General features: G+C 37.2%; 5 protein-coding genes across 5 annotated transcripts; 2 read left to right on the forward strand and 3 right to left on the reverse strand.

Annotated features, from left to right (window-relative positions):
• Window positions 1-9,099: 9,099 nt before the first annotated feature.
• LOC143546500 (somatic embryogenesis receptor kinase 1) lies at window positions 9,100-14,872 on the forward strand. The gene is made up of 11 exons (XM_077038160.1): window positions 9,100-9,390; window positions 9,559-9,691; window positions 9,783-9,854; window positions 9,944-10,087; window positions 10,226-10,297; window positions 10,611-10,682; window positions 10,786-10,898; window positions 11,424-11,555; window positions 12,332-12,673; window positions 13,466-13,860; window positions 14,368-14,872. Exons 1-11 carry the CDS (start codon window positions 9,306-9,308, stop codon window positions 14,680-14,682), a joined length of 1,875 nt encoding a protein of 624 aa, XP_076894275.1. The 5' UTR covers window positions 9,100-9,305; the 3' UTR covers window positions 14,683-14,872.
• Window positions 14,873-18,817: 3,945 nt separating this feature from the next.
• On the forward strand, window positions 18,818-20,482 carry LOC143546489 (uncharacterized). The gene is made up of 8 exons (XM_077038152.1): window positions 18,818-18,940; window positions 19,046-19,126; window positions 19,236-19,324; window positions 19,431-19,505; window positions 19,644-19,705; window positions 19,822-19,872; window positions 20,020-20,130; window positions 20,379-20,482. The coding sequence occupies exons 1-8, from the start codon at window positions 18,818-18,820 to the stop codon at window positions 20,480-20,482; spliced, it is 696 nt and encodes a 231-aa protein (XP_076894267.1).
• A 4,425-nt stretch (window positions 20,483-24,907) lies between these two features.
• On the reverse strand, window positions 24,908-26,992 carry LOC143546501 (large ribosomal subunit protein uL3z-like). The gene is made up of 5 exons (XM_077038161.1): window positions 26,889-26,992; window positions 26,263-26,373; window positions 25,870-26,174; window positions 25,360-25,769; window positions 24,908-25,286 (listed from the first exon to the last, which is right to left on the reverse strand). The coding sequence occupies exons 1-5, from the start codon at window positions 26,971-26,973 to the stop codon at window positions 25,028-25,030; spliced, it is 1,170 nt and encodes a 389-aa protein (XP_076894276.1). The 5' UTR covers window positions 26,974-26,992; the 3' UTR covers window positions 24,908-25,027.
• Window positions 26,993-28,671: 1,679 nt separating this feature from the next.
• On the reverse strand, window positions 28,672-30,046 carry LOC143546494 (uncharacterized). The gene is made up of 3 exons (XM_077038154.1): window positions 29,857-30,046; window positions 29,566-29,748; window positions 28,672-29,234 (listed from the first exon to the last, which is right to left on the reverse strand). The coding sequence occupies exons 1-3, from the start codon at window positions 30,044-30,046 to the stop codon at window positions 28,672-28,674; spliced, it is 936 nt and encodes a 311-aa protein (XP_076894269.1).
• A 22,760-nt stretch (window positions 30,047-52,806) lies between these two features.
• Window positions 52,807-60,196, reverse strand: LOC143546502 (cellulose synthase A catalytic subunit 2 [UDP-forming]-like). Its single transcript, XM_077038162.1, has 14 exons — window positions 59,995-60,196; window positions 59,459-59,654; window positions 59,156-59,373; window positions 58,497-58,605; window positions 58,218-58,401; window positions 57,371-57,637; window positions 56,428-56,773; window positions 56,107-56,244; window positions 55,896-56,021; window positions 55,488-55,700; window positions 55,124-55,403; window positions 54,830-55,026; window positions 53,955-54,305; window positions 52,807-53,642 (listed from the first exon to the last, which is right to left on the reverse strand). Exons 1-14 carry the CDS (start codon window positions 60,073-60,075, stop codon window positions 53,061-53,063), a joined length of 3,288 nt encoding a protein of 1,095 aa, XP_076894277.1. The 5' UTR covers window positions 60,076-60,196; the 3' UTR covers window positions 52,807-53,060.
• Window positions 60,197-72,089: the final 11,893 nt, after the last annotated feature.

Raw genomic sequence — 72,089 nt, forward strand, 5'->3', positions numbered from 1 at the left:
TTCCAAGGAGGTGTGGCCGGCTGCAATAGTATTCCTGTTCTACCAACAGTGGCCTACGCACGTGCCCTGCTGGTAGTTGGTGGGTAGGCAGCGGCTGATAGTGACCAGGCCTGCTGTGTACTATTCCTTTTCCACCAACTGCCGGCTATGCACGTGGTATGGCAGTAGTTGGTGAGTAGGCAGCGGCTAATAGTGACATACAGTACAGGAGCATGCTGCTCGCCATACTGTTGTCAATAAGCTGTCGTATCTTTAGTCAGATCTTTTGCCCATACCTCGTCAGGTACAGTACAGAAGATCTTCCTGTATCGTACGGACTGGCTTATTTGGGCGGGAGTATTCCCCCTCCCGCCCTTGTGCGGGATTGTTCCCGGCTTTGCTCATTCCTTCAGGTGACACTGAGTGATTGAGAGCTAAGTGCCTTGTGCGTGTAGCCTTGCTGCGCGGGTGGCCTTCCCTGATGGCTTGTATCCGCAGCTGCGGGAACAGGCAGAGTCCTTCACCATTGAGAGGCATTTCCTGCGGGAACAGCTTGCGTACTGCGCGTAAGGACGTCACGTCTCTGAGCATGGTTGGTCCTGCTGATCCAGTTGGTTTCTGCGCAGACGTCCCTCTTCAAGGTGAGTCTTGCGGGTCCAACTGGGCTCTGCTGGGACCTACCTCTTCACAGCCTCATTTTAAATAAACTTGATAATGTCAACACTCAAATTTGCCATTTCATCCACTACTTTTGGCAATGTTCGATCACGCACCCGACCAGTTTGTTATAAATGACAATTAAAAGCAAAGTGTTATCTATAAAATCGACATCTTACGTAATTTCTTATACAATTGATATTATGATATAGGATAAAAATATGCAAAAAAAAAAGTATTTTATATAAAATGGCAATACATTGTATATATAAACTCATAGTGCTATCAAGTATTAACCAACTATTAAAACAAAGTGTTATCTATAAAATCGACATCTTACGTAATTTCTTATACAATTGATATTAGGACATAGGTTAAAAATATGCAAAAAAAAAAAAAATAAGGTATTTTATATAAAATTGCAATACATTGTATATATAAGCTCATAGTGCTATCAAGTATTAACCAACTATTAAAACACTAAAAAAAACATTTATTAAAACTATTTATCATAATTTGCTTTTATAAATTTAGCAATATTTGATCTAGGAACCCGGCAAACGATGACGTGTTAAAAGAAGGAATAAAAGGTTATTCCTTTTCTGTATATCGTGGACTACAATACCAAAAAAAGAAAGGAATAGAAAGGTAACCGAAAGTTTTTGTTTTTTTGAACGGTCAACAAAACTTTATTATAAGACCACCGTCTAGCAAGAAGCTAGCAACATGGAAAACAATCAAACAAAACAACATAAAAAACAATTACACTACAAAATTAGAAGAACACCAACTCTCCCACCATAAGTCCGTATTCTTTGACATATTCTTCACCCATAAAAAGCTCAATGCTTTTATTTCACTTTTGATATTATTTATATCGGAATCTTTACCATCAACACCAAAGAATTTCTCACATTCCAAAGACACCAAATTGCAGTAAGGCAGTAAGGCACACCACATGAAACGCCTTAGCCTTACGAGTAGGAAGGCGAGAGAACTTATACACTTCCAACAAGTAACCGAAAGATTTAATTGTGTTAGTGTCATGAATTAAAGCTATATATATTAAAACTATAAAACGTCTCACGCAAAAAGAAAATACTAAAACGATGAAGGTTGATAATAAAACAAAGTTAACATATCATTAATAGCGTATTACTAATTTTACTACAACATAGTTATTGTTATCCGTTAAGACTTCGTCACTTGTCTCCACCACAATACATAAGAAAAAAAGTCTTCGACCATCGGTTATTTAGCGCATAATTTGGTCGTCAAACCAACATCAAACCCGTCTTAAAAACCTACCACCACCATCAATGATGGTGATGCGTATGCTATGGTGAGAGGTGTTGTTGGGAGGTATTCGTCAATTAATTATGTGGCATGACGGTGATTGTGGTTAGAGGTATTGTAGTCGATATGGTTGTAGGCTCGTAGTGAATGATGATGATGGTATGATGATTAATATAAAAAAAAGAAGAAAGAAAATCACGCATGAGCCTCTGATTGGATGCTGCAAATAAAACAAAACAAAATCAAATAAACATAAACGGTTACTTGAAAGATGGTAATGCTTTTATTATTATTGAACTAGTATTAACATCCTCGCGTTATGGCGGGTGTAAAACAGTGTATTTATATATCCACTCAACTCGAAAGCATGAAAGTTACCACCTTCGGTCACCTTCCCCTCACCAGCGCAAGTAACTTTCATTAACCATTAGAAAACCGAATAAAAATTAGACGTAAAAAATGTTGAAGCACAAACGCTCGTTGCGTCGTGCTAACACCCAAAAATTAGACTAACGCGTAATATATAGAAAAAATAACCAAGTCAACTTAACATCTACGCGTTGTGACGGGACTGTTAAACGGGAAACATGGACATAAAACCGATGAACCCCACACACACACGTAGCAGCGTGTTAACTCGTTAAATTTAAACCGAAATGTTAAACAAAAAGATAGTAAAAGATGAAAAGTATATGAGACCAAAGTTGAAAGTGAAAAATGTTGGGGGTTAAAACTAAAAAATATTTTGTGACATATTTGTAAACTATGAAAAGCGTTTGTGTCAAAAGTATAAAACAAAAAAAAAAGAAAAAAGAAAATTAGATAAAATAAAGTATAAACTTAGAAGCTCAATGTGTACACACATTTAATGCCAACTCCTCCCAAATTTGTAATTATATAAATATGAAAGCTGTTACGAGACAAAATCAAATAAATGCAATGCTCAATATAAACTGTATGCAGACACAATATGTTTTATATGGACATGCATATAAGCAATTAAGCATATGTCACTTTCATTTAAACAATGCATACAACCTATGATGGAACTCTTGATCCTATGCTTGTGAGCTTGTCTCAACTCTCATGTATCTTGTTTTTTCTATATTGTTATTGTTTCTTTAAAATATTTTCTAAAACATTATTATTATTATTATTATTATTGAAAATTTGAAATGTGTTTGTCATATCCCAAAGGGTAACACTTGTCATATCCTATTACTCAAATTCGAATCTCTCTTATAATGACATTGTCCATAGTTTGAAACACACACATGAGCTGAGATTCGAATTTAAGACTGAAAAAACCAATGAAAAACCTCCTAATCATCCCGGAGAAAACAATTGAAAAACCTGCTTATCACTCAACCAAAATGGTGATTGCTCTAAACATTAAATATTATATTAAATTCTCATTTTGTGTGTAGTCCATTGAAAAATTCAAAAAATAATATGTTCAAACTAATATACTTCGTAAATTAAATATGTATAATTCTATTTACCTTCAATATAAATTTAAAATGTATAATTTACATAAAACATGTCTCGTATGTATTAATTGTTATTATTAAGAAATAAGTTTGTCAATACTATATAAATTTTAGTCGTATTAGCTTCAAAACATTCCCCTTACAAGCTATTATTATTATTATTATTATTATTATCCTTGAGAGAATGATGGGGTAATACATGATAGGACATCTCCAAAAAGGCATAAGTTATTCTCACATCATATAAGTTATTTGGACACCATATGTGTAATATCTGTACTTTTCATTTCGTTGTATTACTAATTTAATCTCTTGTAATTGTCAAATCTTTTATTTCGAATCCTTGCAATCTTAATTTCGCGACTAATGGAATTATATTTTGAATCAAACATTGCTTGTTAATACATGATTCACGTTTAGTCAATTAAATGCATACTATCATTCAAAACTATAAAGAAATGAGAATTATGTTTAATCTATCACATTAAAATACTCGATTTTTAACGCATTCAAGCCGATCAAATAGTGCACGGAACTGAGCTAAGGCGCGGTGGGAATCATAAACAAAAGTTTGAGAACGTAACCCTCGACATGCATCAAAATTCAAGGTTTAAACCCAAATCTCGACACCATGAATGTTGAATTACTCTTTTGCATATCATAGTACTCTGGAAATAGTGAACGTGCGAAAACCGTGTGCGAAACGGAGTTATAACGAAGCGGGAATCGCGAAAACAAGTTTGATGTTTATTGTTGATTTTTCAATACGAAAATTGTTGTTGCTTTGGCTCCAAACCGGATTCCACCTCCTTTCCTCCTCTTATTACCTTTTTAATACCTCCTACACTCCCCAAAATCCAACCTCATTCCTTTTATATCCATTACCCTTCTATTTAACTTATTATATCTTCCCCATAACTCCATTTCACTTCTCAAATCATCAAACTTCACCATCAAATTCTCCAATATTCAACCTTCATCTTCTTGGTAAGAACTCATGTTCTAAACCAAAACTCTTGAAGTTTCATCTTATTTCTTAAAAATCACCTTGTTAATCCTCTAGGATCTTACCCCAAGTTTCACAAATGTGAACTTTAGTGGAAGAATCCATATAGAGATTTCAAGGTGTGATTTTAGCAAAACTCATTTGTGTTCTTAATTTTCTTTCAAACCATCTTGTGTTTTGGTAACAATAGACTAAGCTATTAACTATATTCATGTTATTTAGCTTAAGTTATCAAAATGTTCAAAAGTTATAAATGTTTTTCAACCTTATATTTTGTTTATCAAAGAATTCCATCTTGGTCGTGAGTGAAAGATTATATGGTGAAGTTGCGAATAATAGTTTTACAACCATAAACCCACCAAGCCTTACACAAGAAAATGGATTAATATAGTTTCTAAAATCTTCCATTAATAAATTCTAAAAATACTTAACTCTTGTCATGACCCTCCAAATCATATTTTGGTTTGTAGAAGTGGTATTCCATGACAATACTTGATAAACTAACATAGCTTGCGGCTAATACCCAAACTCTCTTGATTCTAACATAACTAACAAAGTTTGTGATTTATATCCAAACTCTCTTGATTCTATATAACTAACAAATTTGTGGTTTATACCCAAACTCTCTTGATTCTTAATGTCATGACCCTCCAAGTTATCTTTTGTTGAGTTATTGAAGTAGTAAACATATGACAAATTCTTGACTAAATTATTATGACTCATGTTTATATAAATAAATATACATATAAAAATATACATATTTTACCATTTGTGCTTACACACTTCCGTTTACCTTTTAGGGTGACGTCGGTGTTCAAACTTCCAAGACTTCAATCCTTCCTTTTGTAACTTAAATCGCCAAACTGTGAGTTATACTCGATCCCTTTTAAACTTTTCACACGTTTGGGATGTAACATTGTTATTAAAAAATCACATAAACTCAAACACACTATATTTCCACTCAAGCAAACTCAACCCTAATAAATGCTAAATCTATATGTTTGTTTATTCAATCTACATGCTAGAATAAGTTGACATGCTACTTTCATTAACTTCGCAAGCCTCCCTTGACATGTATAACATTATAGGATTCGCACACCACCTTTTTGTTTGAGGTCATTGTCAAGTATTCTATTACGACCTTGTTATGTTGATAATAAGGCTATGCTAGTGCTTAATCTATGGTTTGAAATGTAGGCATGCATGCTAGTATGAATTCTAAAACTAAACATAATTTAGTCATGTGGATTTGAGATTCATTCTATATTATGCTACGTAAATTCAAACTTGTATGCCCACTAACATTTTTGTGTTTACGGATATTTTTACAATGTTGCAGGAAATGCTTGAAGAATTGTTGCAAAAAAAACTATTTAGGGTGGATTTAGATACACGCAAAATTCTAAAATCAAGACTATGCTCTATTATTTTGTTGTTATATGTTTCATTATGGACATGTTGTATTTTTATTAATAATGTAAAACAATATTATTTAATCTATTGAAATCTAGTTATGTCAATGAATTTCTTTGGAATCAATCTATCACATTGCAACCCGATGTTTCTGTCATCGGTTGGGGTGTGACAATATGTTTCTATACGGCTCGTATAGGGGCTATACGTGTAACACTACGTCCCTAACCCTCTTAATTTAATCTTAAAAATACTAAGAATTATGGGGACTAAAATGCAAATTCTGAAAATCTGTTCTTATCGCGATACGCGATGGGGTAACAATCAACCCATCGCGTAGCGCGATGAGCTTGGTGAGTCACCGGACACGTGTTGAAACCGCATCGACACGTGGCACAATATGACAGGCCACGTGTCATCACCGCATAAGGCGGTGTAAAATGGCGGCGTCGCGATACGCGACGGGCCACAAGGGACCTATCGCGTATCGCGATAGGGTCCAAAAACGCCTATAAAAGGGGGGTGACGGGTATTGAGCTCTCCTCATCCCATTTCACCTCCACTTTCACATAGTTAACATCAAAAGGCGTGCCCCGTTACTGTAGCGAGCCGACGTGCTATTTTCTCGTAATACGTGCAAGAAACGAAGTTGGAATTAAGCTAGCAATCACATAAGCGAGTAGATCAAGTCCTGCCTTATTGTGTTATCAATCTAAGCATCCGAATTAAGGTAGGAGTTATGTTTAAGTTATTTGAATTATAGCTTAGACTATCAATCGAGGCTATGGCCTTTAACCTTGATCGTATTTTACAAACATTCATTCACAATCATGTTTTCATAAACGTTACTTCATGATGAAGTAATGTTAAACGAAAGATATATTTTGACGGGCATGTAGTAACTGGAAGGGGGATATCATTAGTAGTAAGTTCTTGCCTAAATAAAAGTAATTCGTATAAATCCCAATCAACCGAGGGACCCGTTTACTTACCTGGAGAAACTTACCAACGTGATAGAACCTATTAGGCCAAAGCATGCTATATCAAACGTCACATAAAACTAAGTGTTTTCATTCACAATCAAAGATAAACGATTTCAAGGTTAAGCTTACAATCATAGCTTAACATCATTCAAAACATTCATACGAACCTATTTATGTATAGGTTAATATCATTCACAGTCAATCAATCAATCAGTCAAGGTTTACAACACCGACGGTACAGGTGAATACGTTCAAACCTTTTTGATCAGTCAAAATATATTTATACTCAATGAGACAAACGGGTGTTTGTCTTAACGAGTCAATCAATGTCTACATGAGATCGAGTAATCTCTAAAACTTTATAATACAAGATAGAAAATAAAGTCAACTCATACCGAATACACATGTGTTTGGATCCAAATATAACCGTTCAGCCTAATCATTCTAAGACTATGTGGTCGCGGGCTAATGGTCATAACTAGTCTCCCGGAAAGGGCTACGTGGCTCGGGAACAATTGTGTGTGTAGGGCAGTGGTACATAGACCAGAAGTAGAAATGCTTCTGCTGAGCTTGTAGAGAAAACTATATTTGTATTATATTGTCATTCAAATGTTTTATTGAGTCATACGTGTTCACCAGCATATAGCTGACGTATTTTTTTTCCAACCCATTGCAGGTAATTAAGCATAAGTAGCATTAACAAGGATTGGAGTCTTAATCAAGATAGAAGCGCGTACAAGATGGCTCCGTTTTTGATATAAAATCCTTGTAATATGAAAACATATCTTTTGTAAACCAATACTCGGGTATTTAATTCCCGAGTAAATTTTCAATGTAAATTAATATTATATTCAACCTAAAGTCTTCCGCTAAAATTAACCCATAAACTCTGATATATTTACAAAACAGGTACCAACTCGTGGTCACACGCCTAGGCCCTAAGTCGGGGTGTGACAATACGAGCCGTATATGTGCAAAGTTTTGTCCTTCTGTGTTGGAGAGTGTCAGGTGTTTGAAGCCCATATGACTCGTATAGGGGCTATACGACCCGTATAGACTGGAAAAGTTGACATCCGTACATTAGTTAGTCATGTGAGGGCTATACGACTCGTATAACCCATATACGAATCATATAGAGTTGTTAACACGCCTAGGGGGGTGGTGTTTGAATATAACGACCCTAAAAAAACTGAACGAAATAAACCAAATCGAATAAATCGAAAAACAAATCGATGAACATCTTATACATGTTAGATAAATCATAAATATACAAAGTTATGATTTTATCATATCTAGTTTTTTTTTACTCCACGTGTTGTCACAAAAAAATGTGTCTCACGTAAGCAAAAATAAATCTCGTCGCTACACGACTAGTTGATAAGGCAGATAAAGTTTATTAAATTTATGGAAAACATTGGAAATTACGTTAAAGTGCAGGGATATTATTGAAACATTTCTTATCTCGTGGAAAAACAACCCTCAGAACAGCTCATTCTGAGATTGAACACAAGTCTCACCATTTGCATACTAACAGACTTTCCACCACTCCAAATTCTCTTGTTGGATTTACAACCTGTTCTCACCCCATATACACATTTAACAAATGTTTTACAGAACAAAACAAAACAAAACAAAACAAAACAAAACAAAAAAGTAAGTCAGTAAAAGCCACATGACATCCGCTTATTGGACAACCACTCTCCTCTAAAACTCACGTTCGACCCTCCATACGCCAATCAAAAGCATTCATTATTCATCAAAGTTTTACAGTTATATACTGTATATATAATTCTAAAATATCCATGTACAAATACATTTATTGATGATGTAATCCAATTTTACAATAAACCAACCATCTTTTTACCAATAATTAGTTCCAACTCTTAACAACATACAAACTTAATAAACAAATTTTCAAATAAATTATTAGATTTTTTGTGATTTTGTGATTAATAGAACATGCGAATAAATAATAAAGACAATCAATGATTTATTTAAATTTCTTTAAAAAACGGCGTAATTAACTACATTAATATATATATATATATATACACGTGTACTAAGGGGGCGCTTGGATACCCTTTCATCCGGGCAGTTTGGTCAGGGTCATCCGGGCAGTTAGCTATCAAAAGCCACTGCCACGCTCCAAAAGTTGCTTCTATTCTTCCCAACACACTTCTCAGTAGAGAGAGAATTATTATTATTATTATTATTATTATTATTATTATTATTATTACTTCTAACCCCAAACAAACAAACAATCAATCAGATGATGAAAAGTTATTAATTACCAAACCAACCAACCAACACCTGTTCGTCTTATCACATTCATTCTGATCCTATCGGTGCTTTTGCAGCTCGCATTGGTGGAGATTTGAAGTAATTAGGGTTTCTAGGGTTTTGCGGTAATGTTGTGTTGTTTGGATCTGATAGGTGATAGTTGAATAATATGTGCAAATCAATCGGTTCAAACTGAATGTGATGGCCAGAGATTATTCGGTTTTGTTTATCGTGTTTTCGCTCGTTGTTCTTCATCCGGTGAAGCCGATTTATGCCAATTTGGAAGGTGAATTTTGTAAACTAGTGATTTTACTGTTTTAATTTTGGGGTAATTAATTAGGTTGCTAGATTTGGTATTATAATAAATAGGTTTGGTGATTTTGTATTTTTGTTACAAAACTGTGATTATGATTGTGACAAGTGTTTTTAATTTTAACAACTTTATTATTTACAGGTGATGCTTTGCATAGTTTAAGGACTAATTTATATGATCCAAACAGTGTGCTTCAAAGTTGGGATCCTACACTTGTGAACCCTTGCACTTGGTTTCATGTCACCTGCAACAATGATAATAGTGTTATACGCGTGTAAGTTTTGCTAATTAAACGATACGTTTTGATTAAGGGTAAGAAGGTTATAAATTTATGTAACTTTTCTTTTCTGCTACATATGTTTCAGTGATTTGGGAAATGCAGCTCTTTCGGGTATATTGGTTCCGCAGATTGGTCTGTTGAAGAATTTGCAGTACTTGTAAGTTGTATTTATCAATGGATTATCAAGATATATGTTAGGTTAGGTTTGGAATTGTTTTATTATCTGATTTTGATGTGATTTTTCAGGGAATTGTACAGCAATAACATAAGTGGCCCGATCCCTAATGATATTGGAAATTTGACAAATTTAGTGAGCTTAGATCTTTACCTCAACAGTTTTTCTGGGCCCATTCCGGTCACGTTAGGGAGGCTATCGAAGTTGAGATTTTTGTATGTTCGCTTACTTATACTCTGAATTATTGTCGGTGATTGCTGTAAATAGTTTTATTGTTGTCGTTTATGATATTAAAACTATATACGTGTTAAAAAGGAAGCGTTGTATGAATTACTTGGTTTTTATGTTTGTAGGCGGCTTAACAATAATAGCTTGACCGGTCCAATCCCTATGCAGTTGACAAACATCTCATCATTACAAGTGCTGTGAGTGTTTTTTTCTCCCGTCTCTCATTTAAGTATTTTCTTAATGGCATTTATTTTTTCAAGGAAAAAAGATTAGTATGTTTTAATGCATTAAACACCCCTTTTGCTAAATTTCGACTCATTTTGTTTGATTTTTTTATCGTTATTATATTTTATTTATTTATTTTTTTTTTTGGGGGGGGGGTATTTTCAGCTTTTGATACTTAAGAGTTAAAAAAATAGGCTGAATTAATCCAATTATAAGTAAGTAGGCTTAAATTGCCATCTGTGTTCATTGTTTAACTGTATAACATTATAATAATTTGCTATACAGTGATCTATCAAACAACCAACTGTCAGGACCAGTTCCAGATAATGGCTCCTTCTCACTATTTACACCCATCAGGTTTTGCTAATAAAATATGAATTCAGTTTGTTCTTGTGATTTAGGGTTTTAAGAATACATCAGTTCATTCGATCATCCAATTTTGTTATTTATTTTTCTACAGTTTTGCTAACAACCTGGATCTATGTGGCCCGGTGACCGGCCGCCCGTGTCCCGGATCTCCTCCATTCTCCCCACCTCCGCCATTTGTACCGCCACCCCCAATATCTGTACCAGGTGATTACCTCAGTATTGCCTGACAATTTGTTTAAGGAGGTGTTTGGATATGCCTTTTGAAAGTTATTTATTTGATAAGTTTTCAAATATCCTGCTTTTGATTATGAATTATGATGATTTAATTATTTTGAGATCAAGCGGTAGAGAACAGTTACCTATACACCCTTATATTATCAATAAAAAATGATTATTTTTTCAACATTAAGCAGCAAAAGAAGTAAGGAACATCTGTACATCATTTCCTATACTGGATTTTTTTTATTGTTGATTATAGTATTTGATTATTCACTACATAATCAGTAATAAAAAGGCACATCTCAGCACCTATCTATATACCCTCATATTATTCATAGAAAGCATAATACTCTTATATTATTCCTAAAAAGTGATTATTACAACTTTAAGCAGCAAAAGAACATCGATACATTATTTTCTGTTTTTCATAAATCTTATTTAGATTATATATTACTTAATTAGTAATAAAAAGCACATCTAAACACTCTTTAAAATGTTTGATTTTTTCAGGTGGAAACAGTATGACTGGAGCCATAGCCGGAGGGGTGGCTGCCGGAGCTGCTCTACTGTTTGCTGCCCCTGCCATCGCGTTTGCGTGGTGGCGGCGTAGGAAACCACAAGAATTTTTCTTTGATGTACCTGGTTAGTGTTCTGGCTCACAAATCATACTGATTGGTTAACGGGGGCAAAAACTGGGTCCAAATTGATGGTTATTTTAAAGACCGGGTTGACATGCAATGATGCAGACACCTTTTCGTCCAGTATAGTTTTTTAAAAACATTACCAACTTATTTTTTATCCCTGAAACAATATTTTTAATCTGAATCTTTTAATAAAGCTATTAGGTGGATGCATTAAAAGAGACTTAGTCACTTTCAACTTGTTTGACTAGCTAAGTTTATACCCAATTGATCTATAACGGGTGGCAGTTCGTGGGTTCATATAATCCAACCCAAACATGACCTGATTTAACATTGTAACCCATGTAACCTGAATATGTGTAACCCAAACATGACCTGTGCAGCCCGATTATCTAAATGGGTCAACCATGTTGGGGGGGGGGTGTGTGTAACTGGGTAATATTGACGGTCAACTCGTTTAAACCCAACTTTCTGTTATTTTGTACTTCTACAGAATCTTAATTTTTTTTAATCTTTAAAACCATCTAACCCAACCTGAACATGTTTGAATTATAAAAATCGGATAGATGTGTCCACCTGTCTAGGACTCGAATCTGTTGGGTTCATGTTGTATTTAAAATTATCAATAGATTTGTTAATAGTTTATCCAAATTGACTCATTTATAACTTATAAGTAAACACATCAAAACCGCCACATCAGATATAATCAAAATGAAGCAAGTTATGTATGGTTTGCATACTGATTTTAAGTTTTAACGTTTAAACACACGTATGCAGCTGAAGAAGATCCTGAAGTTCATTTAGGGCAGCTTAAAAGGTTTTCTTTACGGGAATTACAAGTTGCAACAGATAGTTTTAGCAACAAAAACATATTGGGTAGAGGTGGATTTGGGAAAGTATACAAGGGGCGTTTGGCGGATGGATCACTTGTTGCAGTGAAAAGATTGAAAGAAGAACGAACGCCAGGTGGCGAGCTCCAGTTTCAAACAGAAGTTGAGATGATTAGTATGGCGGTGCACCGTAACTTACTTCGGTTACGAGGATTTTGTATGACACCAACTGAACGGTTGCTTGTTTATCCATACATGGCTAATGGCAGTGTAGCTTCATGTTTGAGAGGTATTATTGATTTGAATGAACACGAACGTGTAACGAAGCAAACGATCGAAATCGAAACGAACATGGTTTTTATGTTCATCTTTGTTTGTTAAGAAAATGAGCGTTTTGTGTTCGTTTTTCATTATATAAGCGAACGCAAACGATAACTGAACATAGATGAACATAATTGAGCAACACCAATTAAAAGTACGTGAACATCAATATGGCCTAACAAGTTATTAAAACTAGACTAAATCGTAATGGATGATATTTTAAATTCATAAAACTAGATTAAGTTGTAATGGGTTTAGAAAGTTTTAATGAATATGTAAACAGACAAAGTTAAACAACTGTAAACAAACGAACATTAACAGACATGATTTAACGAGACACGTGTTCATGTTCGTTTGTTTAACTAACTAAACAAAAAGTTTTGTAAATGAACTTCCCTCCAAGCGGCAACTGAACGCTGGGTTCGTAAGCCTACATGCCACGTTATTTTACTTTTTTTTCCTTATAGAAATGATAATCGGTGAACTTTCAAGTTATTTTAACATGAAAATTTGTCATTAATAAACAACTTTTTGTACATTTATAAAAACGAAGGTGTTGCAATTTGCAAGGGATTTAGGAAGTTATACACACACACATATACATATACATATATTTATGGATATTCCTTTCATTAGAACATAAGCAAAACCTACAAACTTATGAAATGTTGCTTTTAGTATATAGTAGATGCATCTTAACTATATTTTCTTTTTCTACTAAAAATATTAATTATTTTTGACATATTATTTATGTTTGCAGAACGTCCGCCAAATGAGCCGCCTTTAGACTGGCCAACTCGAAAGCGAATCGCGTTAGGATCGGCCCGTGGGCTTTCGTATTTGCATGATCATTGTGATCCGAAAATCATTCATCGTGATGTTAAAGCTGCTAATATATTATTGGATGAAGAATTTGAGGCAGTTGTTGGTGATTTTGGGTTGGCTAAATTAATGGATTATAAAGATACACATGTCACGACCGCTGTACGAGGTACAATTGGCCATATTGCTCCTGAGTATCTTTCAACTGGAAAATCATCTGAAAAAACAGATGTTTTTGGGTATGGAATTATGTTGTTGGAATTAATTACGGGTCAACGGGCTTTTGACCTTGCTCGACTTGCTAATGATGATGATGTCATGCTACTTGATTGGGTAAGCATTTTAACTCTTGCATAAGTTAGGTTTTTAAGAACATGATTTATGATGTTGTATGCATTAAAATACGATTTGGATGACTTCTAACTTTCTGATTTGCGGGTTGACCCGTTTAACACTTTTGTTTGCTTGTTTAAAATGTGTTTTAAGTAATAACTTTAACTATTTGAGCATTTTTATGCCAAAGTTAAAAAAGTTTTAAAGTTAAATTGGCACAGTTTAAACATAGTTGCTTCAGAAAAACCTAACTAATATAATAAAGAACTTTAAAGTATTAATATGCAAAAAATAATAATAAAAAAAATTAAATAGTTTTTTTCAAGTTTAACAGTCTGCGTGCATGTCAACTTGCGAGTGCACGCGTCATGTTTGGGTCCGACTCTCCAACCCACAAACACAACACGTTTAACATTCATTGTTCAACTTTTTTTGGACTTCACTTGGTTCATTGACTGTTATAATAACTTGTATATATGTATCTATATATGTATTTGTGTTTTATAGGTTAAAGGGCTTCTAAAAGAACGAAAACTAGAAATGCTTGTGGATCCGGATCTAGAGACCAATTACATCGATTCAGAAGTCGAGCAGTTGATTCAGGTGGCATTACTGTGCACACAAGGCTCGCCAATGGACCGGCCCAAAATGTCTGACGTGGTCCGAATGCTGGAAGGTGACGGGTTAGCTGAACGATGGGATGAGTGGCAGAAAGTTGAAGTTAACCGCCAAGAAATGGATCTAGCGCCACATCCTAATTCTGACTGGATTCTTGATTCTACAGAGAATTTGCATGCTGTTGAGTTATCGGGCCCCAGGTAACTTGAAATGGTGGAAATGGGTTGATGGTTTAGTGCTTTGGGAATTTGTTTTGTTATGATTTAAGTAAATTAACTAGTTTTATGGTGGTTGAGTTTGTTCATATTTGAGTTTGGTATTTTATAAGTTATGGTAATGTTTATGAAGAATTATAAGATGGATATAATTTTGTCGATATGATGCAACAAGGGCTTATGATGGTTGAGTTATTGTTTCTAGAAAAAAACGTAGAAATCGAGTTTTCATTCGACTTAGAAAAACTGGTTTTTAATACTTTACACTTGCTTTTCACTTGACTTTGCCGAGAAAGAATGTATTTATTCCCATTTTACTCATAACATTCAATGAAATCAAGTGTAAATGTGTTAGGAATACGTGAGTGATATAGTTTTTGGCAACAGATGTGAAAGTTAAGTGTGCAATTCCTTATGCTGTAAGTATGAATTATTATTCGTCAGTGAGGAATAGTTTGGATTATTAACATCTAATTTAATACCAATATTTGAAACAGCTTTAACCACTAAATGTCTAATCATATGTTCATAATCAAATTTAAGAAAAAGGTATTTAAAATCTGAAATTACCTCAATTATTAATTACATAATCAAGTTTAAATGTTAAACAATATTCTTTCTAAAACGTAAAAAAAAAACAAACATTCAACTAAGAATATTTAAAATCAATCTTAAATTACAAAATTATCTTGATTCGACGTGTAACGATTCAAAGCTTTTGATCCATACTAACGAAGTGGTTAATTTATGATGTGACAAACGTTCACAACTTTATTGTTTTAATACAAATACATAAGCTTAAAGCATTGATCATAACTAGTAAAAAACTCGTCACATTGTGTCAGCGCATGTACGCAATTTGGTCGGTATTGTTTGAGCTTGTTACGCCAACAACGCTAAATTCAAAAGGTAAATTAGTAAACATCCATAATAGTAAGGAAAATTCGTTTTTATTGGTCTCAACTATTGCCTTTTGGTCATTGCCGGTCCCAACTAACGAATTGGTTACTGATGGTCCCAACTTTTAATGTATTTGTTTCTAACGGTCCGCGGCTAACAGAATCCTAACGCCGTTAGTTTCAGGTCGCCAGAAAAACGTTTTTGGCCGGGATGTCAATTTTTTTTGCCGGAAAACTCCACCTGAACGCCGCCACCACCACCAATTGACTCACCGCCAACCAACCACCATCAACTGATTCCGACGATAATTCTAGGGTTCCGGCGACCTAAAAAATTGGGGCTTTTACTAGAATAAAGTTTCTAAAGGTACGATACAATATTACCATGATGTTTGAGACAAAATTGTTGAGTTTTCAGGAAAAAAAAGTGTGTTTTCCGGCCAAAAATGTTTTTCCGGTGACCTGAAACTAACGACGTTAGACAACTGTTAGTCGCAGACCGTTAGGAACAAATACGCTAAAAGTTGGGATCATCAGCAGCCAATTCGTTAGTTGAGACCGACAATGACCAAAACACGATAGTTGGGACCATAAAAACCAATTTTCCTAATAGTAATGACGTTTATGTAACTTATGGTGCGAAAAAAGAACATACGCAAAATGATGTTTATTTAATCGAGAAATTTGGCGGTACTGATTTGGTTAATTAAGAGCATTTTCAACCTATCCCTCATCCTCATCTTTATAATTACACTAAAAAACACTATATTTCTCTCTCGTTTTCAATTAAATAATATTTTTTATACGTTTATCATTATAGTTTTTCTTCTCCTCTACTCATAACCAATTCAACAAATATTAAAAAATAAATAAGAACAAACTTTGTTTTCCCATATTTGCGAAAAATAACTATCTTTTCTCTCTACACCTTATAATTTACACTCACAATCACTCTAAACTCACTCACTCTATAATTTGCAAATCTCTTCCCATAAATTTGAAGGATAGAATGAGAATGCTCTAACTAAATCTAACATAACAAAAAAAACATAAGAAAAAAAAATGGAGAGATGGAAGGTGCTTCTGACACCTGCCAATGCCATACATGTCTTTTAATTCTATGTACATTCTATTACACAATGTTTTCATTATATTAGACCACCTGTTGTTGTCCGCTAGTGGAGCCATGAAGGGATGGCGCTAGCCACATCGGCCGTGCACACCATAATAAGTGCCCGCAAGCGCAGCTGTGAGCGACTGGCCATGAGCTAGATCGTGTTGGCTAAAGAGAACCGTTGAGTTGGGATTTTTTTTTGGGGTGGGGGGTAATGACTGTTGGAACTTGGAACATTAAAAAAAGATCAACTTTCTATATTAACCAATTAACCATACATACTTTCACAAACCAGAAAAAACTTAAATTATAAATAAAAAATGCAATGAAACTCCTTTTCTTCGTCTGATTCTTCGGATGAAGACGACCTTATTTTTGAAGCCGGGAGAATAACTGTTAGCCTGTTGGTTGAACAGTTTCAAAGGCTACAAAGACTAACAAGACAATCACCTCTTCTTCGTGATCGAGTGGGCGCTAATGAAACTTTGGTACAACACTATTTTATTCACGATCCCGTTTATGACGAATATCATTTTAGGCGTCGGTTTCGAATGAGTAGACAACTATTCATGCGTTTATCAAATGATTTGTCGGATCGGTATCTTTTTTTCCAACAAAGACTAGATGCGAGAGGTAGACCACGTTTCACGACGGTGCTAAAATGTAGAACTGCTATTCGTCAATTAGCGTATGGAATTTCGTCAGACGCAATAGATGAATACCTAAAAATGCCTGAAAAAGTTGAGCGAGACTCACTTCATTGTTTCAGTTAAGGTGTACATATATGTTTCATTTAGTTATATAATTATATTGTTGGAGGGTTTAATTGATAATGTTTATACATAAGGATCATATCGATTTACTCAGAGAGATATTTGCACAAACCAACTTCGTATGATATCCAACGCATATACGAAATGCACGGTGAAAAACATGGTTTCCCCGGAATGCTCGATGGGATATGTGTCCTACGGCCTGGCAATGTCAGTTCCACCGGGGTGATCACCCTGGCTCAGTATTATACTTGAGGCGGTGGCCTCCCAAGATTTTTGATTCTGGCATGCGTTTTTCGGTGTTGCCCGGTCAAAAAACAACATAAATGTTATCGAACGATCACTAATATTCGATGACATTATTGACGGGGTGAGCCAGCTCAATCGGTTTGTGCGAATGGGGTATAATTCTAGCATGGCTACTACTTGGTTGATGGCATTTACAACGAATGGCCGACGCTTGTTGAAGCTTATGCATCTCTGGTTAAAGACAAACAGAAGTACTTTACGAAGAAGCAAGAATCGGCACGAAAAGATATTGAAGGGCGTTTGGAGTTCTAGAGAAAAAAAATCACTCAATTTCGAGGCCACTACGGATTTAATTAAGGGAGAAAATAATGGATGTCGTCTATACTTGTTTAATTCTTCATAACATGGTTTTTGAGGGCCAATGTATGACTATTAGTCAAAACTACCAAGGTGACATCCCACGACCCGAATCGACAATCACTGATCTCCGTCAAATATATCAAGAACCTTGAGGTCCACGGAAACCTTCGTCATGAGTTGGTCGGGCATTTGTGAGTTATAGACGTCCCAATGATCTTGTACTAGACTAGTATTATTTGTTACTTTTAATCTTTTTTATTTTAATGTAATATTAGTTATTTTCCAAATTTAGAAGAAAAAATTAAATAAATATATAAGTCAGAAAATTCGCTGAAGTCACCGTTCGTCTAAACCACAACTGGCTCAAACGGCTTCAGCAGGGTTCATCCAGTCAACACTGCATCATACAATATTATTAGATGAATCCACAGGCCGGCGTGACGGCTTCAATAACAGCACACAGTCTTACCAACACTACCTAGAAACTGTGTGTCAATTGTTTTACTCAAATTAGTTGGGTATTAAACGTAACATTTTTTTTTCAAAAGAAAAAAATAAAGATAATAATTGAAAGATTGAAAATAATAAATATAATAATAAGATGAGATAAAAATGGCGGTCTTAATGGATCATTACAGAGGTGCAGAGGTGATTTGTTGAAGCACTAGTTATGTGGTGGTGGATGCATGTATAATGAATAATGAATAATGAATGATCAGATCGGATCATATGGAGCGGTACCAGAGGGTTGAGAAGCCGCGGACTGAGGCTCCTGTCGACGAGAAGGAGATACGTGTAACCACTCAAGGGAGAATGCACAACTACATTACTTATGCCATCACTCTTTTCCAGGTCCTTTCTTCATTATCTTTTTTTTTTTATATATAATGTGACATGCTCCATGCGTTTAAGGTGGTCTGCAAAAGTTATACATCGAAAGTTGGACTTTTCTTATAGGAGAAAGGATCGGATGAGATTTCTCTCAAGGCAATGGGCAGAGCTATCAACAAAACCGTTATGATCGCAGAACTCATCAAGGTTTACATACACATTCGTATATATCAACACTAGTGAAACATATATATGGTGTTGTAGTGCTTAACGAATCATGATTATTGTTTTTGTTCTAATTAACATGTGGTACCAGAGATGGGTTGCTGGTCTCCATCAAATTACATCTATCGGTTCTATCGATATAACAGATATGTGGGAACCGTTAGAAGAAGGCCTCCTCCCGTAAGTACAAAAAATAATAATAACAAATCCGCATGATGTGAATCTTCATAATCTATATAACATTTTAACGCCAAGAAAATAACTTGTATTTTCTTTTTTAATGTAGTCTTGAAACGACCCGTCATGTGTCAGTGATTACAATTACATTGTCACAGAAGGAGCTTGATTCATCGTCTGTCGGGTAATCAATCGTGTGGAACCAGTAACCACCCCAAAATTTTCATTTTTGAAGAAGTTACAAGCTGAAGTAACAAATTTGTAGCTTTATACTCATTGGTTGGCTATTAATATTTTTTTTGTTATTTTTACTAAAATGCAGGTATCAACCGCCTATTCCAGCTGATCTGGTGAAGCCATTAGTTGAATATGAATATGAAGGAGGTAAGAATTTTATAGACTGTAACTTTTTCAATTTGGTGCAGTCAATTATATACTAGGAAATTCATAATGTATTTTTTTATTTAATTTATATATATATTTTTTGTGGTTGGCATAAGATGATTCGCCTAACATGCGAGGAAGAGGCCGTGGAAGGGGTAGAGGTCGAGGTAAATTAATCGTCTGTTTTGCCTTAAAAAATAGTGTGACTTGCCATGTATCCAAAAACTAATTTGTTTATGGGTTAAAAGAAGTATCATGTGTGTGTGTGTGATGAGTAATTAAAGCTAAGTTGTATTGTTACCTATTTTTTCTAGGAAATTATTATAATGGAGATATTGAATACAACAGAGATGGTGGTTGGGAAGGTGGGAGAGGGAGAAGTCGTGGTGGTTATGGCGTATTCAACGGCTATAATGACTATGGAGGTAAACTCTGTGCTAAACAACGTTTTATTGGTTTCACTCGTTAGGCTTGTTTAGCTTTGCTTGTTGGCTCGCTTAAATTAGAGCCCAAATTTAAAAGTTCTATAAATTATAAGCCAAAATGATAACACAAGTTTTAGTATATATAAGTTATAAATATTATGCATTATGTGAATGTTAAAATATTCTTATGTATCTTTATATATACACACATCAATATGTATAAATACAAAATTATTTATATTGTCCAGGGCGTGGGCGTGGTGGTTGGAGTGGAAGAGGTAGTGGCCGAGGGCGTGGTGGTGGCGGCCGAGGGTTGAGGTCTGATGTGCAGCCAGTCCAAGTGTTTGCTTAAGTCCTGCATATGAGTTATGTCTTTTGGGTCAGATGTGTTGGATGCCTATTTGGTAGTTTTTAGAGGGAATAGCATTTGCTTATAGTAACTCTGAAGGTGTATACCATTTTTTATAGAAATAATAGCAGTACATTCTTTCGTTTTTGGTTCTGTTTGAATGGCTTGATTTTTTTGGGAAAAGGGGGTGGGGGGTATATTGGTACAAGTAGACTATGCATGATGTACAACTAATCTAGTTTATGTACGGACCGGCTAAATAGCTCACTCAACTCATAATGCAAGCTTATAGAACATTGTTCCAAGAGAGGCAAGAATTATGGAGCTCATGACATAAAAAGCCGAACACCAACGATTTGGAGACAATAACCTGTTTTTCATTTCATCCCTTATACTTCTTTTATTCGCCCGTTAAGGTTAAGCCCATTTGTCTCCACGAAATGGAAACTTAACCCTCCGTTTTAAGAGTTCTAGCATGTCACCTAAGGGTGTTAATCACGTCTGGTTAATGAGTTTCAAGTTCATACACTTGTTCACTTCATGTTGTTTCTTGCCTTGTTTGACCCACTTAAAAGTCTGTGTTTCCGGTCTACCAATTTTATGTTTATTTATTTATGAATAAAAATATCTAGTGACTTAGTAACAACTTAAACAATTGTTTTTGTTTCTTTATCTCCTCTTTCCAGTTAACAAATTATTAGCACAATACTAGAAGAAACAAACAGCAAGATGAAGAATGGTTAATTAAAACTGATAAAATGAAAATGTTAAAAACGAAGAGTAGTTGATAAGGTAAATTTAACATTTAGAAGTCAATAATTATAGGACAAGTAAAACATCACTACAAATATTAACTTTTTGAAAACCCCTTAAATGAGTTTTAAGGATTTATGATGTGTTCATGTTGACCCGTTTTTTGGGTTGACAAGTTTATTAGAATGGTCGTGTCATTCAACCCAAAACTTGTTTTCTTGCCGTGTCAGAAATTCCAGCTCCTACAGAACACTTTTATAACACTTGCATCCACTATGTAGTGTTTACTTGCATATTGAAATTTTTTTAACATTGTTATTTGTTCTTAATTCTTTTCAAAACACCGACTGACTACAAGAACTGTAAATTGATTATTTTGATGCATTGTTAAATCATAGATAGGTTAAAAGAAGAAACAAATAACTACATTAGACATAGGACTTTTTATTACTTTGCTAACATCTAAACTTGTACACTATTTTTTCAAGTTCAATTTTTTTGCCACTTTCATTCAAAGAACTAGTTGTCTATGGCACACTGGTTTTCATTTCTTACCATTTGACTCTTTTATCATTTTAAGATTAAAATAGTGTTTGGTATGAAGAAATAAAAGATGGAATGGAATAGATCATTTCAAGAGAATGAAATTAAGCATGTTTGGTTGTCATGAAGTAATGAAATTGATCATTCCTAAGGAATGAAATTCTTTCCTTTTTTAAGCATTTTAATCTTTGATGAAATGTGTTTTTTTTTCATTCCTTCAAGGAATGAAAAAGTCAACAATTATTATTATTATTATCATTGTATTTTTAATATTATTAATTTGTATAATACAATTACATTTTATATTATCAACATTATTATTATTATTATTGATTTAAATTTGGTGAATTAAAAACATTTCATAACGTGCATACGTGATTCACGTTTCTACGATTATTTTTATTTGGTTTGGTAATATATCACGATGCATAGGTCCAAAAACTAGTTATTATTAATATTTGTATTATTATTTATTATTATTAACATTAATAAAGTGATGAATCATTTCATTATATGGAAACCAAACAAGTCAATGGAATGGTATTGATCCATTTTATTCCATTGTCCATTCCATTCCTCCACTAATTCCATTACTTCATACCAAACAAACACTAAGTCCATATGAAAAATCTAAACCAATGAATGAATATGACAATTCTCACCAAACCACATAAATGAAACTTGGACATTGTGTTTACTTTTAAAACAAAAATCCTACCATAAAGATCAGCATTGCAAAACACATGACATCATAACATTGGTCTAAAAAAGATACTGAAATTAGACGTGCACAAAAAAACCGGTTCCGGAACCTAACTGGTGGAACCGAACCGGAACCGGTTCCAGTTCCTACCCGGTTGGCCCAAAACCCGGTTTGGGTAATTTTGTACCCGAAAATCGTACCCGGTTCTCATATTTGTATGTCCCCATCGGTTCCAACCCGGTTCCTAATTGTAATCGGTTCGGTTCCTACCCGAAAAAACCGGTTCCGGCGGGTTTTTTTTGAAAAGTCAAACACAGATCAAACTAGCCGTTGGAACCGGTTCCAATGGTAATATAGCCGGTGGAACCGGTTTTTGAGACACAAAATAGCCGTTGTAACCGGTTCCAACGGTAATAGTGCCGTTGGAACCGGTTTTTGAGACAAATAATAGCCGTTGGAACCGGTTCCAACAGTAATATAGCCGTTGGAACCGGTTCTTGTAGCCCAAAAACTATATATAAGTTGTTTTCCATTACTTGTTTCACCACCAAACTCAAAAACAAACTAAAATACTACTCCTTTAGCAAACCCGTTCCGTTACCCGACCATCCAACTAAATATTATTATGACACCCATCAAAAAAACTAACAAGAAGGCTAAGAAGAGTGTTTTTGTTGCCCCCGTTCCTGCTACGGAGGACCCAAGGGTTGTTACGGTAGTCAACCATAACCGCAACGAAGACATATGAAAGCATTGGGATTTGATTGTGGATGACGAAGGTTATCAAAAGGCTCGTTGAAAACTATGTGGTTCACTATTAAAGCACGATTCCAACTCTACTTTGAGAAAGCACATCGAGAAGCCATATTGCAAGGCGTTGAAAGGGATTGGCGTGACCGATCAAATTGACTTGGGTAAAGATGGTACACTATTTCGTTACAACACGACTCAAGTTCAAGATAGAATGGCAAAGTTCGTTATTCAACGAGGTTTGCCGTTTAACCACTTTGATGACCCGGATTTGACGTCGTTGATTCGAGAAACTCTACAACCGCGATACACACATGTAAGTCGTACTACCTTAAGACGTCATTGTATCAGGTTGTGGGAGTGTGCTAAAAAAGAGTTAATCGAGTCTTTTCATTCTTTAGAAGCCATGGTTAGTTTAACTACCGATGTTTGGTCGGCACCACACGGGTTGCCCGAATCATACATATGTGTCACCGCTCATTGGGTTGATCCGGTGACATGGCAATTGATGAAACGCACCATCGCTTTTGAAAACTTCCCGTTCCCACATACCGCCGAAAAATTGTTTGAATTACTTGATGAAGTTATAACGACTTACAACTTGAGAAATAAAATATTTTCGATTTCGTTTGACAACGCTTCAAACAATACTAAGGCGGCTGAAAAATTTATCATTAAATATTCACCACCTTGTTTCGGGGATTTTTTTCATGTTCGATGTGTTGCACATATCATTAAGCTGTAATTTGTGTTTTTTATTTGTTTTAGTAAAATTATTTGTAACTTGTTCAACTAATATTTAGTTTTGATTTGTTTAATTATAATTACTTTTGTTACTCATGATTAATTTTTTGTTACTTTTTTAATAACGACGAACATTTTATTTATTTAAACAATAACTATTACAAACATTATTAAAACATAAACGATAAAACATAACTAAAACTTAAAAAACAAAGTCCGTCGTTTTAATTCGAGAATACTTATTTTTGGGTTGTAGAGCCGGACGATTCTCCCACTTCCGCTTTTTTAGCATCCAAACTTCTTTTTTCTCGACAATACTTATTCATATGTTTTCGTAATGTCGAGTTGGACCCTGCTTTAAGAAACTTCGAGCAATATTTGCAACGTGCCATCTCATGTGAGTCGGTCATTAGACACAAATCATAATGAACCCAAACATCGAGGCATCTTGTTGTTTCGATCACCAAACAACGTCGTCATTAGTTGCCATTTGTTGTCGGTTTAAGCTTAATTGTGTTTTGGAGTGTGTTTTATAGTTTTGGAAGTGGTTTAACAAGTACACACTCATACATTGATATTTATAGAATGAAAATTAGCTAAATATAGTAATAAAACCGGTTCCAACGGTCAAAAACGGCTATATAGCCGTTGGAACCGGTTTCTAACGGCTATAATGTTTGAATTTCAAAAAAAACCGGTGGAACCGGTTTTTACGTAATAACCGGTCCCGGTTCCAACCCTACCCGGTTCCTAAAAGTTTGCATTTCTGGGCATAGGTTCGGTTCGGGAACCGAACCGGTTCCTGACTGGAACCGGTGTCATTTTCTACCCGGTGTAAAAAAAACCGGTTCCGAACCGGTTCGGGTTTTCAAGGTGAACCCGATTTGTGCACGTCTAACTGAAATACATATCCAAAAGATAAGATGTTCATGCTCAAAGACAATAATCATCAACAAACAAAACCAAAACAAGTCCTTTTTAAAATAAAATACCAAGTACTCGAAACAACCAAAACTTACCTAAAACGACCCCAAAACAGATATAAATACCTGTTTTTAAGCCTTCACACGGTTGTAGAATTTGAGCTTCTCCTCTGCAGTTTGGAAACGACCATGACCAAACTTCGATGATGTGTCAATAAACTTGAGTTTGATCTCTTCAAGCGCCAAACGTGAAGTCTGCGCAAGCAACGATTGGCGAAGGGTAACAACCCTCTTCTTGGGACCCACACAACAACCCTTGATCAACAAGTAGTCGTCCTTCACAACACCATAGTGAGGAAAGCCACCCATTGGAGTAATATCTTTCTCGGTCCTGTTCAAATGATGTGTTAAATATAACAATTCAAGATTTTGTTTTGCAAAATAATATATGTGCAATAACAAACCTGTCAAACTCGGTTAAAGCAGTATGTGATTCCTGCCCGGTTTTACCAAGCTTGTAAATCTTCTTGTTCATCTCAGTACGGTGATGGTAACCATTTTGACCAGCACGGGCAACAGTAAACGACACACGGGCAGGGTGCCACGCTCCAATACAAGCAACCTTACGCAGACCTCTGTGAGTCTTACGTGGCAAACGAGTCACACCCCAACGGGTCACAACACCTTCATAACCCTTACCCTTGGTTACACCAATAATGTCAATCATCTCATCCTTCTGGAAAACCGCATCAATCGGGATTTGCTTTTCAAAAAAGCCGTATGCAAAATCGACTTTTTGGGCAATGGTACCACCATTCACTTGGATTTCCATCAAATGCGCTTTCTTCTGCTTCAATCCCTTCATTTTCCTTATCTGTGTAAAATAAACAAACAAAACATTCAGTTAATCCATTTGAAAATATATAAACCAACACACAAGCAAAACAAGTTTATATCTTTAAAATAAAATTTACCTGAGTGTGAACCAAAACCCTAATAACAGTTGCATACTTCTTCATTTTCTCCAACTGAGACTGAACATCTTTCTTACCCTCTTCAGAATCAAACTTCTTGGCGTATTTGGTAAAAGCCTTCTTCTTGGACTTGCACCAGTTCTTGTAAAACCTTCTCTTAATGTCTTCACTCAAATGCTGAGCCCAGACAGTGTTCAAAGAACGAAGCCCACGTGGAGTCTTGACATAAGCAACCACACCAACAACCACCATTGGAGGTGTCTCAATGATGGTAACCGCCTCACAAGTCTCCTTTTTGTGAAGCTCTAATATTCAAAATTGCCAAAAGGAGTCAATTATTATAATCAAACAAAACTAAAAAAAGTGTTTGTTGAGTATAAAAAAACAGCTTACTGGATCCGGGCTTCTCGACCTCTCGAACGATATGGGTCATCCCAGCCTTGTAACCCAAGAAAGCAGTAAGCTTGCAAGCTTTGGTTGGGTCATCCTTGGGGAAAGCCTTCACTGCAAAACACAAACAAAGTGAAAAATATATTAAATAAATAGTTTACTTTACACAGCTTACTATTAACAAAGAAACAAGATCCAGCCTATTAGCAAACCAATAAATAAAAGCAATTCGGTTTTCACTGTTTAAGGTTTTATCAGTTTTGTCTGGTTTGAAATAATTCCAAATAACCACTAGTCCCCACCCCACGGGCCAACTAACGACTACTGCAGAAGAGCTTATAACCAGCAGTTGTTGACCTCATTTATTTTGTAAAATGTAGGTATGTACATGTATTATAATAATCCAGAAGCAACTTACAATTTAAAAACATTTAATACAAACTAACAATGTTGTAAAGCATTGGTTTATCATTTAAAAAAGAGTAGTTAACAGTTTGATCCATTATTAAAAAGCAACTGAAGAAAGCTGTAAACAGCATTCGTAGATTTGTTTAACAAATAAACACCACATCTAAACTAGAATAATAAAATGAAAATAAACAAGTAAATAATAATAATAATAATAATACCTTTTCCTCTGTGACGAGCAGCACGCTTCCTGGGAAGGAAACCAAGAGAACCGTGCCTCGGGTGCTCAAACTTCCTGTGAGACATCCTTCTTCTTCTTCCTTACCTACAATTACAATTACAATTACAATTACAATTACAATTCATTCATTATATATACATAACCTAAATTAATAATCAAAGACAAAAGGTTTAATAGCATTTCGATAAACGTAGGGTTTTGAAAAGCAGATACAGATTAAGGATGATGGAACCTGAAGAGCTGTGCGGCGGTGATTGATAGTTTAGTTGCCCCCTGTGACTGGAGAAGAAGAAATACTAAAACCCTAGCCCCCTATACATATTACCACCTCTCTCCACAAGCCCAGCCCATCAAAATCTAATCGGCCCACTTTATATACAATTCAACAAGGAAAAAGCCCAGGAAATATTACTGTGTTTCTCAGCCCCCAATGCACAAATCGAGTTTTTTATAATATCTGGATTCGAGTATCATCGGGTATTAAGAGAAATCGGGTACGGTATTGAGGAGAAAAACTCAACCCTATGTACCCGGGTAGGGTATGATAAGGTTCGGATATTGGAACCGGGTATTAATACGCGGTTTTGAATTTGTAATTTTTTATACATTTTTTAATTTGTTTAAAATTTAAATTTGCTTTGTAATTTATAAAAAATAATTAAACTATATTACAAAAACCATAAATTCACTTAATTATAAATTATTTACTTAGTAATATGCATTTTACAAAAACATAAAACATAAAAGTTGTGAAGTAAACATAAAAATATACTATAAAAACTCGTGTATTATTTCGGGTATTAGAAAATTGGTTTCGGGTATCGGGTATAACCAGGTATGGGTATAGGGTATGACCGGGTCTGGCTATTTACGGGTATAAATCGGGTACGGGTATTGACCTCAAAATCCATACCATACGGGTAGGGTCGGTTCCGGTTTCGGGTATAGAATACCCAGATATAAAAAAACTGGTTCCGGGTACGGGTTTTTTGTGCACCTCTATCCGGGTATTTTTTTCGGGTTCAGTTCCGAGTATGGGTTTTTTGTGCACCTCTACCCAAGCCCACTCTTAGCTATAAGAAGAAGATGCATGATTTGGTTTGTACATTTTTTTTTTATTTTATACGGTAACTATCTCACTGATAAATACTCTTATTATAAACCACATACCCATGCAGCTTGTAAGTTGTAAGATTTGAGCCCTGGATAAGAGAAGATGGGGAGGAATTAGAACATGAGGAGAGGTTTTCAACAAATAACTCACATGGAGAAACCAAAGGGCCAAACATTCGAGCGTTGCATGATAGTGTAAAACTCGTTGAACTGTTGAAGCATGCATGTATACTGGCTTCAAGCTTTTGGTTTTCTTTTAATTGTATATTTTGCTACATTATCGTGGATGAGTACCGGTGTACATGTCATTGATGCCGAGCCTTACAAATTTAATATACTATGAGAGGTCCACGTGACCATCTCTTAGTGACATACTATGATACGTCCATTAAGCACGACCTTACATCACAGTGCTATAAGACCATCATCTATGGTGAGAGGCTTCGAAGCCCCTCCCCAGCGCCACGTCAGCGCCACGTGGGCACGGGGGGCTTCAAAGCCCCACCCCAAAGATGCCCTCTATGGTGCGGGGGCTTCGAAGCCCCTTAATGTTTTTTAATTTAATAAACCAACAAATTTATTAAATACAATAATTATCAAATACAAACTAAATTAAAATTAAAAACGTATACATAAAAAATCAGCTATTTTTAGTCGACGTCGCCGTTTTCTTGTTTGTTTCTCCAAATATGTTCAACCAAATCCGCTCGAAAATTGAAATTCGTTTCCTTTTTTCGTGTTCTTAATAAAATAGCAAATCTCTCATCTTCATTTAGGGTTGTCATCGGATCTGGCGCATCGTTGTACTCCCCTGGACATATTGCTCTACCCGAGTCCTCTAGTATCATATTATGCAAGATAATACAAGTGTACATTACATTTCTTAACTTATCCATGTGCTGAATACGAGCCGGATGTCTAACTATAGACCAACGTCTCTTTAATACCCCGAATGCCTTTTCGATGTCCTTTCTGGCCGACTCGTGTTTTTTCTTGTAATATTTTCGTTTATCATCAGTCGGGCACGTAAAGCTATGAACCAACGTGGCCCAATCCGGATAAATGCCGCCGACTAAATAATATTCGTATTCGTAGTTGACACCATTCGTGGAAAATGAGGTGTCGGGTCCAACTCCGTTCACGAGACGGTCAAAAAGAGGATACGCATTTATCACAGCTATATCATTGTTTGCGCCGGGCATCCCAAAGAACGCTTGTCATATCCAAAGATCAAATGATGCAACAGCCTCAAGGATAATTGTTGGTCTATCATGATCACCCCGATGATATTGACCTTGCGAAGCAACTGGGCAGGCTTCCCAAGCCCAATGTGTGCAATCAAGACTACCAAGCATCCCAGGAAAACCGTGCCTCTGTTCATGCACCTCGTATATTTTTTGTATGTCGGTTTGAGTCGGCTTCCTCAAATATTTTTTATCATATAGTTGAGGAATACCTAATATTAATTTTTTAAGGTCAGTTTATTAATTTTGCATTTAAAATGAGAGGATTTATAAATACATATTAAAAATGATAATACTCACATTCGCAGAACGTGTGAAGGGCTTCACAAGCCACTGTCTCTGACATTTGTAAGTACTCTTCCATGGCTTCGCTCGCGGTCCCATACGCGAGTTGACGAATCGCCGCTGTGCATTTTTGCAATGGAGAATAACCCGACTTACCTCTCGCGTCATCACGTTGTTGGAAAAGAGCATAATCGCGTTCTAAATCACCAAAAATTCGTAAAAAAAAGTTGGCGACTCATCCGAAAACGTCGTAGGAATTGTTCCGAATCAAAAGTCGCGTCCGGCGAAAAATAATCTTGCATTAACCGTTGAGCACCACACGATCCCGTTGTCGATGAGGACGTCTTGTTTGCGGTTGTGAGCTTTCGCTATGCTCGACTAAGACTCGGGCAGCATCTAGAATATCACTAAACATTACCTCATCCCCTGAATCTGAGTCTGAAATAACTTCGGGATCGGGGAAGAAGTCGGGTGTCGAAGATGAATCGGAAGACATTTTCTTGGGAGAATTTTGAAAAAATTTGTAAAGATTGAAAATGGTTTAGTTTGAGTGATATATATATATATATATATATATATATATATATATATATAACGGTCAAAAGAGCCGTTGAAGGGGAGGGCGCCCACATTTTTTCATACACCGCGCCGGCCGTTGAAACGCCCGAACCAGCCGCGCCCTGGGTTGGACCGCGCCCAACGACGGTGTTCGGTGCCCACGGCGCCCAAAATTTTAACCCCACCGCGCCCCATAGCGTGGGGTCTAACATTTACAAGTTGGGTGTACAGTGGCATACTATGTTGGTCCACGTGGCCATCTCCTAGTGTTCTACGTATTATAACTTTTTTAACTTTTGATTTTACCTTTTACTTTAAGTAGAGTAATTATATATACAAGTAGAGTAATTATGTGATTACATCATAGAGTAATTATCAAAGAGTAATTACATAATTACTCTACTTGTATATATAAGTACTGTACTTAATTATCACGTTTAGTACGTTAATTTCATTTGTATTTGATCCAAACTTTTAAATAATATACATTTTTAACATATTTAATTTTTAACCTAATTTGATTTTTCTTTGATACTTCACGCTCGTTAACTTAAAAGAAAAACTTATCGTGACTTTATTTTTATTTTGTTTTCTCTTCCTTTTGTTATATCGAGTTCTAGCATCATAACAAACCGAACTAATACCGACTGAATTCTCACCACATCAACAACAAACCAAACATGTGTTGACACAATGTTGGCCATATTACAACTATATTTTTGGGTTTGTTTTTCGTTTGAAATAATGAGTACCTTTCCGGCCATATGATTGACACCCCGTTGCATGGCGACGTCCTTATTTCTATCAACGTTCGCTTATTTATTTATTTTTTTACAAATGGATTTTGCGTGATAATGTAAAAACTTATCAAAAAGCCCACACTTATGCATTCTTCAAGCTTTTTTTGTATTGATAACTAAAGTTTGCTACATGTGTCCTTTTTTGTAGGTTGAGTACCATATAAACGTCGTCGAGATGGAGCTTTACAAATATTAACACTGTTTTCTATTTCATTTGTTATAGCGATTGCCACAAAGTAGGTTTTCCCACCACGAAGTGAGGACCATATGGTACATGTATACAACTATTTCAGTCGCAACCTTGAATGTGGCTTGATTGGTGGACACAAATGGTATATGTATACATGCACCTATTATTGTTTACTATTGTTTCACGAACTCAATATAGCTAATATATATTTTGAGCATATTTAGAACATGTTTGGGATTGAGTTTGAAGAATGTTTATTGGTGTTTTCAAAAAGCTAATAAGTTTAAATGTGTTTGGCAATCACAAAAATCATTTTTATTTTAGTTTTTTGAAAGGGTTAAAAAACAATTTTCCAAAAGCTTCAAATTCTTACTCTTATTTGAGAAGACTTTATCTTGATGTTTAGACAATACGTGTATTACATGTTTCATTTGGTTCGACTTGCTTTTGGTTTAGTACTTTTTTTTTTGAACGACCAACGAAAAGGAATATATTATCACAACAACATTACAGAGAGAAAAAGCAAACTGTAACAAGCAAGATACTAGTTACAAGTCAAACGAAGCAAAACAAGCCTCCTAAAAACAAGTACCTCAACCCGCTTACACCTTAAAACCACACCAATCATCCCACGATACCATTCCACCGGATCTATTCTTGACCCAAAGATAGCTAAGAGCCTTAATGTCTCCCACCAATTTTACCATTGAGACCATCTTGCCATTAAAGACCATATCGTTTCTTGCTTTCCATAAGCACCAAAATGAAACGAGACATATAGCATGAAACATCTTTGTCTTCTTCCTCGGAAACTTTACGTATTTATAAATAGCCAAAAGATCTCTAACAAAATATGCGAAAATACTTGGGATCTTACACCATAGAGATATCGCTTGCCAAACAGATTGAGCTAACCCACATGTAACGAAACAATGCTCCACTGTTTCCTCCAAATCCCCACAACCCTGGCACAAAACAGAGTTCGTGCTAATATTTCTTTTAGCCAACTCAGTCAAAACGGGCAATCTTTCTAACTCAGATCTCCAAGCCAAATTACACACCTCATTTGGAACCCAATTATTCCAACCGAACTTGTAACTAGGAGGGAAATAAGTCAACTCGATTAACTTATTCTTAAGACTAGCAACTGAAAATTCCTCTGAAGCATCTAAAGTCCAACAAGTTTTGTCAATTCCGACCTCCAAAAAAACATTTTGGCACAATTGAAGAAGCTGTCTGAGCTCATCTACTTCCGCCACCTCGGTCGGTACCCTTAGCCAATTCCAAATACCACATACACCGTCTACCATACATAAATGATCAGAAATGGGGCATCCTTTTTCCTTCTCTAAACCAAACAATAAAGAAAACTTATAACAAAGTAAATCATCTCCAATCCACTAATGTAACCAAAATAAAGAGCTTGTCCCACATTTGACCACCTGTTTAATAAGCCCATATAACCGAATTCCCAACCCAAAGAGGTCATATGATATCTTTTTTATTTGTTTCCAAGGCCACGTGATTGACATTTTTGCGGGTAAAGGCTGCCAAGACCTCGAATTATGATGAATTGACCATATTGCCCTTCGCCATAAAACTTATTTTTCCACCTTGAAACGCCACCACCACTTTGCAAGCATTGCAAGGTTAGCATCGCGAAGAGACCCCAAGCCTAAACCCCCATAATCCTTTGGGGCAATTACCCGCTGCCACGCCACCCAATTTAATTTTGATTTCTCCTCCGAACCTCCCCAAAAAAATATTCTTCTTAAACGATCTAATTTCTTGTAAGGCCCCGTTACCGGTGCCTCACATTGGACATTGGATTTACTCATTAACATAGTTCATCAGAGTTAATAAAAACATTCGCGGAATATAAAAACTTTCAGAAAACATACATATTAATCCATAACTTGTCTTGATAAACATACTTGTCTTTCAAAATATCATCATAATAAACATAAATGTCTTTGGGTCTTCCGATGCCAACCTCTTATTCAATGCCACGCGATCCCCTCAAGCGAGCTGCCTCATCCTACTCACCTGCGTGCATACTAAAAGTCAGCTACGCTGAGTGAGTTCTAGTTAAGCATACAACATACAATACATTCATACTTTCATACTTTCATGCTTTCATTCATTCTTTCATTTATACTTTCATACTTTCAATCCTACTTATTTACATTCATATCTTACGTTATAAAGAGCATTACGCCCTACATTCCTCGAGTATTATTAGGGCTCGGTACCCTCCTTCCTCGAGTATTATTAGGGCTCGGTACCCTCCTTCCTCGAGTATTATTAGGGCTCGGTACCCTCTTTCCTCGAATATTAGTAGGGTTCGGTTCCTTAGTTCTCGAATATTAGTAGGGTTCGATTCCCTCTTCGTTACCATACAACCATACCTTTCCTCGAATATTATTAGGGTTCAGTTCCCTCTTCTTTACCATACAACCATACCTTTCCTCGAATATTATTAGGGTTCGGTTCCCTCTTCGTTACCATACAACCATACATTAACCTTCTTTTATTAACTTTATAACTTTCATACATATAAGCATACATATCATACTTACATTATACATAACGTTACAACCTGACAGTACGTGCAATATCCGAAGACCGTTCACGTACCGACAAGCAATCATTCATACATTTCACATCATCACATAAGGCATACACTTATCACTTAGGATAAGTGTATTAACAAACACATCGAGTATGTACACAGCCCCAAAAACATAACAAGGAATGAGGCTAGAAACTCATCTGGATCATGTTGCGTTCGTCATTAATTGTTATCCCCTTCTTTAACTGTGCACGGCTAACTGTTAAATATGTATCTGTTAATTAACTGTATAACTATTTAAGTTGGTATTTTAATTAACAACACACTTTCTCTAAGTTGGGTTTGTTTGTCTAATTCTCACATATGGGTCCATTAAGTAGATCAGGCCCACTGCCTCTGGGCCCAACTGACCAGGCCCATAGTCAACAGAGAGCTATGTTGGCCGAGAACCCGTTCTGGCCGAGAACTCCGGTCTGACCGAGAACACTGGTTTGACCGAGAACTCCTGTTTGACCAAAGTCTCAGGTTTGACCGAGAACCTTTGGTCACCGAGAACTCCAATGGACCGAAAACTCATGTTGACTGAGTTCTCGCGTTGACCGAGAACCCAAGGTGGAGGCTCAGGTCACCGAGACCTCTTGTCTGATGCTTTCAGCTTGGATTCTTCCTATCTTAAATTCCACTTTAGGCTCAATAGGGGTTAACGGTCCATGATTACCCTTTTTAACCACCTATAACCCACCCCCTTAATTGTTTTACGTTCGCTATTATGACAAACTGAAATTTTTCTTCTTACTCTTTCAGACTCTCATCACGACTTGACTCAAATTTTCGGGACGAAAATTCTTTAACAAGGGAATGATGTGACAATCGTCAATTCCAGGTTAACTCCGTTAACTCAACTCCGTCAATTCAAACTTTAAGATCGTTGAATCTATAACGCACACTTCATTACATTTAAACTAGGGTTTAAATGACGCTTAACACTCACTACATGGGTAGTCTTTCGGGATTTGCACCGAAACGCAAACGAGTTGACGCAAACGATTGATAAATAAACGACAAACGTAAAAACAATAATTATATGATTATTATGTGTTAGGATTATGTGCTATGTGATAATACTATGGTCATGTTAACTTATTGTCCAAGTATGATGGAATGTTCTAGAAAAACAACACTTGAAAGTAGAAGGACTAGAGTGTAACTTGTTTGCTTATAAATATATCCTAAACTAAACCCTAACCTATTATTATTATTCCTTCCAAATCCCGATCGGAGCTCTCACCTCCCCTCTCCAAGGCTGCCGTCACTTTCATACACACATACAAACCCTAATCAAGTGTTTAATCCAAGAACTAGGTGCTAGGAAGGTATAATTGATCATCCTTTACCTTCTTGTTGTTTAATTTTGATGTTTAATGGGTTAATTAAGAACCCTAGGCAGCCGATTTTGATAAGTATGTATGAGTTAACATGATGGTTGTTGAATTCATGATGATTGATAAACTAGATTGATATTGATACATGATTGATTGTTGTTCTTGATTTGAATTAAAACACAAACCCTAATCTTGTATGTATGGTGTGATTGATATGCATGGATAGTAGTTATAGTGTCTAGAGGGTTATATGGATGCATAATAGTTCATAGATTGTTATTTTGTTGAGTTTTGATGTGAACAGATTCTGGACAGAATGTATATACGATGTTTAACTGACTGTAACGAAGTGTAAACGTGAAAATTGATTGAGATTGTGGGTACTGCAGTAAACTAGGTTGAGTCTAGTTTCTATAAAGTATAAATTCGTAATTTTTGGATAAGTGGAAGTATACTTTTATGATTTTACAAAAACGTGATGCAAAGCTGAGCTGTTAGACCTGCTGTTAGGTTATATTGTAAATTCTATATCTCATGAACTACGAGGCCAATTGGGTTGGTTCCACTTCTGGAAGTTGACTCACTGAGTTAGGAACCAAACCCAAGTGGTCTTGCATTTATTGGATTTTTCGTTTACCGGGAATTGCAAATAACATTCTGTTGTGCATGAATCTGACTGATATGAGTTTACTGTAGTGTTTTGATCATTATGGGAAATCTATATGGAATAAAAATAATATAAAATATGTTCTGGAAACCTAAGACATGTATGTTTCAGTGGTGATTTTTGGTGAATTAATTGAGATGATATGATCGGTGAAATAGTACAATCTTTCAAGTAGAAATTCTGTCACAATGAAACTAGCTGCTGAGTTGTGTAGGAATGCATGAAATATGATAGTTTTTATATAATTGTTGTATTTTGACCAAAATACCCTTGCGGGGAATAGTTGCTAGTTTGATTGCCATGAATTGACCAAATTGCCCTTATGGGGAATAATGGTTAGTTAGTCTTTGTTTGTTGACCAAAATGCCCTTACGGGAATAATTGCTTGTAAGTACGTTATTAATACATGACACGAAAGTAATTGCTCACTCGTGTATCGTATCACAATTGTACTTGTTTAAATCACACACGGTTCACAAACGAAACACGAAACATGATACGTGCATAGGTATTATGTGCCGAGTCTAGAGACTCGTTAAACGTTCCGATACTTAGAAAATCTCTTTGTTATTTTAGAACGCTAGAGAGTTTTCTACGACGCGCATCACTCGGTGATCTAATTTGGAATATTCTTCGCAAACAGTGAGTTCACTTACCCCGCTCTTTGAACTGTTTTCAAACGTTTTTCACTTGGGGGAGATAACATACTCCGATAAACGCATTTTTGAGATAAACACATATTTAAGATTTTGTTATAAATTATATATATCACTTGTAGAGGCTAAGCGGCACGTAACCCTTGAAGACCCACGCATCGAACCGGTTAATATTTGGAATAGCGAGTCACTGTTGAGTAGTACTACTGGGTTTGACAAACCCCACCCGACGCTAAGCTCAACTGGAGGTTGAGTGGGTGTAATTTTGGCTAACACTTACCATGGTCTGGGTTGACCTGGTGACGGGCACTTGATAAACAGTCAGCTTCGGTCTCGAACCACTTAGTAATACTTGTTGTATAGATTAGCTACCTATCGATATATAATTTGACATAACATTATCTGGTAACACTTAAACGCTGTAACGTGGTTACACACTTAAACGCCGTAACGTGGTTACGCAAAACACTTAACGAAAACGCTGAACTCAAACGCTAAACGATTTATCTTATATAACTTGTGAACTCACCAACCTCGTGTTGACCCCTTTTAGTATGTTATTCTCAGGTAGCCGAGGCGGGCGCGCGGTTTAGGAGCATGCATTAATTGTTAAACATCTTACTCTGCAAACTTAATTTTAACATTTACATTTGGTTTTAAGTCGTCCTGCGTGACGCAACTTTTGAATTAAGGTTTTACGCTTCCGCATTTACTTTCATTTAAACGTTTTTCTTTGGTTTAGTTATAACTAATGAATCCGATCCTGCCAGTTCACACCCTCTGACGGTAAAACTCCGTTAGTGGATTTTGAGGACGTGTGAAAGTTAACTTTTATGATTTTTTATATACTCCCCGTAAGGACGTTTGCCCTTACGGGGAGTATTTGCTAGTGATGTACATTGTTTATACATGACACGAAAGTAATTGCTCACACACGTATTGTATCACAAGTGTACTTGTTTAAGTCACACACGATCCATAAAACGAAACACGACACATGTTATGTGCATAGGTATTATGTGCCGAGTCTAGAGACTCGTTAAACGTTCCGACACTTAGAAAATCTATTTGTAAATTTAGAACGCTATAGAGAGTTCTACGACGCGCATCACTTGGTGATCTAATTTGGGAAATTCTTCGCAAACAGTGAGTTTCACTTACCCCGCTCTTTGAACTGTTTTCAAACGTTTTTCACTTGGGGGAGATAACATACTCCGATAAACGCATTTTCTGAGATAAACGCATATTTAAGATTTTGTTATAAATTATATATCACTTGTAAAGGCTAAGCGGCAAACGTAACATTTGAAGTCCCACACATCGAACCGGTTAATATTTGGAATAGCGAGTCACTGTTGAGTAGTACTACTGGGTTTGAAAAACCCCACCCGACGCTAAGCTCAACTGGAGGTTGAGTGGGTGTAATTTTGGCTAACACTTACCATGGTCTGGGTTGACCTGGTGACGGGCACTTGATAAACAGTCAGAATTTAACAATCTATGAACTATCATGCATTCACATAACACTCTAGACTCCATAAACAATATCCATGCATATCAATTACACCCAATAAAACTAACAATTAAACATAGAGGATGCATAGAATAGTTGTTTATACCTTCCTAGCACCTTAATCTTCAATCAAACTTGAAAGATCTTGAGTGTGTGTGTGTGTGTATATTGATCGATCACAAGGAGAGGGGAGAGGGGATGGCTGGCCGATTTGGGGTTAGGGAAAAGGGATGGGAGTTAGAGTTTAGGTTTATCATGTATTTATAGACTAATATGTTACACCTTGGCCCCTCAACTCCTAAGTATTACTTTTTCTAGAACATTCTATCATAACTTGCACCTTAAGTTAACATTAAGTATTTCCTTTTTCTAGAACATTCTATCATATTAGTCTATAAATCGTCAATTCCAGGTTAACTCCGTTAACTCAACTCCGTCAATTCAAACTTTAAGATCGTTGAATCTATAACGCACACTTCATTACATTTAAACTAGGGTTTAAATGACGCTTAACACTCACTACATGGGTAGTCTTTCGGGATTTGCACCGAAACGCAAACGAGTTGACGCAAACGATTGATAAATAAACGACAAACGTAAAAACAATAATTATATGATTATTATGTGTTAGGATTATGTGCTATGTGATAATACTATGGTCATGTTAACTTATTGTCCAAGTATGATGGAATGTTCTAGAAAAACAACACTTGAAAGTAGAAGGACTAGAGTGTAACTTGTTTGCTTATAAATATATCCTAAACTAAACCCTAACCTATTATTATTATTCCTTCCAAATCCCGATCGGAGCTCTCACCTCCCCTCTCCAAGGCTGCCGTCACTTTCATACACACATACAAACCCTAATCAAGTGTTTAATCCAAGAACTAGGTGCTAGGAAGGTATAATTGATCATCCTTTACCTTCTTGTTGTTTAATTTTGATGTTTAATGGGTTAATTAAGAACCCTAGGCAGCCGATTTTGATAAGTATGTATGAGTTAACATGATGGTTGTTGAATTCATGATGATTGATAAACTAGATTGATATTGATACATGATTGATTGTTGTTCTTGATTTGAATTAAAACACAAACCCTAATCTTGTATGTATGGTGTGATTGATATGCATGGATAGTAGTTATAGTGTCTAGAGGGTTATATGGATGCATAATAGTTCATAGATTGTTATTTTGTTGAGTTTTGATGTGAACAGATTCTGGACAGAATGTATATACGATGTTTAACTGACTGTAACGAAGTGTAAACGTGAAAATTGATTGAGATTGTGGGTACTGCAGTAAACTAGGTTGAGTCTAGTTTCTATAAAGTATAAATTCGTAATTTTTGGATAAGTGGAAGTATACTTTTATGATTTTACAAAAACGTGATGCAAAGCTGAGCTGTTAGACCTGCTGTTAGGTTATATTGTAAATTCTATATCTCATGAACTACGAGGCCAATTGGGTTGGTTCCACTTCTGGAAGTTGACTCACTGAGTTAGGAACCAAACCCAAGTGGTCTTGCATTTATTGGATTTTTCGTTTACCGGGAATTGCAAATAACATTCTGTTGTGCATGAATCTGACTGATATGAGTTTACTGTAGTGTTTTGATCATTATGGGAAATCTATATGGAATAAAAATAATATAAAATATGTTCTGGAAACCTAAGACATGTATGTTTCAGTGGTGATTTTTGGTGAATTAATTGAGATGATATGATCGGTGAAATAGTACAATCTTTCAAGTAGAAATTCTGTCACAATGAAACTAGCTGCTGAGTTGTGTAGGAATGCATGAAATATGATAGTTTTTATATAATTGTTGTATTTTGACCAAAATACCCTTGCGGGGAATAGTTGCTAGTTTGATTGCCATGAATTGACCAAATTGCCCTTATGGGGAATAATGGTTAGTTAGTCTTTGTTTGTTGACCAAAATGCCCTTACGGGAATAATTGCTTGTAAGTACGTTATTAATACATGACACGAAAGTAATTGCTCACTCGTGTATCGTATCACAATTGTACTTGTTTAAATCACACACGGTTCACAAACGAAACACGAAACATGATACGTGCATAGGTATTATGTGCCGAGTCTAGAGACTCGTTAAACGTTCCGATACTTAGAAAATCTCTTTGTTATTTTAGAACGCTAGAGAGTTTTCTACGACGCGCATCACTCGGTGATCTAATTTGGAATATTCTTCGCAAACAGTGAGTTCACTTACCCCGCTCTTTGAACTGTTTTCAAACGTTTTTCACTTGGGGGAGATAACATACTCCGATAAACGCATTTTTGAGATAAACACATATTTAAGATTTTGTTATAAATTATATATATCACTTGTAGAGGCTAAGCGGCACGTAACCCTTGAAGTCCCACGCATCGAACCGGTTAATATTTGGAATAGCGAGTCACTGTTGAGTAGTACTACTGGGTTTGACAAACCCCACCCGACGCTAAGCTCAACTGGAGGTTGAGTGGGTGTAATTTTGGCTAACACTTACCATGGTCTGGGTTGACCTGGTGACGGGCACTTGATAAACAGTCAGCTTCGGTCTCGAACCACTTAGTAATACTTGTTGTATAGATTAGCTACCTATCGATATATAATTTGACATAACATTATCTGGTAACACTTAAACGCTGTAACGTGGTTACACACTTAAACGCTGTAACGTGGTTACACACTTAAACGCCGTAACGTGGTTACGCAAAACATTTAAACGCCGTAACGTGGTTACGCAAAACTTTTAAACGCCGTAACGTGGTTACGCAAAACACTTAACGAAAACGCTGAACTCAAACGCTAAACGATTTATCTTATATAACTTGTGAACTCACCAACCTCGTGTTGACCCCTTTTAGTATGTTATTCTCAGGTAGCCGAGGCGGGCGCGCGGTTTAGGAGCATGCATTAATTGTTAAACATCTTACTCTGCAAACTTAATTTTAACATTTACATTTGGTTTTAAGTCGTCCTGCGTGACGCAACTTTTGAATTAAGGTTTTACGCTTCCGCATTTACTTTCATTTAAACGTTTTTCTTTGGTTTAGTTATAACTAATGAATCCGATCCTGCCAGTTCACACCCTCTGACGGTAAAACTCCGTTAGTGGATTTTGAGGGTGTGAGAGATTGGTATCAGAGCCATTGGTTATAGCGAACTAGAAGCTGTATGCATACTAGACTATAACCGCGACGACCCATTAGTTATAATGATACGCACTGCATAGGTTTGTGTAGTCTTGAAATCTTATTTCCTTATCTCCTTCACTCATACGCGCGCATATACACGGCTTACCTGTAGAAATGTCGACGCCACCCTCATCATCATCCGATTCGATGACGCATGCTCACGGGAAGGAACCGCAGTTACCTACTGCCTCGCCACCCCGCGTAGTCCCGGAACTCGAAGCTCCTGCACCAAAGAGGTACCGCCTATCCGGAGGCTTGTATGACAACGACGTTAGCTGGGAGTGGTACCCCAACATGATCAGACGTATGGTCTACCGTGAACAAGTTCCCCCATTGCCTCACCCGAACCACCCTGCTTACCCTAACACTCTACCACCTATACCCGAACCTGTAGAGCGAGTTCTCGCAGCTGTCGTTTCTTGTTTGGAGCGTGATGTGGGTTACATGCGCTACACTAGAGAAAATGTTGCCAGACTGTTTAAAGATGGAACCGAGACTCAGGAGGAGATTGCCCGCATGGCAGCGGCAACGAAAGAAATGCAAGAGACTAGTGAGCAACAAACCAAGGTTATGATGAAGATGCAAGCCGAGATGATAGACTTGCAAGAGCAACTCCAAGAAGCAAGGACCCGAACCGAAATAGCATTAGAACGTTGCGATATCCTACAAATGCAACTTGCCCAGAACGCAGCAGAACCCGAGGCAGAGCCTGAAGAGGAACCTGAAGAAGATCCCGAAGAGGAGCCTGAGGAGGATCCCGAGGAAGATCCCGAAGAGGAGCCGGAGGAGGAACCGGCTGAGGAGGAGGCACATTCAGAGGTGTCCTCCGATGACGACATCTAGTGAGGATGACACTTAGATGGAGGGGTTGTCTCCATCCGAACTATTATTTTTCTATAATTTTAAGGATTGATTGGAAATACTTTGTAGCGAATACAATGGTTTTAATCATGAATTTTTAATTAGACTAATAAGTGGCAGTGATGTGTCCGCGGATGGTGGATCCGCCGAGCAAGAGAATAGAGATGTACATTGATGGGTTAGCACCACAGATTCAGGGTATGGTGACGTCTTCCAGACCAGCCACGATCCAACAAGCGATCCGTTTGGCTCACAAACTGACGGATCAGGCTGTGACCCAGGGTGCGTTACCACCGAGGGGTTCGACTGTTAAAGCCCGTGACAACCCGAGTAATGACCACGTCAGCAACAGTAACAACAACAGCAACCCGAACAGCGGGAAGAGAAAGTTCGACAACACCAGATCTTCATCCTCGAACCTCCCACCGCAACAACACTACCGTAAACCCGAGTTCACCCGGAGCTTTAACACTCAGAATCACAACAACAACAACTCCAACAACAACGGTAGCGGGCAGGTTTCGAGCGGATATGCTGGGAAGTATCCAAAGTGCAACAGGTGCAACTATCATCATGTTGGCCAGTGTGACCGTGTCAAGTGTCAAAGATGCGGAAAGATAGGTCACCAAGCGAAAGAATGTAGAGGAGACCTTGCGGCAAAGGGTGCTCCTAAGCAACCGATGACGACTAAGGGATGTTTTGAATGTGGACAGGAAGGTCATTTCCGGAAGGATTGCCCCAAGCTGAAACATAATGACAACAATGGGGGCAATGGAAGTGGCAGTAACGGTGGAGGAAATGGCAAAGGAAGAGCGTTTGTGATTGGATCGGGTCAAGCCCGCAATGATCCGCATGTGGTGTCCGGTAAGTTCCCTGTAAACGATTATTTTGCTTCTATTTTGTTTGACACTGGAGCTGATAGGAGTTTTGTGTCGAAAGCCTTTAGCCAACTTTTAGACCTTACTCCAACCCCGTTAGACGCTAAGTTTCCTGTTGAATTAGCTAATGGTAAAACTGTAGTAACAACTCATATACTTGCGGGATGTAAGTTGAAACTGTCAGGTCATGTTTTTGACATCGACCTTATTCCTTTTACGCTTAGTAGTTTCGATGTCGTTGTCGGCATGGACTGGTTATCCGAGAACCGAGCGGAGATTATATGCCATGATGAAATAGTCCATATTACCACCCCTTCCGGCGAGATCATTTCGGTCCGAGGCGAGAGAAGCGGCATGACCAACAGCATCATCACCCTTATGAAAGCACAGAAGTATCTACGAAAGGGTCATCCGGCAATTTTGGCGCAGATTGTTGAGAAACCCGCGGAGGAGAAACGAATTGAAGACATACCGGTTGTGCGAGACTTTCCGGAAGTTTTCCCGGAGGATTTGCCCGGACTCCCTCCTATTCGTCAAGTCGAATTCCAAATCGAGTTGACACCCGGTGCAGCACCCATAGCACGAGCCCCGTATCGGCTCGCACCGGCGGAACTTCAGGAGTTGTCCACCCAGTTGCAAGATTTGTTGGATAAAGGTTTTATCCGACCTAGCTCATCGCCATGGGGAGCCCCTGTCTTGTTTGTCCGAAAGAAAGACGGGACTTTCCGAATGTGCATCGACTACCGGGAATTGAACAAGGTGACGGTCAAGAACCGTTATCCTTTACCCCGAATTGATGATTTATTTGACCAGCTTCAGGGATCGAGTTACTACTCGAAGATCGATCTACGATCCGGTTACCACCAGTTGAGAGTGCGCGAAGAAGATATTTCAAAGACGGCTTTCAGAACACGGTATGGTCACTACGAGTTCTCGGTTATGCCTTTTGGCCTAACCAACGCGCCAGCCGTATTTATGGATCTCATGAATCGAGTATGCAAGGCGTACCTCGACAAGTTCGTGATTGTTTTCATCGATGATATTCTTGTCTACTCCAAGAACGAGACTGACCACGAAGAGCACTTAAGGATAATTCTGGAACTACTGAAGAAGGAACAACTGTATGCTAAAGTCTCGAAATGTGAATTTTGGCTTCGCGAGGTTCACTTTTTAGGACATGTGATCAACGAGAATGGTATCCATGTCGATCCCGGTAAGGTAGAGGCCATCAAAAAATGGGAAGCACCTAAGACTCCGACTGAAGTGCGACAATTCCTAGGACTGGCCGGCTACTATCGGCGTTTCATCGAGGGATTTTCAAAGATTGCTCAACCCCTCACCGCTTTGACTCACAAGGGCACTAAGTACAACTGGGGTGACGCGCAAGAATCCGCTTTCCAACTGTTGAAAACCAAGCTTTGTAGCGCCCCTATTTTAGCCCTCCCCGAGGGAACAGAAAATTTTGAGGTACACTGTGACGCATCTATACAAGGTCTCGGTTGTGTGCTGATGCAACTCGAGAAGGTTATAGCCTACGCCTCTAGACAACTACGGGTTCACGAGAAGAACTACACGACCCATGATTTGGAACTCGGAGCTGTGGTGTTTGCTCTTAAGATATGGAGGCATTACTTGTACGGTACCAAGTTTACCATTTACACCGACCACAAGAGTCTCCAACATATCTACGATCAGAAGGAGCTGAACATGCGACAGCGTCGTTGGGTCGAGCTGCTCAAAGATTATGATTGTGCCATCAAGTACCACCCGGGCAAGGCCAATGTGGTGGCCGACGCCCTCAGCAGAAAAGAAACAGATAAACCCAGACGAGTAAGAGCATTGCAACTTACGATTCATGCCAGCTTACCCGATCAGATTCGCGATGCGCAACTGGAAGCTTGGAAAGATGAAAATCTTCCATCGGAACTCATGCGGGGCATGAACAAGCAACTTGAAACCAGATCGGACGGGGTCCGATATTTTGAGAACCGGATTTGGGTCCCACGATACGGAGAGTTGAGAACTCTAGTGATGGACGAAGCTCACAAGTCCCGATATTCTATCCACCCTGGCTCAGATAAAATGTATCATGATTTAAAGGCACTTTACTGGTGGCCGAACATGAAAGCCGACATTGCCACCTACGTGAGCAAATGCTTGACTTGTGCCAGAGTCAAGATTGAATACCAGAAACCATCTGGTCTACTGCAACAACCGGAACTCCCAATGTGGAAATGGGAGCACATCTCAATGGATTTTATTACGGGTTTGCCTAAGACACCGACGGGATGCGATACCATCTGGGTGATCGTTGACCGGTTGACTAAATCGGCGCACTTCCTAGCGATTAAGGAAACAGACAAAATGGAAAGACTGACTCGTGTCTACATGAAGGAAGTAGTGTCGAGACACGGAGGCCTGTCTCGATCATTTCCGATCGAGATTCTCGTTTTACCTCACACTTTTGGAAGTCGCTGCAAAGCGCACTGGGCACACGTCTCGATATGAGTACCGCATACCATCCTCAGACGGATGGGCAAAGTGAACGGACTATTCAGACCCTGGAGGATATGTTGCGTGCATGCGTCTTAGATTTCGGAAAAAGTTGGGAACCCCACTTACCCTTGGTAGAGTTTTCGTATAATAACAGCTACCACGCAAGTATTAAGGCAGCGCCGTTTGAAGCGCTGTACGGACGGAAGTGTCGATCACCACTCTGCTGGGCAGAGGTGGGTGATAGCCAAATCACTGGTCCGGAACTGGTACTCGAAACCTCGGAAAAGATTGTTCAAATCCGAAACCGCATGGCAGCAGCACGAGATCGCCAAAAGAGTTACGCCGACAAGCGCCGAAAACCTCTCGAATTTCAAGTAAACGATCGGGTGTTACTCAAAGTCTCACCTTGGAAAGGTGTAGTTCGCTTTGGTAAGCGAAACAAACTCAACCCACGGTATGTTGGTCCGTACCGGATAACTGAGCGCATTGGTCCGGTGGCGTACCGACTGGACCTACCAACAGAACTCAGTGGCGTACACGATGTATTCCACGTTTCAAATTTGAAGAAATGCCTATCTGATGAAACCCAAGTAGTCCCTTTGGAGGAACTACAAGTCGATGAACAGTTACGGTTCATTGAGGAACCAGTTGAGGTTTTGGATTGGGAAACCAAAACGCTCAAACACAGCAAAATTCCAATCGTTAAAGTTCGTTGGAACTCGAGACGTGGACCGGAGTTCACGTGGGAACGCGAGGATCAAATGATGAAAAAGTATCCCCACCTTTTTGAAGGGCTAACCAAACACCGAAAACCGCGAAACCCGGCAAACCGTCAAACATCACCGGAGGTATGAATTAAATTTCGGGACGAAATTTCTTTTTACTAGGGGATGATATGACAAACTGAAATTTTTCTTCTTACTCTTTCAGACTCTCATCACGACTTGACTCAAATTTTCGGGACGAAAATTCTTTAACAAGGGAATGATGTGACAATCGTCAATTCCAGGTTAACTCCGTTAACTCAACTCCGTCAATTCAAACTTTAAGATCGTTGAATCTATAACGCACACTTCATTACATTTAAACTAGGGTTTAAATGACGCTTAACACTCACTACATGGGTAGTCTTTCGGGATTTGCACCGAAACGCAAACGAGTTGACGCAAACGATTGATAAATAAACGACAAATGTAAAAACAATAATTATATGATTATTATGTGTTAGGATTATGTGCTATGTGATAATACTATGGTCATGTTAACTTATTGTCCAAGTATGATGGAATGTTCTAGAAAAACAACACTTGAAAGTAGAAGGACTAGAGTGTAACTTGTTTGCTTATAAATATATCCTAAACTAAACCCTAACCTATTATTATTATTCCTTCCAAATCCCGATCGGAGCTCTCACCTCCCCTCTCCAAGGCTGCCGTCACTTTCATACACACATACAAACCCTAATCAAGTGTTTAATCCAAGAACTAGGTGCTAGGAAGGTATAATTGATCATCCTTTACCTTCTTGTTGTTTAATTTTGATGTTTAATGGGTTAATTAAGAACCCTAGGCAGCCGATTTTGATAAGTATGTATGAGTTAACATGATGGTTGTTGAATTCATGATGATTGATAAACTAGATTGATATTGATACATGATTGATTGTTGTTCTTGATTTGAATTAAAACACAAACCCTAATCTTGTATGTATGGTGTGATTGATATGCATGGATAGTAGTTATAGTGTCTAGAGGGTTATATGGATGCATAATAGTTCATAGATTGTTATTTTGTTGAGTTTTGATGTGAACAGATTCTGGACAGAATGTATATACGATGTTTAACTGACTGTAACGAAGTGTAAACGTGAAAATTGATTGAGATTGTGGGTACTGCAGTAAACTAGGTTGAGTCTAGTTTCTATAAAGTATAAATTCGTAATTTTTGGATAAGTGGAAGTATACTTTTATGATTTTACAAAAACGTGATGCAAAGCTGAGCTGTTAGACCTGCTGTTAGGTTATATTGTAAATTCTATATCTCATGAACTACGAGGCCAATTGGGATGGTTCCACTTCTGGAAGTTGACTCACTGAGTTAGGAACCAAACCCAAGTGGTCTTGCATTTATTGGATTTTTCGTTTACCGGGAATTGCAAATAACATTCTGTTGTGCATGAATCTGACTGATATGAGTTTACTGTAGTGTTTTGATCATTATGGGAAATCTATATGGAATAAAAATAATATAAAATATGTTCTGGAAACCTAAGACATGTATGTTTCAGTGGTGATTTTTGGTGAATTAATTGAGATGATATGATCGGTGAAATAGTACAATCTTTCAAGTAGAAATTCTGTCACAATGAAACTAGCTGCTGAGTTGTGTAGGAATGCATGAAATATGATAGTTTTTATATAATTGTTGTATTTTGACCAAAATACCCTTGCGGGGAATAGTTGCTAGTTTGATTGCCATGAATTGACCAAATTGCCCTTATGGGGAATAATGGTTAGTTAGTCTTTGTTTGTTGACCAAAATGCCCTTACGGGAATAATTGCTTGTAAGTACGTTATTAATACATGACACGAAAGTAATTGCTCACTCGTGTATCGTATCACAATTGTACTTGTTTAAATCACACACGGTTCACAAACGAAACACGAAACATGATACGTGCATAGGTATTATGTGCCGAGTCTAGAGACTCGTTAAACGTTCCGATACTTAGAAAATCTCTTTGTTATTTTAGAACGCTAGAGAGTTTTCTACGACGCGCATCACTCGGTGATCTAATTTGGAATATTCTTCGCAAACAGTGAGTTCACTTACCCCGCTCTTTGAACTGTTTTCAAACGTTTTTCACTTGGGGGAGATAACATACTCCGATAAACGCATTTTTGAGATAAACACATATTTAAGATTTTGTTATAAATTATATATATCACTTGTAGAGGCTAAGCGGCACGTAACCCTTGAAGTCCCACGCATCGAACCGGTTAATATTTGGAATAGCGAGTCACTGTTGAGTAGTACTACTGGGTTTGACAAACCCCACCCGACGCTAAGCTCAACTGGAGGTTGAGTGGGTGTAATTTTGGCTAACACTTACCATGGTCTGGGTTGACCTGGTGACGGGCACTTGATAAACAGTCAGCTTCGGTCTCGAACCACTTAGTAATACTTGTTGTATAGATTAGCTACCTATCGATATATAATTTGACATAACATTATCTGGTAACACTTAAACGCTGTAACGTGGTTACACACTTAAACGCTGTAACGTGGTTACACACTTAAACGCCGTAACGTGGTTACGCAAAACATTTAAACGCCGTAACGTGGTTACGCAAAACTTTTAAACGCCGTAACGTGGTTACGCAAAACACTTAACGAAAACGCTGAACTCAAACGCTAAACGATTTATCTTATATAACTTGTGAACTCACCAACCTCGTGTTGACCCCTTTTAGTATGTTATTCTCAGGTAGCCGAGGCGGGCGCGCGGTTTAGGAGCATGCATTAATTGTTAAACATCTTACTCTGCAAACTTAATTTTAACATTTACATTTGGTTTTAAGTCGTCCTGCGTGACGCAACTTTTGAATTAAGGTTTTACGCTTCCGCATTTACTTTCATTTAAACGTTTTTCTTTGGTTTAGTTATAACTAATGAATCCGATCCTGCCAGTTCACACCCTCTGACGGTAAAACTCCGTTAGTGGATTTTGAGGGTGTGAGAGCTATCATCCCATCGCCTAGACCTAACCCGTTTCTAGCATAAAGCTTCGACCTTTAAGCATAAAAACGTCCATTAAGCTAGATCTAGGGTTTTATTGATGAACCGTTCATAACCATGAGTCCATTACGTCCATTTTAAATCATCAAGTTGCCAACTTTATGTTTTATCTAGACCCGATCTAGTATATGTTCAAGTTTCATGGCTAACCGTTCATAAAAACGTAAGCTTTAAGATCAAGAACATACCTTTATGTGTTCTTAGATTACGGTGTAGCTTGATGTTCAACGATGATCTTGCATCTAGCTTGAGAAATCACTATCTATCGATATTTGGTTGGTTTTGGCCTTGGATCTCGTCCTCTCTCTTGCGGCCGAAATGGAAGGGTTTGTTTGTGTGTGTGTGTTATGGAGGTGTAGGGGATATTATGGATAAGATGGATGGAAATGGAAAGGTTTAGGGTTTAAGGGGGTATTTATACTCCCTTAAGCCCATGGACCTAAGGCTCATCTTTCCTTTTTAATCCATGATTAATTCCCTTTTAATTAGCCTACTTATCTTTCCCTTTTACTATTTTACTATTTATTTATTAACTCAAGTAAACGTTTACGTCTTAACGATTCAATATACAATATTATTATTCGAAATTTTGGGATGTTACATTTCTCCAAAACTCCATTTGGTAAAGAATTAAGGACTGATTTAATCACGGTCACCCGACCTCCAAAAGATAAGTTCTTCTCTTTCCAAACTGACAACCTTTTTCGGAATAGATCCATCATCGGATCCCACGACTTAATCAGATTCATATTTCTTCCAACTTGAAGACCAACGTGCTTGAAAGGGAAATGACCAACCTGACATTTAAGTATCCCCGCCATAGACTGTTCTTCCATATAATCTACACAAGTACCAAACACCCGACATTTAGACAAGTTTATACGCAGACCAGACACCATGTAGAAACATCTAAGGATCTTACACAAATTTGCAGCATTCCCGTTATCCCATTCCCCTACAAATATTACATCATCGGCATATAACAGATGCGTCATCAAAGGTCCATTATTACCACATTTCAAACGATGAAACATACCACTCGAAGTAGCCTTTTTCATTACCCCGGATAAGGCCTCCATAGCGATGATAAAAAGAAAAGGTGATAATGGGTCACATTGTCTCAACCCGTGTTGACACGAGAATTCCCTAGTGGGCGACCCATTAACCAAAACCGAAGACCGCCCCGCCGATAAGATTGGCGATACCCACTTTCTCCAACAGGTCGGGAAACCCATCTGACCCAAGATCAAGTCTAAGAATTGCCAATTTACCGAATCATAAGCCTTGTCAATATCCACTTTAAACATCATACCTTTCTTTTTTACCTTTCATAACCAGCATATAAGTTCGTTTAACATTAACGGGCCGTCCAAAATACTTCTTTTAGATAAACAAAAAAGCACTTTGCACTTCCGATATTAATTTCCCAATCACACCTTTTAGCCTACTCATCAACACTTTTGAAATTACTTTGTTTACACACCCGATCAGGCTAATAGGACGAAAATCAACCAATCTTGCGGGGTCCTTCACTTTTGAGATAAGAGCAATAAAGGCTGATAAACAATCATTACTAAATGAACCGGAGCAAAAAAATTCAGAAAAAGATTTACAAAATCCCCCTCGAAGCATCCCCAGAATCGTTTAAGAAATTTGAAATTGAACCCGTCAGGACCTGGCGCTCGATCTCCGGCACAATCCCATACCGCCTCTTTTATTTCCAACAAAGTAAAATGTCTAAACAGAAAATCAGCTTCATCTGAATTCAAAGATGGCAAATTTGGGCAGATTAACAACGGTCTTGAAGGCATCGGTTCTTTGAACTTTTCAGCAAAAAAATCGAACACCACGTCTTTCAGAACGGTAGGACTGTCTACCCACCCCCCATCAATTAACAACCCATGAATCCTATTATTACTCAAGTTAGAATTTAAAATTCCATGGAAATAAGTCGTGTTTTCATCCCCGTCCATAGCCCTAGATTTTTGTTGGATGTCTTTCTCTTTTACAACTTCTAATTCAGATAAAAACATCCTACATCTGTCTCTCTCATCCAACTCTGCTTGTGAGAGACATCTTGATTCTGCTTCTACTTCAAGATTCTGAATAACCATTTTTTTCTTCAAAAGTTCTTCATTTCGATTTTTATTAAACACAACCAACCATGATTTTATTCTCGACTTCAACCATTTAAATTTTATTTCTAAGGCCAAGGTCCACAGGTCCCGTAAACTTGACACTTACTATTATTATTCTTTTTCATTCATTTCACTTTCTACAAAATAACTATTTTACTGGGCTGTTTGGTAGCCTCTTAACAGTCATTAAGAGGCTACCTCTTAATGGTTAAGAGGTAGCCTAAAGTCTGAATGGCTAAAAGATAACCATTAATGGTTAAGAGGTAGCCTAAAATCTCTTAACCATTCAGACTTAAGGTTACCTCTTAACCATTAAGAGGTTATGAGGTAGCCTCTTAATAACTGTTAAGAAGCTACCAAACAGCCCCTTACTAGTAAAAGACAAAATGTGTGATTTCCATAACTATTTTCTTTTCTTTTCTCCTTCTCCCTCTTCTTCTTGTCGTAAATTTTATTTTGTAAACTTATCTAAGACTTAATTAATTATTTAATCAATTAATTTTGGAAAAATGCAATTTTTATAGACTTTTATTTTGTCACATATATTTCCGCCTGTTTATTTAGTTACTAGTTTTTATCTTCCATTTCATGTTATGGGGGTTGTGTTTCTTTTTCGTGTCGAGTATTTATATTTTTTTAATTGTAAGAATGTTAATAATATACTTAGGTTTTGATAATAAAAGAGTTTTCCAAATAAATGAGATGTTATAACCCGTTTAAAAGCTATGAGTTTGGTGAGACCCATGACCCGTTTATATTTGTTTATACATAAAATTGTTTCATAAAATAAATAATATTTTTTTCTTAAAAAAAGTGGATATTAATTTTTAGTATATCCCTATTTTATAGGATTTTCATATCAAATATTTGATAAAATTAATTTTTAATATAATGAGAAGTTATAACCCGTTTAAGGTGATCTGGGTTTGATGAGACCCATACCCGTGAATTCGGGTTAAATGCATGAGAAATATTCATTTACAAATAAAACAATCTGGTGGCTTGAAAGAATGTAAGAAACAATCAGAGAGCTTTTAAATGTTTCGTTTATATAAATTTAAGATTTACCAAAAGAATTACATAAATAAATACAATATAGAAATCTATTATTAAAACTAGTAAACTACATTTATAACATATTGATTAATTAAATCCTAAACAAGTTCTAACATAAAAATAAACAAAAAATATAAGAAAAAAAATTAAGAAACAAATAATAATAATAATAATAATGACAAAGCTTACACGTTTTGTTCTATAAAGTAAAATAGTAATATTATCTTACGAAAAAAGATAATTAAAATCTTAACTTCAAAGTAAAAGAGTCATCTTAAAGAAAGATAATTAAAATTTTAACATTAGTGGAAAAGATGATAATATCATGACAAACACTAAATATAAAATAAAGAATGATTACTATCAATAATAAAGACAAGCTGCAAGAGATGCAATTTTTGATATACTGAATGAACAAAAAATTGTAGTTTACTTTTTAACATTTCAGTAGATTGATAAAAATGCTAGAATGTAGACAGAATATAGATTCAAGAACAAGTCCTAATTCATAAAATAAAAATAAAATATTAAATTACACCGCAATAACTAAACTTTATGTTCTTCCTAGGATTACAGATCTTTCTTAAAAAGTCTATCCTTCACAACCCACAAAAATTACCAAATTTCAAAAGAATCAATGAAAAAGATTTTTAAAAACCAACCCTTTTTATCTACACACATTCACCGACAAATATCCGGTTTTCACCTCTGTTTCGTGTTTATTCTTCGCTCGTCGTATCTTCAATCACAATCCAACCCGCAAACCTCTAGCACGATCCCGCCCCGGTCCAAAAACGGGTTGATCCGGACCCACAAGAGCGAGAAAATCGAAGCCAACAAAATAGACCACACAATGAGAATGGTGGGAACACTGTTTTGTTTCCCCATCATACCTTTAAGGAAAGGGTAAAGATGTAAAATCACCCATATGGCGAAGAACAACCGACCGAAAAGCGGGCCCCACGACTCGTACCCGTTGCTAATCGCGTCGGATATCCCGACAATCACGCCGATTATGTTGATGATCAAAAGGGTTAACGGTGGGAGTAAAAGGGTGGTCCATTTGAAGAGATAAAGCTCTGCAAAATCACCATCATCACCACCCTTTGATGTGACCGTAAAGTTTGTGTTGACTCCGGCTAAGACTTTTAGAAGACCTTGGAAAAGTGCAAAAAGATGAGCGGAAACACCACCGATTACCCAAAACTGCTCGTTTCTCCATAAGTCGTCGATACCGACACGGCCCCATTGGATTTCTAGAATACTTGTAACCGCGATGGATAAAAACATGAGCATGAAAAGAATACTGGCATAGTTGCTTATCTGCAAATGACATTTGATAATCCCATGAGACTCTATTTTTTTTTACTAATACGCGACTATGTTACAAGATTGATTCATTTATTTATTGGTCTATTCGGGTTCACGTTAGAGACGGATCAAAGAGCTAAAAAATAGTATATTTGAAATAATATTATTTTGTTAAATGATTTTGACACTGATTATGTATTTAGAATTAAATAATTTTTGAACAAAAAGTGTTTCGGGTCAAGTGGTCAACTCAATCCAGCCGTCTTTGACAGGTTACCCAACACATTACAAAAGATTGAACAAAAAAAAAAGCAAACTTCTTACCTCGGGAACAATAAACTTGCCGGTAAGTAGACAAACAGCCGGAAGAGTACAATAAGCAAGCAATGGGACGGATGTCAATGGATAAACAACCGAGTTTATATATGAAAACCTTTCTAATGGTTTCAAACCACACCCATACCCGTACCATATTGGACAATGTCGGCTCAACAATATTTCAACCGACCCAAGAGCCCATCTAAGAACTTGGTGAAGACGATCAGAAAGATTAATGGGAGCTGAACCCTTGAATGCGGCCCGTTTCGGAATGCAATAAACGGAACGCCAACCATGGCAATGCATCTTGAAGCCCGTTAAAATATCCTCAGTAACCGAACCGTAAATCCATCCAACCTATTTTGCAAATACATATTAGTTATAGCCTTGAATAAAATAAGCAATACTAAGACAGTTGATAACACTCCATTTTGTGGGACCTACCAAATTTAAATTCTAGAGGTGGCAATTTTGACCCGTTTATCTCTTAACGGATCAGATGAGAAAAATCAAGAAAAATAACTAGTAAAAAAATGGAGCCACCTAAAGTGTATCTTGAGTGCACATAGCCTCCTAAATCACTTTTTTCAAAAACATATATTAATATTGTAAAAATATAACACACTAATTATTCATAAAAACTTTGAAAATGGGTTGATCTAGGTTATGTTTTATCTCTTAACGGTGCAAATGAGTAAAATCAAGAAACTAACGGGCCAAAAAATAGATTATTTATATAAACTTCAAAACTTTTGGATAAGAAAATGTTTCGAGGCAACCACATATAAAATATCACTACTTTTAAACCCGTTTGGATCCAATACCTAACGATCCTGGCCCATCCATTTTTCCACCTCAAACTTATTATTGTATTCACATACCTCTTTTCCCCATTCGGTTTTATCTTCATAACCACAACTTATAACATGAATGGCTTCTTTCAATAGTGATGCTGATGAGGCACCTGGAGGAACACCACCATCCTCCAAAAGTGTTGAAGCAATAAACACCGGAGATTGACCAAATTTTTTCTCAAACTTTATTTGAGGCATAAGCGATGACTTTTCACTATCTATTCCTACATAAAATAAAATAAAAAATCATTTATTTTTATTATTCCACAATAACAAAATAAAAGTATTTCAAATCGGGCCTCGTTTAAATACGTTACTTACCTTCGATTCCTTCTTCAACGCGCTCTAACGCGTATATCTGAATCGAGGTGTCTTTGCTCTCCTTGCTCTTTGGTACCTTCTCCTTTGACTTTCCTTTGGCTTTCTTCTTTCTCGATTTGCAACAACAACATAATACCCATTTAGGCAAACAATTACACGTTTTCCCGGGCGGTTTTTTCTTGGTCGGGGCATCATAACCGTACAATGCTTGTCTCCTGAACACACACCCCGTTCCAACGTATATTGGCCCTTGGATTCCATCTAGCCCTTTCATATTAATCTAAACATAAAGCGGATATTAGGAACGTTACATCCTATAAGCTATAAAGGTTAACTAGAAAAAGTCAAAGGGGATGGTACGTACATCAAAGAACACAACATTACGATTCGAGTATCTATCATGACGATCAATACCATCAAATCTTTGAGGAAACTGAACATAGCATATTTTCTTTCCTGATGTGGGGTCCATCATGAAACACATCGCTTCTCTTAATGCTTTGCTGTTGTTTATGTAGTGATCACAATCGACATTGAGCATATAAGGTGCATTTGAAATGACGGCCGACACTCGGATCTTCAAGAAAACAAATGGTCAGAACTCAGAAGCTTTATTTAAAAAACATATTATATAAACAGGTTTCCCAATCTAACAAAGATAAATGATTTGTTTGTTAAATAATATTACAAGAAAACATTTATTATTATAAATATTTAGTTTCTTAAATAAAGCGATTTAGTAGTTTGTATGTATTAAGAAAAAAGTGTATACCAAAGCGTTCATGGCACCGGCTTTCTTGTGGTGGTCAAATCCAGGCCTTTTTTCACGAGAAACATATACAAGACGTGGTAACTCGTTTCCTTCTATGTCATGGACACCATTATTCCCAAGGAAAACCTATTTTCATAAAACAAGAACGTTCATAGATATTAATTTATTACTTCTTTTATCCAATTCCTAATACTTCAAACATTATGCTTACCTGGATCATTCCTGGATGATCCCTAACATCATTTCCAGGCCATGGAGTACCATCTTGCATTGTCCATCCCTCTTCCGGAACCTTTTGTGCCATTGTAACGAGCCCGTTTATTCTTACCTTAAACTCTTCATATTCCCTCTGTGTTTCAACCAGTTTATCATTAGTACAAATCATTAACCAAAGCAAGAAAAAACAAGCTCAAACGGTCAACCTTTTAACCTTGTAAAAGAAATGATTAAATTTGGACAAAAAGGTCATTACTGCAGGTCAATTGTTCTAAAGTCAACAGGTTTGACCCAATAAGTCAAATAATATTCTTACCTTCATAGCACGACGTTCCCGGACAAATGTTGGATGCACTTTATCTTTAAGATAATCAACTTTTTCAGCAAAATACCACTCAGGAGCACGCGGTTCAATGCTAAACTTTTTGCAAAACGGGACCCACTTTCTTGCAAATTCAGATGTTTCTGAGAGAGCTTCAAATGTAAGCATGGCGGCACCATCATCAGAGACATAGCAAGCCACCTTGTCCACAGGATAATCCACCGCCAGAATCGATAACACCGTGTTGGCAGTAATTAGTGGCGGTTCTTTCATTGGATCCACCGTACTCACAAAAACGTCTACCGGAGCCAACTCGGATGGCTTCCCCTCTTTCTCATACCTAAAAAGAAGATTATATAAAAAGTTGTCAAATGTTGCATCAGATGTAAGTTTGTTATTCTAGTGTATTACTTTAATTAAAAGGTAAAATTCTCAAGTCTAAAAATATGTTTTTTGAGCTTTTAGTCACATAACTTTTTTTTTGCATATGCGACATTTGATGTAGTGGCTGCCATGCCATATGTCAATGACACATCAGCAACAAAAAAGTAAAAACAGTTGAAATGAGCTTACTTGTTTACCGGTAATAAGCTGTCTTATATTACACCGCTAATCTAGTTTGCTAAAAAAAAGTTTACAGCTTGTCTGTATTTAGTGCAGTTTACCCTTTACCTTTCATAGCTCACAAGTTTCAACCAATATAGTTTAAACGAGTCAATTCGGGCTTGATTTTTCTCTAAAGAGTCAAATTTAAAAACTCTGAACGAAAAATGAAGCGGGGCAAAAGGGTTGAAAATTGTCGAAAGTGTTATTTGAAGAATTCGCAAATAATAGAATAGACACAAATGCTGTTCACCGTGTCAGTTTTGACCCATTTTCACCTTTGCTCGTGTTTACAAATAATGTAAGTGGCTTAAAAGGGGTGGGGACCACATACCTTAGTGACAATCGATCAAGATAGGTTTCACGCTCAATTGGGAACCATTTCGGGAATTGATCAAAGATCCACGAGACTGCAAACCATATCTCACAAATGACTGATATGAGCCATAACGCGTATGCATCATTAACGGGGTGTAGGATTCTATAGTGAAAAAATAGACCAAGAATCGCCATACGAATCAATATCACCATTCGGTATGGATTTATCTTGCTTGAAGGAATTGGTAACTTTCTTGAAAGTGGTTGTCTTCCCTCATCCATCCTATACACACATAACAAATAATAAATTCCTAGAAAACCATACCTTTAATGCATACGCATAAATATATATACATATACATACATTATGCATGTATGTATGCGTGCCTACAAAAAGTGAGACAAAATCAAATACACTTTATTGCACCTACTAAAACATTTGACTCGCTTTGTTTACTTAAAAAGTTAATGAAATACCTAAAATACTGTTCTAAATCTTGGAGACTAGAATCAATATCTTACTTGGATAAAGTAATAAAATCAAGTAACTTGTTAAATATACGATTCGCATATGACAATAAAATCATACACTTAATTGCACCTACTAGAAATTTAATTCACATAGTTTACTTAAAACTGTCTAACCGCCAAAAAAAAAACCTAAAATATTCTTTTGAATGATTAAAATCAATATATTACTTTACAAAATCATACGATAAAATCAAGTAATTTGTTAAAGACGAATTCTTTTGCCATTATCTTCTAAAAGATTTGCTTTTTTTTCTTGAAACAACTACCGTTGCTCGAGAAATAAATTAACGACCATTGAATAAGATCAAATAATATTGGAAAAAAGAACATACTTTGGCATATCGGGATCATCAACATCTCCATCATTTTGGCCACCGCCACTATCACCTTGATGCCTAACCATTTGTAGTTTATCATTTTGCCTTTTTCTCCATTCTTCCATTCTATCTTTCCACGCAACTGTTCCATATCCATAAACCGCCAAATCTTTCTTAGGATCCATGGGTCGAGGTGGCACTAAAACATAGAAGACCAGCAATAAACATATGAAAATAATCCAAAAACGCTACAAAAATTGAAACTTTATGTTTGATCAAAAACCAAATACTTACAAGAAATTGATGAAGCAGTGTCAGAAAATGGCATAGGATGAACACGCTTTGCACGGTTCATAAATGGTGGGATGATTAAAGCATGCTTGTCAGCTGAAATCCCATCATCCTATAATAAACAAAATAATCACATTAACTAACAAAATAAATCACAAATCTTGACTTTGACCAATGGACTGTGACGGTTTGTACTTAGCAGAGGTGCTTAAACTTTTCAACACAACATCATAACTAGGAAACGTTTGCATCACCTTCATATATTTTCTAACTCTACTACTAAACTTTACAGCTTGAAATCACAAGGAAACTAAAAACTCTTGATTTGACCAATATGACCCTATGACGTTTTTGTACTCGGTGTTCGCAGGTTTCGAAATAAAGACAAGTTTTTTTATATAACATCATAAATTCAAAATCTTTTGCACCGCCTTCATATATTTTCTAACTCTACTACTACACATCACAACTTGAAATCACAAGAAATATCACAATCTTGATTTGACCACCGACCCTATGATGTTATTTTATTCAATATTCACAATTTTCAAAATAAAGTCATTAAATATAGAGTATACGCATCCGGTTACAGATTTTATGATCACTACTACTAATTTATACATAATTAAAATCACAAAAAGAAGAATGTTCTTTTATTATACCTCTTGATCATAAGTAAGAAGCGGAATCTCGGGGTTTAGAGCGGCGGCATCCACCTCTGAAGGGGTGGCAAATCCAGAAGCATTAGACGCACCCCGCCCGATATTAAGGCAGGAAGAAAGAACCGCCTCGGAAACACCATGAGAATTTGCAAGATCAAATTCATGGTCCAAATCATCAAATCCGTCCTCGTCTTCATCACCGTCAACTCGTGGACTCCCTAATCATCATCCAACTTATTATTTTTCACAAAATCTTTAAACTTAACTAAAATTTCAAACACAAGATTCATAATTTATCGCTACCTTTAATCCGTTTAAACCGAGTTTTGCATTGAGGGCAAGCTTGATTACCCTCTCTTCTTTCATATTCATAACAAGGTCTACATATAGGGAAAGCACATTCATTGCAAGCAACAAATGGCTCACCATCAACTGTTATCTCAATCTCATCACCACAAATCTGGCAAATCTGACCACTTAATTCTTTTACAGAAGTAACCTGTCAAAAAAACCAATATCAAAATTTCAGACCAAGAAGTCAAACCTAAAGTCAACTACACTGTAAAACTAAATCTATTTAAATTGTTTTATATATAACCCAAATCTAACTTATGAACAGTATTTATTATCCAAAAGGGTAAATTCTTGCACACTATTCAACCCACCGACAGAAATAAATATAAAAAAACAAGCTTTAATTGATTACACAAACCAAAGATCAATAATTTAGGCTCAAAAATTCAAGATTTTGCATAATTGGCAATAAATTGAAGCAAGATTCAAAACCCAATTCAGAAAATCAAAGATTTAAATTAATAATAATAATAATAATATCTTACTCTTCCAACTTCATCAGCATTGATAAGAACAAACTCATTCCGGTTGTGTGAACCTGCAATAAGCCTTCCTTTTGTATCCATTGAGTCTCACAGACTAATTTCACCTCAAGAAACACACACACACTTCACAAGATAAGTTTGTGGCAAAACCCCATCAAGAAATCAAGAAGAAAGATGAAAGCTTTATCTCTCTACACTTGTGTTATGTGTTGGTTCTGTGTTCCCTCACTTTCTTATTCTTAAACCAAACCAGACCCAAATTAAAATACTAGTGAAAACGAAATGTAAACAGCAAATACACGTAATTTATAAATTAAAAAGCCAAGAAAATAAAAACCCACAAAGATTTAATAATAATAATCAATTGGGGAGTTGGGTTTTGGTTAAAATGACATAAAAATCAAAACTTTATAATTTTATAGAGGGAGAGAGAGTGGCTGGCTTAATACATAAGGAACACATACATGATACATATATCACAGATCGCTTTGATGGGGATCTGTATGAGGGTTGGGTTTGCTTTGATGAGTTGTAAATGGGAGGAAGTGGGGTCCACCATGTACGGTTGGTTTTGGAGGGTAAAATGGTAATTTTGTATTTTGAAACCGTCGGTGGGGTGGGTTTAATAATAATAATAAAGGGTTGTAGGATATTTTGAGTGGTGGCCGGCGGTAGTGGCGGCGGGTGGCGGCGGTGGGGTTTTACCGGGAAGTACATATACGTGTAAATATAATAATAATATCTTGTATGTATGTAATTATGTATTGGTAAACAGAAAACATAATACATGAGTTAGAGCTTGAGACATAGTTGGGTCACGTGCACTCCATGTGCTTTAAGTTAAGTTTTATAGATCTTATTATTATTTTTAAATAAAGTTTTACTTCAAGAAGAATTTTATCTTATTATTTGTTTTTCTACCATTTTAGTTTAGACGGGTTCAGGTTAATTAGCGGGCCGGACACACAATCTAGTTCACGAGTTAATCTGTTCAATCTGTCTTTTGATAAGCTCAAAAATTAATATATTAATATGCTGCGACTTAAAACATATTTTAAAATTTCTGTCTAAATTTAGAATGCAAAAGATAAATAAGCGGATGCTTTAATTTAAACATGATTACTTTATATACACTTGTAATTTTACCGTTTGAATTAAAATTCAAGTTAGACGTGTATGATTTATGTCATGCGTGAAAATTCATGCATGTTTAGGCGTGTTAGATTGGTTCAATCTGTTAGCCTACGAATAATTAATAAATGAATTTGAAATAATGTTATGCTTTAAATGTGTATTACGTTATAGCTAGTACAACACACTATCATGGTAACAAGATATGTATAAATTGAATAATATATAAATGTCACTATTTCTACAAGCAACATTATTCTATAAATTGATTATACTGATTTAATGCTTACTGTTTTTTTTTAATTTAGTTTATATATTAAATGAATTTTTAAATCATCACAACTATCAAATGTCACTATTTCTACAAGCAATCAAACAATATGTGATGTAACATAAGGTGGACAGCCACCCACAATTTTGTCCAATCTACTTTGGTGTTTAATATGTACTTTCTCCTACTAAAAAGTGAAATATTTATATATAACAACATATTAGTTAATATTAGCATCTTCAATTCAATAATAATGTCAATTAAATGATTGATTATAGCTTGAACATATAGCTATAAAATAAATAGTTTTTCATATTTCTTTGCTTACAAATTACTGGTTTATAAACTTTCACTTTTGATTAGACTGTGATTTAACTAGTCTGCTGAAAACCGTACATGGTTTGCTGATTTGATCGGCGGCCGAGTGTAGTGGGCACTAACCATGGTGCCACCACCATATCGAAGCCACACTGTCACCAGTCACCACCTGCCACGTCCCTACTCACCCCCCCTTCTCTGCCCCTTCAAAACTATTGCAGTAGCGCCTTTCCTTCTGCTGCCTATACCATAGCCGTTTAATATGCCCATGTGATGCCCTCCTCTCTTTGTCCGTTTAATATGCCCATGATGGGGCTTGAACCTACAACCTCTCACAAGTAAAACAAGGGACTTTCCACTGTACCAGTTCAATCTTAATAGTATGCATTCCAAGTATTAATTTTTATGGGGTCCTTACAAAATTTAATATATCGTTTCTAAGTAATTTTTAAAAAACATCGGTGTCCCGGGACCCCGATCAGACCTATGTGGGTCCGCCCCTGTTTGTGTCGGTGCATCAATGGGAATCCTACCATTTATGTTGATTACATATCTTAAAGCCAATTATTATAAAATAAAAAAATAAAAGAAATTGTCATTGTCATTGTCTATAAAGCAATAATTCTTTAAATTATGAAATAACGGTTTAAAATACTCCAAAATTATTTAATTGCAGCTTATTTGGTTTCACGCCAGGTTAAATGAGATATTTTTATCTAAACGGTAACTATAATTATTTTACTTCTACCTAATTGACAGTCTAGAGGTCAATCATGTTTCAATTTTTGGCTCAGTTGTTGTTTGGTTCGAGTGTAAAACCCAACCCAAGAATTAGGGTTATATTATATTATATTTGGTAATGTATTGACTAACAAGTTAGGTTAGTCTATATAAACCGAGTTATGGTTAGACATTAGACATGTGAAGTTGGTGTAACCGAGTTAGGGTTCATCAAACCGAGTTAGGGTTTATGAGTTTGTAATCAGTTTTTGGAGTTATATTTTCTGATTAATATAAACGAGAGTTATTCGTTTAATTCGTGTTTGATTATCGACCTGAGACTTGAATTGGTATCAGAGCCAAGTTCAAGAAATCGATAATCAAGGAGGAGATCGACAATCAAAAATTCGTTTTGACAGTTCCGTGAAGAAAAAAACTGTTGTTGATTGAAGCCGGAGATTGAAGTCGCGATCCGAAGTTTTTTAATCGTTCCGAAGTTGTGGAGAAACCAGAATAACTTTTTGGTGTTTATCAATCAACCGCGTGATCGTGATTGATTTGCTGTTACAGAGACAACAAGCGGCAGCAATCGGAATCGGTGGTTTCCGATCAAGTTTCTGTATTGGTGCAAAGCAAAGTAAAGCCAACATAAGATTATTTGTTGAATTGGACCTCTACACGGGTACGAAAAAACAAAAGAAGCTATTGGAAGTTTCTAATTCATTCATAAGTTTTTTATCTTCTGATCCAAGTTTGATGATTGATTACAAGAAAAAAAAAGGGAGTTATACTCTGATTGATTGTGTGGTTAAAAAACAAAAAGAAAAGTCATCAGAAGTTTTTTTTGTTTGGCGACGAGAACTTTAAAGGAAAAGAAACAAGCAATTTGGTTTAATTTCTATTGGTTAAACAAGACTGGTTTGACCATTATTGTGAAGTTTTTATTTGGGTAGAACAAGTCGATTCAATTCAGAGTTCGTATTTTATTGGATTAAACGAGTTAGGTTTGAATCAAGGGTTGATTTATTTGTTGCGAGTAAGCAGGTTCGGTTCTGAAAAGTTTTCGGGACTGAGTTGTTCGTATTTGTTCCAACGTAGTGGAGCAAGGGTGTTCAATAACGTCAATGACAGGTGACAAAGAAGAGCCAATAATCCAACCCAAAGTGAGTGGGGCGATATCGTTACAGGTTCCAAAGTTGAATGGAACTAATTACTTCACATGGGCGATTGTGGTGGAAGCGATCTTAAATGATCAAGAGTTATGGGAAGTTGTTCAATCGAATGAGGGTGCGGTTATTGATGCGAAGAAGAATAAAACGGCAAGAGCGTTTTTGTTTCAAGTAATAGAAGGTGATATTCTTCTTCAGATTTCTCAATACAAGAATGCCCAAGAAATATGGATGGCTTTAAAAGCACGGTATGTTGGGGCTGAGCGAGTTCAAAAGGCTCGACTGCTAACGCTGAAAAGTGAATTTGAGCAACTCAAGATGGCGGAAAACGAGACTGTTGACGAGTTTGCAGGAAAATTAACAGGTATGGTTTCAAAGGCAACTAGTTTAGGTCACGTGTTCGAGCAAGATGTCTTGGTGAAGAAGTTACTAGATGCAGTTCCAGATAAGTACTTTTAACTGGTAGCCTCAATCGAGCAAAGTGTTAATCTTGATAGTAAGATGTTTGAAGATATTGTTGGAAGACTTAAGGCGTTTGAGGAACGTCTACGAGGGAGAGAACGCACTTCAAATTCATAAGGTCAGTTACTTTTCAATCGATCGGAAAGTAATTACAAAGGAAAGTCGTATGATCAGTCCGATAGCCGAGGTAAGGGTTGGCCGAGTTCACAGGGACGTGGAAAAGGCCGGGAAACCGGAGGTCAAGACCGAGAGGATGAGGATCAAGATGGTTGTGAAAACCGAGATGGCCAACATCGTGGGTCAATGTATACGGGTCAAAGAAAAACGAATGATCGTCAATGGAGAATGAAGGATATGTCACAGGTTCAGTGTTACCGTTGTGATGAGTTCGGTCACTTTGCGTCTACATGTCCGGAACGTATGAAGAAAAATGAAGAGTCTAATTTGAACAAAATTGATGATTTTGATCCAAGTTTATTTATGATTAAAGGTGATCAGAAAACGGTTTTTCTGAATGAAGACGGTGTGATTCAAAGGCGTTTCGAAATTGAACCATGGAGAAAGATGTTTGGTATCTTGACAACGGAGCATCGAATCACATGACGGGTAATAAAGCGTATTTTTATAAGTTGAATGAAAAAGTCACGGGAACGGTGAAGTTTGTAAATGAATCTTGTATTGATATTCGGGGAAAAGGGTCGGTCTTAGTTGAAGGAAAAATAGTTTGGAGCAACGTTTGTTGACTGATGTCTACTACATCACGAGCCTACAGTACAATATCTCAAGCAACGGAAGGTGGATGCGAGATTCACATGAAACATGATTTGCTAACCATTAAAGATGATACAGGTATGCTTTTGATGAAGTTGAGAAGGACCAAGAATCGATTGTACAAGATTAGCCTCAAGATAACAAGTCCCGGTAAACGAGGTATCATTGGAATGAAGAATTTTGCAGGTAGGGATCTTCAAAGAATTGGACTGAAAGAAGACAAGCCGGTTACGAGCCATATTCCAATCAAAGATCCAAGTTCCAAAATTAAAAGTCCAAAGAAGAGTGTTTTGGAAGTTAAAAGCGCGGTCAAGAAAGAGATTCAAACCCAAAGGAAGACGTGTAATGATCAAACGAAGCAAGTGTGTCTTCTAGCCAAGTGGAGCCGAAAGAACATTGCAAGAGATCATGAAAAGCCTCAGGAGAATCAAGAGAATGATGACAACCGTGAAGTTGAAGACCCGTCAATTTCGAGTAGGAAATTAGGGGGTGAGTCGGGTGGCTCGGGTACAACAATTGCGGGGGTGATTGTTGGCTCAATTGTTGTTGGCCCGAGTGTAAGGCCCAACCCAAGAATTAGGGTTATATTATATTTGGTAATTTCTTGGCTAACAAGTTAGGTTAGTCTATATAAACCGAGTTATGGTTAGACATTAGACATGTGAAGTTGGTGTAACCGAGTTAGGGTTCATCAAGAGTCAAAACGAGTTAGGGTTTAAGAGTTTGTAATCAGTTTTTTGAGTTATATTTTCTGATTAATATAAACGAGAGTTATTCGTTTAATTCGTGTTTGATTATCGATCTGAGACTTGAGTAACAAGTTTTTTAGGTTGTCAGGTTAAATTGATCAACCTAATCATGACATATATTTTTATTTGTGCCACATAAGGCTAACCCGATCATATCCACACTTACATTGCGTAACCAAAAAAAGAAAAAGAAAAAAGAACTTGCTTAACTCATTTGTTTATGTATGTCAAACTGATTGACTAGTCATCAAGTTGTGGACTTATTAATTGGTACGCGGGTGGTAAAGCGGGTTAGGCTGGTTAACAACATGTTTAACCAAACGAGTTAAGCATTTCAAGTTTTCAACACGAAAACGACATGTTTAATCAATTAAATAGCTAACCCAAGCACGACCTGTTTATTAAACGAGTTAGATATGACTACTTGACACCTAATTATTTATGTGTCTTGTAAGAAATTGGCATCACTACTAGACACTTGGTTTGCTAATATGTATACAAATATTTGACGAATAGAAATAATACATCAAATGTATATGTTACAAGGAAACGGCTCAAAATCCTACTAATAGGAATTATTCGTTGACAATGATAGTGTTTTAAATGAAAACATAATGATGCGAGTAATAGTTATGCAACAAAATCACGTAAAACACTTGAATTCTAGAAACGAATATCAATAGTTCAAACATAATAACAAATCTCACATAACAAGATCAACAAAAGAATGTCACTATTTAACATGTAAGTTATCATTAATTAACAACAATTAAATGCTCAAATTAACTTGAGAAGTTTACTAACATAAATTAGGCACTTATGTGTGCACAAGCACACAACATAGCAAAACATAGTGAACGCATAACATATGGTTTTGAAGATATATTCTAGTAGTGTAGGCCTATGTCTTTTTAGAAACACTCCAATGTTAGTTTTAATACAGAATATTTGTCAAAATGTGTCGAAGGATGTAGGGTCACATCTTACAACATATTCTTCCACCAATTAAATCTAGAAAAAACTAGTTATCAACCAAAATCTTGCAACATTTTACAAAGTATAGATTTTTAAGACTGGAAAAAAAGGAATACATATAAAAATCCAAAACCAGAATCTTTTAGATCAAAGCCCCAAATTTTATATGCTAAATCAATCATTTGAATTATTATATCATGTTGTTTTTATTAATTGATTGAACTTTTAGAAAATAATAATATTAGACATGATATGATAGGTAATTTGTCTTGAAAAGAAAAATAACAAAAATAATTCAGAAAGAAGCATGTGAGGTGATGTAAGGGCAAGTAAAACCACATGTCATGACTTATGAGTTATGACCATGGGCCATGGAGTGTTTAATATTTTTAAAATAACTTATTTACATATATATTTATAAAGAAAACGGTGACAAAACAAAATGCAATTATTATTTATTAAAAAAATAAGAAAACATGTGGGGACGGATTCTTGTCAATGGCTTGGCTGGCATCATGCCATTAATTCCTGTATCTGCACTACATGTTAAACCACACCACTATTTACTTGGAATATGATCCTTTATATCTTTTGTAAATGTAGATTTGAGCTTTCATGTTTTTATCAAGAATATCATTGTATTTCATAACTACTAGAATAAAAGTATATTACCAACATAGTTTACTATATGACTGTTATGGATGATAAACTCATAAATTGTAACCTATTGTGCATAATCACAACCATGCGTGGTCATAACTAGGCGCATCCGGGCATTTTACATCATGTGACGTCTAGTCAGCTTTTAAGCATTTTGTAAAAAGTGAGTGTAGTGCGAAAAATACCCCAAAACGCCTATCTCTCCTCTCCCTCTCTCTCACAAAACCCTCAAAACTTGTGCCACACTAGCGTTTTCTACAAAACGCCTTGCCCAAAATGCCTAGCCAAACGCCCCCCGGGGGGGGGGGGGTGCCCTCGGCGTTTTCGGCTCAAAACGTCATAACTTAACCCCACTACTGATGGTCTTACAACCAAGCATGTTATTTTTCCTTAAGCGGGTCAATCTTCGTGACTATGATCATCTTGGTAGCAATGATCGATTTCGTTCTCTTAATTTTTAGATCGAGTCACCTGCAGATAATCTTTTGAGAGGTCAAAATGGGGTCATGAATTCTTGAGGTGTAACTTTTGTTCTAAAATATAATTAAATTTAAACGACTAGTGATGGAACTATGACCAGTGATGAATGATGATATTTAATGAATAAACAACTTCCAATAAATGTTGCATATTAAATCATTTATTACATCATGTCAACGTCATATTATATAGAGTAAACTGTCATATTCATCTTTATGGTTTGACAAATAATGCGAATTTAGTTCAAAAAGTTTGTTTTTTGCATATGGACCCTTCACGTTTTTCAATTTTTGCCAATTACATCCAAACAACTAACCATGTTAAATTTTATCGTTAAGTGTTAAGTCAAGGGTAGACATGTCTTTTCACTCTTTCTATTATAATACTTATTTCACTTAACTGCGGTTTTAGTCCTTGTGATTTGTCCAAATATGCGGTTTTAAATCAGTAGTTTCAAATTTGTATTTTTCGTCTTTATGGTTTCATTTCACTTGCAATTAAACCCGAATTCACTAATCTTGTTAAGTCAGGTAGTTAAACACATCGGTGTACCCTTCACGTGAGAGGCAGTTTTGTCCTTTTTTTTTTCTTTTTTCTCAAATACACTCTAGCCCGTCACGTGAGGGGGCTTGCGAATTAGGGCTGAGGTTTATTTTAGGAAAAAACAACAAAATTGGTCATCACGTGAGGGGCACGCAAATTGGTTAACGACCAGACTTTACGGGATTAATAAATTCGGGTTTAATTGCAAGTGAAATGAAACTACAATGACGAAAATCACGCATTTGATAAGGACGAAAATTGCAAACTTGAAATTATTGGACTAAAACCGCATATCGGACAAACTACAGGGACGAAAACTGCATTTCACTGAAATAAATATTATAATAAATAAAGAGTGAAAAGACATGTCTACCCATGACTTAACGGTTAAATTTAACAGGGTTAGTGATTTGGATGTAATTGACAAGAATTAGGAAACGTGAATGGTCCATATACAAAAATTAAACTTTTTGGACTAAATTCGTATTATTTGCCAAACCACAAAGACAAAAATGACACTTTACTCTGGCAAGAATTAGGAAACGTGAAGGGCCATATGCAATAAATTAAACTTTTTGGACTAAATTCGTATTATTTTTGGTAATATAAAGCTGATATTTTTGGTAATTTCTTACGAGTTACAATAGATGAATCGGGAGAGTTATGAAATAGGACTCTAGATTTTTATTTGTCACTCGTGCAATAGTATCATGGGGTTTGCAATCATAACTTGTTATATCGATCTATCATATGAGCCGTGACTAAAATATGTTAACTGGTTAGCTACTGACTAGCTCTAGCAAGAACGGGAGAGCACTCCCCGCCCTTCACGCCCTCAACCACCAGGAGGCGGAGTGGTTCGCCAAGATCTCCCGGATCCAGACTCCGGTGTACCGCTTTGCGGAGTCCGGGATGGTGATGCTCGGGATGAGCCGGGTGTGGAAGGAGGCGTCACAGATTCCCATCGTCCTCGAATACGGTTTGAACTCTGTCCCTTACGGTATGCTCTGTCTTCTTTGTTGATATAGGTTTTTCTTCTAACTGTTTTTTTTTTTTTTTTTTAATTTCAGAGGGGAACGACTTGCAGTCGCTCCTGCATCCGCGGGAGGCTGATGGTCCCGCTCGGATGGGTACTCGTGCTCTCGATGAGAACGAGTTGCCCATCTTGGAGCAAATGAGGGATCGGTTTGTGGAGGTCTACCCGCCAGGCCACCCCATTCTGAGCGCCACGCGACCAGGTAAGGAGTTATTCAACCCTCGACCTCTCAATGCTGAAACCTCTGCTGGAATTCCTCTAATCTTGTCATCCTTCTGATGAGGAATCCGCAGATGGTCCTCCGTTGGTGCGGAAAAAGAAGGCCACTGGCGCGAAGGGCAAGGCGAAGGTTGCCTCCACCGCCGATCCGGTTGTCCGGTCTGACTCGGAAACCCAGAGCGAGGAGGCGGCGGGGAACCCTGGTGGTAGTGAAACCACTGTTCTGGAGGTTGAGACGGCTGTCACCTCCGGGCAGCCCAGTGTGACGACGGTGAGCGGCGTGAAGAGGCCTGCTCCATCGGGTTCGTCCCCGCCTGTCAGAACCTTTAGGCTCAAGAAAACCCGTAAGTATAATCTTCCTTTACTTTAACTGCATAGCTTTCCACCATTATACTTATATCTTCTTTGTGCAGGCGTGGATGCTACCGCATTCCAGGGTGGAGCGGGGAGGAGCACCTCCGGACCCATGGCGGTAGGTTTGGTCAACCTACCTGAGGCGATGACCCAGGCGTCTGCGCCTGCTTCAGTTGTTGGTTAAGTTGCTCACCCGGTTGAGCCAACTGTTCCAACTGTGATGACATCTCCGCCGGCTGTCAGTGCCATATTTACTGATTCCTTCACTGAGCCGGCGGTGAATGTTACTGTGGATTCTTCCACAGCCGCGGCCGCGGTTGTGAGTTCACCTTCGGTGAGTTCACCTCCGCTGGTTTCTACCAAGGCAGCCTCCGCTATGCCTCCTCCGGCGCCGGCGACTACGGCCGGTCCTTCAGGTATGTCCGGGGTTGGGGCGTCAAGCCAATCTCTGCCTCCTTCCCATCTGCCTGACCTCTTGGATGGATATCCGTTAGGTTCGGGTGATGGGTTTGGCGGCTACAGGCCTGTCGTCGACCCTACAGGTGCGTAGGGTTATTTTGGCCTTTATTTTATATATATATAAATATATATATATATTTTATCATCTTTTCCTAACTGCTTTTTGCTTTTGCAGTGTCGGATTCCAATGAAGTGTATGTTCCACGATGGAACATCCGCCGAGGAACAACCCTTCGGACGCCTGTAGAATGCGTCGAATGGGCGCGCCATGCCGCCCCCGCCGGTGCGCTGGGGGAAGCCATGTCCAGCTACCAGGAGGGTAGGCTGTTGAATGAATTGCGGATTCTCCTTGCCCGGATGCAGCCGCGCGTCGAGTTACTTTGTCGTGAAAACGACAAGTTAAAGACGGCGCGTAGCCTGGAAGTGGCTCAGGCGCGGGCCATCCGGGAGGAGAACAAGAGGCTTGCCGCAGTGGCTGCGGAAAAGAAGAAGGCCTTCCAGGCCCTTGAAGTTGAAGTTCAGGCCCGTCTCGAGGCCCGTTCCAAGGCTGCCCAAGCTGTTAATGAACAGCTTCGGCTGGCTAAGGAAACTACACGGAACGCAACTTAGAGGGCCACCAAGGCTGAAGCTGTTGCTGAGCCTCTACGTATTGAGAATGAGGAGCTTAAAGCCAAGCTAGGGAGGCTCCAGCAGGCTCATGATGCCTTGGCTATGGAAGACGCCAAGAAGCTCCAAGAGATCTTGGACCAGAGGGGCGTGCTTGACCACACTGAGCGGAAGCTAAAGGGCGTTGAAGAGGCTGCTGCTAAGGAAGTGTTGCTCGCCAACCTTAACAAAAGTGAAGCCGAACGCGCCCGTAACCAAGCTCAAGCCGCCCTCCAGGAGGCTCTGGTTGCCAAGGAATGGCTTCTTCGAGAAGCGTTGTCTCAGGTATGCGTAATTTCATAATATCTTTACGCTTTTCTTTGTAAATAGAAAAGGTTTTGATACTTGTATTTTTTCTTGTAGGTTGTGCATCGAGTCTTCACGGACACATCATACGACGATGCCATGAGCGCAGCCCTCAACGCTTCTCATGAGGATGGGGAAAAGGCCGGCTTCCTGCTTGGTCTAGGGTTCGTTGAGAAAAGCATCCCGCTTTCCAACTTCCCTTTATATGATGTGGATACTGAAGCTATATATGACCAAGCAGTGAACCAGTATGCCGCCTTCCCGCATCCGGTGGTGGAGAAGGTAAACGAAGTTGCTGCTGATGATGATGGGCTAGCCATTCTAAAGACCTTCCTTGAACCGCCACAGCCAACTGATGGTGCGGGTACAAGTGGGTTTGGAGGGAGTGGTCCTGAAGCTTGAACCTTAAGATCCCTTCCCACTGTTAGGATAGGTTTACATTGTATAGATTTATATTCATGTAGGCGGGTAGTCACCCGGCCATTCTTGTAATACTTTGAATTATTATGGAATACAAATCTTTGTGCGGGTAGGACCGCTACTTACAGTAGATGACTTGCTTTATAAACGTTATATGACTTGCTCATGCATACTTTAGTTTAAATTAGCAACTTTCCAAGTGTTCTGAATAAGTTAACCTTTGAACGTGGTAGATAATAGGTTAGAGTTTTGCTTCCTCCTTCGTGATTGTGCGGGTAAAACCGTCACTTGCACTTAGTAGGATGGCTAAACTTCACCTATATCTGACCTGCGTGGAGGTTTTCCTCACCTTTTCGTTAGAAATTTTCTAAGTGTTTTATAAGTTAACCGTTCGACGCGCGGTTGTC

Source organism: Bidens hawaiensis, unplaced genomic scaffold (genome assembly GCF_021521415.1).
Source record: "Bidens hawaiensis isolate Kalapana, Puna unplaced genomic scaffold, B.hawaiensis_p1.1 tig00014356_1, whole genome shotgun sequence".
Lineage (NCBI taxonomy): Eukaryota > Viridiplantae > Streptophyta > Magnoliopsida > Asterales > Asteraceae > Bidens > Bidens hawaiensis.

Bases quoted from the DNA above. Each gene is read 5' to 3' on its own strand.
- LOC143546500 (XM_077038160.1), top strand. From the start codon at position 9,306: ATGGCCAGAGATTATTCGGTTTTGTTTATCGTGTTTTCGCTCGTTGTT. The intron at 10,683-10,785 runs GTTTTGCTAATA...ATTTTTCTACAG, and splicing joins TCACTATTTACACCCATCAG to TTTTGCTAACAACCTGGATC. The intron at 12,674-13,465 runs GTATTATTGATT...TTATGTTTGCAG, and splicing joins TGTAGCTTCATGTTTGAGAG to AACGTCCGCCAAATGAGCCG.
- LOC143546501 (XM_077038161.1), bottom strand. From the start codon at position 26,973: ATGTCTCACAGGAAGTTTGAGCACCCGAGGCACGGTTCTCTTGGTTTC. The intron at 26,374-26,888 runs GTATTATTATTA...TGTGTTTTGCAG, and splicing joins TGCTCGTCACAGAGGAAAAG to TGAAGGCTTTCCCCAAGGAT. The intron at 26,175-26,262 runs GTAAGCTGTTTT...TTTGAATATTAG, and splicing joins GGTCGAGAAGCCCGGATCCA to AGCTTCACAAAAAGGAGACT.
- LOC143546494 (XM_077038154.1), bottom strand. From the start codon at position 30,046: ATGTCTTCCGATTCATCTTCGACACCCGACTTCTTCCCCGATCCCGAA. The intron at 29,749-29,856 runs GTTAATGCAAGA...TTGGTGATTTAG, and splicing joins GGATCGTGTGGTGCTCAACG to AACGCGATTATGCTCTTTTC. The intron at 29,235-29,565 runs GTGAGTATTATC...GGATATGACAAG, and splicing joins CCTTCACACGTTCTGCGAAT to CGTTCTTTGGGATGCCCGGC.
- LOC143546489 (XM_077038152.1), top strand. From the start codon at position 18,818: ATGGAGCGGTACCAGAGGGTTGAGAAGCCGCGGACTGAGGCTCCTGTC. The intron at 18,941-19,045 runs GTCCTTTCTTCA...CTTTTCTTATAG, and splicing joins ATGCCATCACTCTTTTCCAG to GAGAAAGGATCGGATGAGAT. The intron at 19,706-19,821 runs GTAAGAATTTTA...GGTTGGCATAAG, and splicing joins TGAATATGAATATGAAGGAG to ATGATTCGCCTAACATGCGA.
- LOC143546502 (XM_077038162.1), bottom strand. From the start codon at position 60,075: ATGGATACAAAAGGAAGGCTTATTGCAGGTTCACACAACCGGAATGAG. The intron at 59,374-59,458 runs GTAGCGATAAAT...GATGATGATTAG, and splicing joins TCGGTTTAAACGGATTAAAG to GGAGTCCACGAGTTGACGGT. The intron at 53,643-53,954 runs GTAAGAAGTTTG...TGTCATTTGCAG, and splicing joins GCAAGTTTATTGTTCCCGAG to ATAAGCAACTATGCCAGTAT.